The sequence below is a fragment of the Suncus etruscus genome, chromosome 18 (assembly GCF_024139225.1).
Source record: "Suncus etruscus isolate mSunEtr1 chromosome 18, mSunEtr1.pri.cur, whole genome shotgun sequence".
Lineage (NCBI taxonomy): Eukaryota > Metazoa > Chordata > Mammalia > Eulipotyphla > Soricidae > Suncus > Suncus etruscus.
The window spans coordinates 36,519,917-36,592,005 of NC_064865.1; the positions used below are offsets into that span (position 1 = coordinate 36,519,917).

The 72,089-nt window shown below is 35.9% G+C and overlaps 2 protein-coding genes across 2 annotated transcripts in view; both read right to left on the minus strand.

Moving 5' to 3' along the window:
* Positions 1-21,304: 21,304 nt before the first annotated feature.
* On the minus strand, positions 21,305-56,754 carry BTNL2 (butyrophilin like 2). The gene is made up of 8 exons (XM_049764785.1): positions 56,676-56,754; positions 45,255-45,602; positions 42,599-42,880; positions 40,880-40,900; positions 34,448-34,795; positions 32,860-33,138; positions 22,276-22,344; positions 21,305-21,360 (listed from the first exon to the last, which is right to left on the minus strand). The coding sequence occupies exons 1-8, from the start codon at positions 56,752-56,754 to the stop codon at positions 21,305-21,307; spliced, it is 1,482 nt and encodes a 493-aa protein (XP_049620742.1).
* A 15,004-nt stretch (positions 56,755-71,758) lies between these two features.
* LOC125995802 (DLA class II histocompatibility antigen, DR-1 beta chain-like) overlaps positions 71,759-72,089 on the minus strand; it is a 16,048-nt gene continuing 15,717 nt past the window's right edge. The window contains exon 5 of the mRNA XM_049764786.1: positions 71,759-71,832. Coding sequence (XP_049620743.1) covers positions 71,759-71,832 — 74 coding nt within the window. The remainder of the gene's footprint in view (positions 71,833-72,089) is intronic.

Here is a 72,089-nt window from a genome sequence, read left to right on the forward strand (position 1 = left end):
TCCCTCAATCTTGATCTGTTAACTTTCCCTGTTAAACTCTCTTTTCCCTCAGTTCTTGACTCCTTGGGAACCAAGATGAGCCCCTTGCCCAATAAACTGCAACCCTACTCCCAAAGCAAAAGAACACCCTTTCAGTCCCACATCTCTTGCCAAGGCAAGAATCTGCAACCACCACTCTTGCTAACTCATTCTATGCAGCCCTTTTTCTCACCATGAACATGTCACGAGACTGTAGGTCATTCTATGACAGTATGCTTCAAGTGTGGAGAAACCCTGTATCTCTTAGGTCAAAGAATTTTTTTTCTAATTTTTCCTATACTTACTGTGGCTATGCAAAACAACAACAACAACAACAACAACAAAAACTAAAAAAAAAGAAACCTTGCCACACCAGCTCCCCTTCCTTTTTTTGTTTGTTGTTGTTTTTGTTGTTGTTGTTGTAGGGGAATTTTTGTTTTCTCGTTTGTTTTTTTGTTTTGTTTTGTTCTGGTTTATTTTTGTTTCTTTTGCCTTTTTCTTCTTTTAATTTTATATTTATAGCTTCTAGACACTGACTCTTCCCTGCATTTTTTTAACAAAACCATAGAGCATGAATCATCTTGTTCTGCCTCATAAATTGAGGAAAAGAGGAGGGAAGAAAAAAAAAAACAGTGGGTAATACCAGGGGCAAAGCAGCCTAATGAAAATTGAGAGGAAATAAAAAAATTATCAGTCCTAAATACTGAAACCAAAGTAAACAACAATAAAATCAAGAAACCTAAACTACAAGAAGCTATACACAAAAGGGCCCTGTTATACTAGCAGTCGGGGGGTTAAAGATGGGTATATGGGACACATGCTGGGAACAGTGGCAGATGGATTTCAAAACTTGGTGAGAATTGCCCTAATTCACTGTCACTATGTACCTTAAATATAACTGTGAAAGACTTGTAATTCACATTAGTCTCAATAAAAAATATTTTAAAAAATGTTACCTCAATAAAACTGGAAATATTTTGTTTGATTTCAGTTTAAAAACAATAAACCAATGGGGCCGGGCGGTGGCGCTAAAGGTAAGGTGCCTGCCTTGCCAGCACTAGCCTAGGACGGACCGCGGTTCGATCCCCCGGTGTCCCATATGGTCCCCCAAGCCAGGAGCGACTTCTGAGCGCATAGCCAGGAGTAACCCCTGAGCTTACGGGTGTGGCCCAAAAAAAACAAAAAAAAAAAAAAAAACAATAAACCTTGGGGCTGGAGAGATAGAATGGAAGTAAGGCATTTGCCTTTCATGCAGAAGTCATCAGTTAGAATTCCGGGGTCTCATATGGTCCCCAGTGCCTGCCAGGAGCAATTTCTGAGCATGGAGCCAGGAATAACCCGTGAGCACTGCCGGATATGATCCAAAAACCACAAAATAAAAATCACAATAAACTAAAAGAAAATATTAGATATGAAATTGAGCCAAAAATCAAATATCTGGGAGTCAAAAAGGAGAAAAATGTCATTAATCCAAGCTATATCAAATCTTAAAAGAAAAAAGGTAGAGTAAAAGGGAAAATACCTCATATTCATAAGAAATTAGAATTGTAAAAATGGTCACCATACCAATGCTTCCCAGACATTCATTGGAATTTCAATATAAATCTTGATATATCTTTATAAATTACATAAGAAAAATTTTGCTAAATTGTCTTTTATGGAGCCATAAAATTCCACAAATACCCAAAGCAAGAAGAGAATGAATAAAGGAGAAATTGCATTTTTTTTCCTTTTTTTATTTTGGTTTTTGGGCCACACCTGGCAGTGCTCAGGGGTTACTCCTGGCTGTCTGCTCAGGAGTGCTCCTGGCAGGCACGGGGGACCATATGGGACACCAGGATTCGAAACAACCACCTTTGGTCCTGGATCGGCTGCTTGCAAGGCAAACGCTGCTGTGCTATCTCTCCGGGCCCGAGAAATTGCATTTTTAATTCTAAGCTAGACTACAAATTTAATAATTAAAACATTATCACTGTGATAAAAGCAGACATTTGAACAAGTATATAATGAAGTAAAAGAAGTGAACCTTTAGATACATTCATAATTAATATATCATAAAATCCAAGAGTCTAAAAAGAAAAACAGAATGCTTCTACAATAAATGGTGTTGGGATAACTTGTTAGACATAAAAATTTACTATACAAAATATATAAAGTACTCTCAAGATCAACAAAAAATATAAAAACCCTATAAAAATAGAAAAAGCATTAATAGTGACCTCTAAAGAAGACATGAAATATCAGTACATACACAAAAATTTACTGTCATTAATTATTAGCAGGGCTATCTAAATCAAGTTGACATTGAGATATCTCAAACCAGCGAGTTTAGGACATATAAAAAAAACTGAAACTATATGTTAAAAGAATGAGGTAAAAAAGAAACTCATTTATTGTGGTGGAAACTTTGTCTATTTTAACTCCTAAAGATAATAATGCTGATGCTCAGCATCAGAATAAGAATAGAACTAACATATGAATGAAAAACAACAATACTATAATCAGGAGACAAAACTATTCAAATATGAGTCATTTTGTAAATCATGTTACCTTAATAAAATTAATTGAAAAAATAAAAAGCTTGAAATGCAATCTCTCTAATGATACCCATGATATTCTTCAAAGAAGTGGATCAAACACTTCTGAAATTCATTTGGAAAAATAAATACCCTCGAATAGCTAAAGCAATCCTTGGGAAAAGAAATATGGGAGACATTACTTTCCCCAATTTTAAACTGTATTACAAAGCAATAGTTATCAAAACAACATGGTATTAGAATAAAGACAGAACCTCAGATCGGTGGAATAGGCTTGAGTACTCAGGGAATGTTCCTCAGACATACAATCACCTAGTTGTTTTTTTTTTATAAAGGAGCAAGAAATCCTAAATAGAGCAAGGAAAGCATCTTCAACAAGTGATGTGGGCACAACTGGTTAGCCACTTGCAAAAGAGCAAATTCAGACACCCAGCTAACACCATGTATGAAGGTAAAATCTAAATTGACTAAAGACCTTGATATCAGACCTGATTCCATAAGGTATATAGGGCAACCTGTACGTAAAACACTCCATGACATTGAGACTAAAGGCATCTTCCAGGAGGAAACTGCACTCTCCAAACAAATGGAAGCAGAGATAAACAGATGGGAATATATTAAGCTGAGAAGCTTCTGTACCTCAAAGGAAATAGTGCCCAGGATACAAGAACCAGCCACTTGAGTGGGAAAAACTATTCACACACACACCAAAAAAGAGAAAATATTCCCCCAATACCCTTCAGATAACGGGCTAATATCCAAAATATACAAGGCACTGACAGAACTTTACAAGAAAAAAACATCTAATCCCCTCAAAAAATGGGGAGAAGAAATGAAAAGACATTTTGTCAAAAAAGAAATACAAATGGCCAAAAGGCACATGAAAAAATACTCCATGTCACCAATCATCAGAAAGATGCTAACTTAAACACTATGAGATACCATCTCATGCCACAGAGATTGGCGTACATCACAAAGAATGAGAACAAGCAGTGCTAATGGAGATGTGCAGAGAAAGGAACTCATACACTGCTGGAAATGCCATCTAGCCCAACCTTTATGAAAAGCAATATGGAGATTCCTCCAAAAACTGAAAATTGAGGTCCCATACGATCTAGCTATGACACTCCTAGGGATATACCCTAGGTACACACAAAAAAAAATCAAAAATTCCTTCCTCATACCTATATTCATTTCAGCACTATTTACAGTAGCTAGACTCTCAAAACAACCCAAGATGCCCTTCACCAGATGGATGGCTAAAGAAACTGTGGTACATATACATAATGGAATATTTTGCAACTGTCAGGAGAGATGATGTCACGAAAATTTTCTATATATAGATGTACATGGAATCCGTTATGCTGAATGAATTAAGCTAGAGGGAGAGAAGTAGACATAAAATAGTCTCACTCATCCAAGGGTTTTAAAAATATAAAAGACACTTTTGCAATAATTCTCAGAGACAAAAAAAGAAGAGGACTGGAAGGTCCAGCTCATGACATGAATCTCACCACAAAGAGTTATGAATGCAGTTAGAGAAATAACTACATTGATAACTATCATGATAATATGAATGAATGAGGGTATCAGAAAGCCTGTCTAGAGTACATGCAGGAGTGGTGTGGGGAGGAAGGAGATTTGGAACATTGGGAATGTTGCTCTGGTGAAGGGGGATGCTCTTTACATGACTGAAATCCAACTATAGTCATATTTGTAATCAAGTTGTTTAAATAAAGATATTAATAAAAAAGAAAAACAAAATAAAATGAACTGGAGGGCACTATGTTAAGTGAAAAACATCATGAAAAGACATATGTTCAATGATATTACTAGTTATATGTAGTAAAGAACTAGTGATAGGTACTGTTCAATGAAAATAGATTTATTTGTGACTGGGTGATAGAACAGTGGCTTTGCACAGGCCAGACCTACATTCAATACTGACACTATATATGATCTCTGATCCTGCTGTGAGTGATCACACACAGAGTGCCAAGAAAGAGCCCTGAGCATAGTTAGGTGTGGACCCCCCAAAAAACAACAAGAAGAAACAAATATTCACTTATTCTGCATACTAGATATAGTTGGGTTTACAGCTGGATAAGGTTACACAATGTTTGAAAGGGGGATGCTTAGATCACCATTGTCCCTGAGTCCAGAGAGAAGAAAATAAATGGAGTGGGAAAGAAAAGATATATCGCAAATAACAGGAAACAGGGGTAAAGGGAATCTGAGTATATAGGTGCTGTAAAGGAATATTACAGCTGAATATCCAAATCACATAGTGAAACACACTGAACACAAGAAATCCAAAATTTAATAACCAAACTTAAATTTTTTTCTAGCCTTTCTGGAAAACAATATGGCTATTCCTCAAAAAAAATTGAAACTGAGCTCCCATATGACCCATAAATACTATTCCTAGGGATATATCCTAGGACCAAAGGAAACACATTATAAAAATTCCCTTTTCACTTCTATGTTCATTGCAACACTACTTACAATAGCCAGAATCTAGAAGCAGCCCAGGTGTCCAACAACAGATGAATGGCTAAAGAAAAAGTGGTATATCTACACAATGGAATACTATGCAGCTATTAGGGAAAAATAAGTCATGAAATTTGCCTACTCAATGATGAACATAGAGATTATTATGCTGAGTGAAATGAGCTTGAGGAAAGGGATAAACTGAATAATTTCACATCTATAGGCTATAAGAGAAATGAATGAGAGTGTATTGATAATATCCAGAGTCAATAGAGATGAGGATTAGTAGGATGAATCCATGGTCGGAAACTTACCACAAAGACCAGAGAGAGCAATTGAAAATGAGAGGGGTCTACTGTAAAGGTGATAGTTGGAATCAATCACTGTGGTCAAAACTTGGTGCTAGAAAGGGGAAAAGTGACATGTGTGGCACTCTTCATTGACAGTACTACAAACCACAGTGTCAAAAAAAGGGAAGAGAAGAAAGAAAGAAAGAAAGAAAGAAAGAAAGAAAGAAAGAAAGAAAGAAAGAAAGAAAGAAAGAAAGAAAGAAAGAAAGAAAGAAAGAAAGAAAGAAAGAAAGAAAGAAAGAAAGAAAGAAAGAAAGAAAGAAAGAAAGAAAGAAAGAAAGAAAGAAAGAAAGAAAGAAAGAAAGAAAGAAAGAAAGAAAGAAAGAAAGAAAGAAAGAAAGAAAGAAAGAAAGAAAGAAAGAAAGAAAGAAAGAAAGAAAGAAGAAAGAATCTCAGTGGTTGTGAGGGAAGAGTACAAAAAGGAGTATGAGAGGGAAACTATGGAAATTGGTAGTGAGAAATGCACATTTATGAGACTTGTTGTGCATTGTATGACTGTAAAGCAGTCACGAACAACTTTATATGTGGAAATAACATTTGTTTAATGTATTCTAACTATGGTATTTAAATAAAGAATTATGGGTTGGACAAAGATAGCACTTCTGGTAGGGTATTTGCCTTGCATGCCACCAACTCAGGTTCCATCCCATGTATCCTATATGAACTTATTAAGGCCAGGATTACTTTCTGAGTCCAGAGTCAGGGATATTCCCTAAGTACCACTGAGTTTGACCCATGAAGAGGAATTATAATTATAATACATCTCATAGTAATTTAAAGAGCGACACTAATCTGCTTTCCTTTTATATAACTTGGCTGTTTTAATTTAAATATACCCAATCATGCAATTTTAAGAGGTATTGTAAAAGTCATTTGTTTATCAAAAATTAAATAAACATTAATTTTTGTTGATAAATTATTCCACAAACTTATTTAGGTCATATCTATAATATCATAATATTATTGCTCTATTAGAATTAAAAATTTCCTAGAGGTAATGAGATAAATGGTACTCACGTTTTCCTTGATTATATCTGTATGCCATTCTCAATATCACTATACAAAGTAAAGGAAGAGAGCATGTAAGATGGGATCACAACAACTTTTTAAGGAGTTATGGATTACATTAAAATTTTACTTAACTGTTTGTAGTTTTTAGACAATCATCAATAGTGGAAGATACAGCTCAATACATACAGATCTAATATTCAATAAATGTGGAACTTCAACTTGTTTCAGTATTTATTTAGCAGAGCCTATTTTGTTATATGTTATTTTTAAAACCATATATATTTGATTAATGTTAATAATTAAAACATATATCACAGGGCCAGAATGATAGCACAGTGGTAGGGCATTTGCCTTACATGCAGCCATCTGGGACCCCAGAGCCTGCCAGGAGCGATTTCTGAGCATAGAGCCAAGAGTAATTCTTGAGCACCAATGGGCATGGCCCCAAAACAAAAATAAATAAATACATACATAAAATAAAAATAGAACATATATCACAACATATCATTATAGAGTAAAATATAGTAGTTTATTGTTTTTTGTTTTGAAATTGCCAGATACTTAAATACATTAGAAAATAAAATAAAAAAAAATTGGGTTCCAAATGCTAGTTTGGCAATAGTTACAGAAACAATGTTCCTATTAGAATTTTTATAAACAGACTGTAAGCATACTCTCAAAAGCCAATGTTAGCTATGGCCAATGTCAAAATTAAGAAAATATTTTATTTAATAAAGCCTGTCTTAATAAAAGTTAACCTGTAACATTAGCATACTGGATAAACCTGTTATTTGATCACATATTCAATATTATTTAAAATCATGTGTTATTTAAATCATGCAATCTCAATTTCAAAACCAGGATAAGTAAAAACAATTTTAATGGACAAATGGGCATGCTTTACTTCACAAAGCAGAAGATCAAAGATGATATCAAATATAAAATTAGCTGCTAGACACCACTCTTGCCCCAAGATTTCCTCTACCACACACATCAAGAATGTTGGAGTCTGTGAGTTATTATTGTTATTGTAGTGGATCACATGGCAGAGACTGATCTAGAGGATACAACTATAAAGTAGCCTGTTCAGTCAGTCCAGTCTAGCTAAATAAGAGTTCAGTTTAATCTAATGGTTTGTGCTCACTTCGGCAGCACATATACTAATTTAATCTAATGATTTGATTTACTATAGAAGATTTGTCTGCTACTTTTTAAGTTGTCATAGAGCAAATTCATACAACTGGCAATGTACATGAATTTATCCAATTTATTGGAGAAGCTAAATTTGAAGTACATTATTGCCTTGGACTTTTGGAGGTGTATGCACAGAGGAAAATAATGGTTTCTTGGCAGGCATACAATATTTGTTTTGTTTTGTTTTGTTTTTTGGGTCACACCCGGCATTGCTCAGGGGTTACTCCTGGCTGTCTGCTCAGAAATAGCTCCTGGCAGGCACGGGGGACCATATGGGACACCAGGATTCGAACCAACCACCTTTGGTCCTGGATCGGCTGCTTGCAAGGCAAACGCCGCTGTGCTATCTCTCCGGGCCCGAGCATACAATATTTAACGGTGAATCTTGAAAGGATATATTCACCAATTTTCTGAAGCTAATAAGGAAAGTGCTAACAGAAAAGAAAACTAAGAACCTTGCACAAAGCTCTTATTGAAATATAGATTTGGTCACTGGTATGATGTTCTCTGACTCTCAAAACATTTTAAGTCTTTCTATACAGCAAAGGAACCCTCAATTAAGTCTCAGAGAAGCAAATTAGCAAATTACTTTCTAGAGAAAGTATAGATAATAATCTGGTATGGGCAATTGCCTTGCATGGTACTGGGCTGAGTTCATTCCCAATACACAATACAGTTTCTTGAATTCACCAGAAGTGCACAGTTAAATCAAGTTGCTGTGAATTACATTATGATTATATTATATGCACCGCTACCTACAACATAAGCTTGTGTGAATTGAGTTGATTTCTACAATCTCCACAATATAGGTAATTTGAACTGATTGATTTTACTATTTTCTTTCATTTAGTTTTTGAATAGGAGACCTGTAAAACCTATGAGGAATTTTCTGATATCAGTGTAGATGGCTTAGTGCAAAGGCCCGAGACTGTGGTGCTACTCAGCACTTGGAGTACCAGATTTTACTCAGTTAACCCAATCAGTGTTTGGAGACTCTAGTACAATTAATGTTGTGTTTGGGTGCCTCCAGGGCTAGAGCTGGAATCTATGAAGGATCATATGAAGACAGGAATTGAAATGAAGTCAGGGAACACGTTAAGAATGAGGAATAACTATGGAACTATCACCTGGCTCAATTTTTAGTCTTTTAAATTACACTTTTATTAATATGGATTATATTCTTGTCCATCAATTATCCAATTCAATCAAAAATAATGTGCCAAAAGTAGGTAGAGAATTGTATATGTATCTTAATATATAATTTAAAAATTTCACATCACTTTCTTTTTTCTCATTTGAAAACATATGCAAACTATAAAACTATTAATAAAATATTATTTTCGTATTTTATTTACATTAAGAAAAATTTTGATTATAAACTAATTTTTTTCAAATTGTATCATGATTGAATGTATTCCTAAAAGAATCAAGGATAAATGTCACTAAATTATCAATATTACTATACCAGAGTCTATTTGAATCCCATCTATAATCTTCCTAACATATTAGAAAACATTTCATAGTTTATGGCATTAGTAAATTTCATATCTTGGAGGCCCAATGTTTTTATGTCACTAAAAATTTTCACACAACCATTTCACACGATCTTAAATCTCTTCTTTTATGCATGCTTCAGTGACTTAGTGATTACTAGAAGAAAACTATGCTATTTATTATTTTAATATTTATTAATTTATTTGTTTTTCAGTTTGAACACTCACACATGCAAAGTAATCAAGTCATAAGCCTATACTTTAATCATTTAACACATTTAATCATTTCACAATTTAATCATTGTTAAAATAATCATGCAAACATAAATATATATTTATATCACTCCAGAAAAATCCCTTCATAAAAATTTCCAAAATAATATTTAAATTATTATATCATCGTACAACTCATCCAAAAAATGAGAGTTCCAGTTACTTCATATTCTCCGTTTTTTTTAAATCAAAGACTTTTTTTTATCTTTCTTAAAACTAACCATGGTTTAAATGGGATTTATTTTATGGTTTTGGTATATTTATTAATGGAGCTCAGCATCTTCTTATAGATTAATTTGTTTACTTTGGTTTGGGAGGAACATCTTTCTGTGCATTGGCTTCTACTTGATTCTGCCCTCAGAATTCCTTTATGGCAGTGCTCCTGGGCCAATATGTGGTGGCAGGGAATAGACCCAGTTTAGATGTATGAAAGGCAATTGCCTTACCCATTGTGCTATTCCAACAGCCTCATAGGTTTATTATACTAAGGCTTAGGAAAAAGCTCATGAGGAAACGAGAACTAATTTCTACTCTCAACCCTCTCAACATTTTATCTGGATTATTTGGTGACTGTGCAATAAAACTGTTTTTCAAATCTTCTCATTGGGCTTAATCTCTTCCTGCCTAGCCTGATCTCTAACCTTTTTTTTTTTTTTATTACTGCTCATACATTTGGGACCCTGAGTTGTTACATTTGTATTTATCTACGTGATCTTATCTGTGCTCAGTCAAAAGATTCCCTCTTTCCCAGATCTTGGCCAGTCTCCCTTTCTTCAGACATACAGAGTGAGAAGCAGTATTTCCTCTCCTCAAAGCTGGAATTATTGTATGGATGTTTGTCATGTTAAAGGCCTATCTGTTTAACGTGGCCACGAGTCACCTAAAATTTGTCTCTTTGTAGATGAACTGTTTTTGGAGCAGGCCTCCACGAAACTCTTCCCAATAGGAATGTTTGTCCAAGGAACTGTTCCTTGCAGGTACAAGTTTTTAGCAACTTCCAATCTAGTTATAATATACTCCAGTGGGATATTTGGATAAATGATCAGTGAGAAAAGTTCTCTTAATTCTTTGCCCAAGGACCAGAAGGAGAATGAGTCCATAAATCAAAGACATCTCCTTTATTTCTATCAACCCCCTCAAAGGAATAAATGAAGTCAGGTCAGGGACGACTTGCCTGCTTGCTTTTCTTCACCTAGTTTTCTTTGCTGCTATTCTTTTCCTGCATGGGAAGCAGTGTATATATCTATAAGAATTCACAATCTAAAAAAGAGGTCTAAGTACCTGTTGTGTAAATATTTTTTATTCTCCAAAATTATAGCCTATGTAGATTTTGTCCCTTACAATTTCCAATTACCTAAATTAAGCAAAGTTATCAGAAAAATCAAGGATAGAGCCCATTCTTTCATAAATATTTAGGTCATCTTTTTGTTCTTATTATTGCCAGGAAAAACAAAGGAAAAATAAAGAGAAGAGAGGTAGAGAGAGAGAGAGAGAGAGAGAGAGAGCTATAAGGCATTTACAGTTTATTGCAACTCTTCCATCAAATATGTTCCTGGGAGAGTCCAAAAGTCTCTTACATCAAAATATGGCCACTGTGGGGGAGGGGTGTGATCTGAATATAGCAATAAATCTTGAATACCATATTTATATTATGGCAAAGCATACCATTAAGAGCATATACTAAATTCTGAAATAGACACAAGACAGAATCAAAACAGGAATATTCAAAGGTAAATGCAGGCTCCCCATCTTTCCATTATAATTCAAAGTACAGAGTTCTGGGTCTCCATTGTGAAAAAATAAATCTAGTTTTTACTTATTTCCTTCCACAAGACCCTACAGTATAGTACCTCACCACTCTGTTTTCTAGAAAATAAATGCATATTCTCTCCCACCTCATTCTGCTTTTTTGGCCAAAAAATATATATCCTTACAGAAAAGAGAACTCTAAATGTCCATTTTTTCCTAAAGCAGTCCTTAATAAATTATATTACTGTCATTAAATTAAATAAATCAATTCCATTTTCTTCCATCTTTCTCTGTGCCTCGAACAGCCCTATAGATGCCCACCATACAGTATCATGTCAGCTAAAAAATAATGGTAATGTGTGTCTATGTTAGGTTTACTATTATTTACTCAGATTTTAACTTCCAAATTGGTATCAAGCTTTCTTGACCTGATTCTTTAGGAAACAAGCTTAGAGCAGAGACTGCCATAAGAAAAAATATATATGAGATAGCTCCAATATATCTATAGAGCAATGTTTGCCTGTGAGCTATTCCTCCAGTTTCCTGGATCCACATCAACTTTTCCCACACACTCTCACAAGCGTTATTCGTAGTTCAAATAAGAAACAGCTGAGAATAATAAATCAAATGTGGGTATGTGTGATTTCTCAGAAAAGTAAGAATAGAACCACAGTGTGACCCAACAATTCCACTTCTTTTTGTCTACCCAAGACAAAAAATATGCATTCAAAAGAATCATTCACATTATTATTTATTTAAGCTTTTAGTAAATAGTTAGGATATGGAATCAAACTAGGTGCCCAACAACAGAAGAGCATATAATGAAGGTGTGATATATGCATAAGGGAATACTATGCAGTCAGCAGGAATGATAACATAATGCAATACATTCCACTTGGATGGAACTAGAGGATGTCATGCTAAATAAAGTAAATCAGAAGGGCAGGCAAGAGAGAAATGGATGCCACGGACATAGTAATAGCAGAATATCAGAAAAAAATTGAACTTCAATATATTTTAATTTTCTATTAAAAAAGACAATCAAAGAAACAAATTAAATCAATACTTAAAAGTTATCTGGCAAATTAGTACAGAACATACAAACATCTGGAAGTATTACAAGGTATTCCTGTGAAGTAGTCAACAATGGTCTAATTGGCCCAATACTTTTTATTTTAAAGAAAATTTTGGTTTTAGTATGAAAGGATTAAAAATGTATTTAAATTTTATATTGATCTTTTTGTTTTGATTATAAATATTATGAAAGTTTTCATATAATAATTTTGGGCTTATTTCTAAACTTAAGAATACCAGGACAAGGTCTTATTTTCTAATTCTACTAGAGATTTTGAGTTTAGGTGAGGAATACAAGGAAGAAACAAGAAACAGAAAGTTCTGTGAGAGGGAAACTGCCCTTTGAACAGACCATAATGAAAAGAGAACTGAAACATTAAACTAAGACATAGAAATTATGGAAGGGATTAAAATTAAGGAAAAACCAAATAATGTTAAAGAAGAAAAGATAATAACGTATCATCCTTCTATTAACCAAGTTTGGTGAAGATAATGACTTTGTAGAGGAATCATTAAGGTTTCTTATTAGCTAAAAAAAATACATAGAGAGAAATTATTCGATCAGAGATGCTCAACTTAGCCCTTTAACGTTTTCATAAATTCTGCAGTCTTAATAGCACTTTTCTGGGTGTGGGGGTGGAGAGAGAGAGAGAGAGAGAGAGAGAGAGAGAGAGAGAGAGAGAGAGAGAGAGAGAGAGAGAGAGAGAGAGAGATGCCCCAGAAACAAGTGTTTTAACTCACCTGGATTAATTGGGGAAATGAAAAAATCCGTTTCCCAGGATACACTAGATATCTTCTCCTTTTTATACACCTTTGATAGACAAAAGCTTAGCAGGTAGAGGATTCAATTTAACTATTCAATCGTCTTTCTCTCTCTATAGAAGCCAACAAGGATATGAGAGTAGCACAAAGGCAGGAAGTAGCAGTGAAAGAGACTTGGAACTGCACTTTGCTCTTTCAGTCTTATAATAGTTACCAATATATCCTCACATAACAATAAAATAATCTGTTTTATTGTAGTTTTATATACACATAATATACACATTTGTATGTCCATTCATTTATATTACATTCGTGTATAAATCATTTTGGCAAAGAAAATACATAATAATAATAATAATAATAATTTAAATCTCTGAAAGAGAATGCCTTTTTCTTATTAATTGCTTTAAGTAAGAGTTTCACATCTCCCAGTGCTCAGTCAGGTTTTACTTCTGGTTCTGTGCTTGGGAGATCATATCTGGTGCTGCTCAGGGTAGCATATGTTATTCTGAGAATTGAATAGAGAAGGCTTTATACAAGGTATCTTTAGGGGTGGGCAACGAGGTCACATTCAATTATGCTTAGGCCTTATGCCTTATGCCTGACTTTATACTAGGATCACTCCCGGCAGCATTGGGCCTACCTACGTGATGCCAGGGATTAAACCCAGATTTACAGTGTACTTATCAAATAAAGTACTCATTGAATTAGTTCTCTGGCACAAGACAAGGGTCTTAACCCATTAAATGTCTAACTCTTAATCTTTTTTTAGTTATAAATTACTTAATTTAAAGGCCATTTTTCACATAGTTGTGCAGAATAAATTTCATTCTGCTAGTCCTTTTTCCAACATCAATTCCATCACCAATGTAAAATTCCATCCACTATTATCCCCTAATTTCCACCCATTTTTAAGACTATTCCTTTGGCAGGCAAGATATAATATATTTTATATTGTTGTTTATAGGTCAGTAATAATTAAATTATTTTTCAAATTAGAGTAAAATATTTTTGAAAATTATTATATCTTGGAATTTGATCATTAAGTCATTGTCAGAACTTACTAAGCTATTTGTTGCTATTTAGTCTTTCTGTTATTTGTTTTGTTCCTGAATATTAGGTGGCTTTGAATCTGTTGGCATATAAATTGATGTGATCCTACCTGGATGACAGTACTGAAAATATTGGAGTTGTCACACATCCCAGCAGTAATCCAGGAATTTCAAGCACTGTGGCTGATTTTGCAGCATTTGTGGAGCTTGATTTCAGCTGTCAGGACTTCCAGAAAATTGTAGTGGAAATTTAAGTGAAAGTTTTAATACAAGCTGCCTGTATCATGATTTGCCTTGTGCAAAGATAAATTTTGTATACATTACAGCGACTCTTCTTTTTGAATCTAGTTTTACTAATCCTACATATTATTTGAAAAATTCAGGTAATTAAAAGTAAGGTTTTTTTGTTTATTGGGGGCCACACACAGAGGAGCTTGGTAGGGGGGTTACTCTGACTCTGTGTTAATTAATTACTCCTAGCAGATTTTGGAGACCATAAAAGGATGCTGGGGGTCAAATCTGGTTCAATCACAAGTAAGTAAATGCCCTACTTGCTGTGCTATTACTCCAGCCCTCAGTAATTGATTCTTTTATTATTTATATCTTTATTTAAACACCTTGATTACAAACATGATTGTAGTTGGGTTTCAGTCATGCAAAGAACAACCCCCTCAACCAGTGCAACATTCCCATCACCAATGTCCCAAGTTTCCCTCTTACGCACCCCCACCCCACCTGTACTCTAGACAGGTTTTCTGCTTTCCTCATTCATTCATATTTATAGGATAGTTCTTAATGTAGTTATTTCTCTAAATGCACTCATCACTCTTTGTGGTGAGCTTCATGTCATGACCTGGACATTCCAGCTCTCCCCTCTGTTGTCTCTGAGAATTATTGCAAAAATGTCTTTTGTTTTTCTTAAAACCAATAGATGAGGAAGATTTTCTATCTCTCTCCCTCTGAATTATTTTACTCAGTATAATATATTCCATGTACATCCATTTATAGGAAAATTTCATGACTTCTCTCTTCTGACTGCTGCATAATATTCCATTGTATATATGTATCACAGTTTCTATAGTCATTCATCTGTTGAAGGGCATCTTGGTGGTTTCCAGAGTCTGGCTATTGGAAATAGTACTGCAATGAATATAAGTGTGAGGAATCTCCATATCGTTTTCCATAAAATTCGGACTAGATGGCATTCCCATCAGCAGAATAGGAGTTCCTTTCTCTCCACATCCCCGCCAGCACTGCTTGTTCTCAATCTCTGTGGTGTAAGGTGGTAACTCATAGTTGTTTTGATTTGCATCTCCCTAATGATTTGTGATGTGGAGGATTTTTTCATGTGCCTTTTGGCCAATTGTATTTTTTCTATGACAAAGTGTCTGTTCATTTCTTCTCCCCATTTTTTGATGGGATTAGATGTTCTTTACTTGTAAAGTTCGGTCAGTGCCTTGGATATTTTAAATATTAGCCCCTTATCTGAAGAGTATTGGATGAATAGTATCCCCACTCAGTGGGTGGTTCTTGTATCCAGCGTACTATATCCTTTGAGGTGCAGAAGCTTCTCAGCTTTATCTTTTTCCATGTCTTTATGTCTGCGTCCACTAGTCTGGAGAGCACTGTTTCATCCTTAAACATGCCTTTAGTCTCAATGTCATGGAGAGTTTTACCTACGTGTTGTTTTTATATATCTTTTGGTTTCAGATCTGATATTAAAGTCTTTAATCCATTTGGGTTTTACTTTTGCACATGGTGTTAGCTAGGGGTCTGAGTTCACTTTTTTTTTTTTTTTTTTTGCAAGTGGCTAACCAGTTGTGCCAACACCAATTGTTAAAGTGGCTTTCCTTGCTCCATTTATCCTTTATCAGAAATTAGGTTATTGTATGTCTGAGAAACATTCTCTGAGTACTCAAACCTATTGCACTGATCTGAGGGTCTATCTTTATTCCATTGTTTTGTAATACAGTTTAGAGTTGGCGAAAGTAATGCCTATCATATTCCTTTTCCCAAGGATTTCTTTAACTATTCGAGGGTGTATGTTGTTCCAAATGAATTTCAGTAGTGTTTAATTTACAACTTTGAAGAATTTTATGGGTATCTTTAGAGGGAATGCATTAAATCTTTATAATGTTTTGGGGAGTTTTGCCATTTTAATTATGTTAATCCTGCCAATGCAAGAGCATGGTATGTGTTTCCATATTCATGTGTCCTCTCTTATTTCTTGGATCTGGGTTCTGTAGTTTTCTTTGTATAGGTCTTTACATCTTTAGTTAAGTTGACACCAAGATAATTGAATTTGTGTGACACTGATGTGAATGGGGTTGTTTTCTTAATTTCTATTTCTTCCCTAAAATTATTGGTGTATAAAAAGCCACTTATTTCTGTGTGTTAATTTTGTAGCTGCCACATTTCCTTGTGTATCTATTGTTTCTAGAAGCTTTTTGGTATAGTCTTTAGGGTTTTTTTAATTATAGTATCATGTCATCTGCAAACAGTGAGAGCTTGACTTCTTCTTTTCATGTCTAGATTCCCTTGATATCTTTTCCTTGCCTTATCACTATAGCAAGTACTTCCAGTACTTCTTGCTATAGCAAGAACTTCTAGGTCTATATTGAATAGGAGTGGTGAGAGAGGACAGCCTTGTCTTGTATCAGAATTCAGAAGAAAGATGTTTAGTTTTTCTCCATTGAGGTTAATATTTGTTATTTGCTCATGGTAGATGGCCTTAACTATATTGAGAAAGGTCCCTTTCATTCCCATCTTGCTGAGAGTTTTTAATCAAGAATATGTGTTGGACCTTATCAAATGCTTTCACTGTGTCTATGGATATGATCATGTGATTTTTATTTTTCTTGTTGATATTAATAGATTCATGGATGTTAAAAAATATCCTTGCCTTTCTGGGTTGAAACCCACTTGATCGTAGTGAATGATCTTCTTGATGAGGCATTGGATCCTATTTGCCAGGATTTTGTTGAGGATCTTTGCATCTGTGTTTATCAGGCATATTTGTCTGTAATTTACTTTTTTGGCAGGATCTCTGTCAGGTTTTGGTATCAAGATAATGTTGGCTTCATATAAGGTGTTTGGAAGTGTACCAACTTTTTTTTAATTTTATGAAAGAGCCTGGCCTGAATTGGTAGTAGTTCCTCTTGAGAGATTTGAAAGAATTCATTAGTGTATCCATCTTGTCCTGGGCTTTTGTTTTAGATTACCGTTTGACATTCGATTACCATTTTTAATTACTCAATAGTGATGGAGTTGTTTAAATATGCTACATCCTACTTATTCAACCATGGAATGTTATGAGTCCAAGAATTTATCCATTTCTTCAAGGTTCTCATATTTAGTGGCATAGAGTTTCTCAAATAAGTCTCTTATTTGGATCTTTGGATCTCTGCAATATCTGTAATGATATTCCCCTTTTCATTTCTAATAAAGGTTATCAAATTTCTCTCTTTTTTTGTGAGTTTTGCCAATGGTCTATCAATTTTGTTTATTTTTTCAAAGAACTAACTTCTGCTTTTGTTGATCTTTCAGATTGTTTTTTTGGTTTTCACTTCATTGATTTTTTATTTCTTTCTGTCTCGCTATTTTTGGTTCCTTTTGTTGATCATTTTCTAATTTTATAAGCTGTGTCATTAAATTTTTTAGGTATGCCCCTTGTTCCTTCCTGATGTGTGCTTACAAATCTATAATTTTTCTCTCAGTACTGCTTTTGCTATGTCCATAGATTCTGATAGTTTGTGTCTTCATTGTCATTTGTTTTCAGGAACATTTTGATTTCCTCTTTGATTTCATCTTGGACCCACTGGTTGTTCAGTAGTAGGTTGTTTAATTTCCAGTTGTTAAAATTTTTCTTCTGTTTCCCTTTGTAGTTCACATCTAATTTCAGAGCCTTGTGGTCAGCCAAAGTAGCCTGCAAAATTTGTATCCTCATGATTTTATAGAGATATGTTTTATGTACCATCATGTGTTCTATCCTGGAGAATGACCCACGTACACTGGAGAAGTATATGTAACCAGGTTTCTGGGAATCGAGTGTCATATATATATATACACACATACTATATATATACTATATATAGTATATATACATATATATACATAGTGTGTGTGTATATATATATATATATATATATATATATATATATATATATATATATATACTATGACTCTTCTTCCATTTCTCTTTTCAGGGCTAATATATTTTTGTTGGGTCTGGCTGACCTATCAAGTGTTGACAGGGCCATATTGAGGTCTCCCACAATTATTGTGTTATTATTAATGTCCTCCTTCAAAGTTGTCAATAATTGTATTAGATATCTTGCTGGTCTCTCATTGGGTGCATATATGTTTAGTAGTGCCATTTTTTCCTGTTTCATATATCCCTTTATTAGTACAAAGTGTCCAATTTTGTCCCTTACAACTTTTGTCAGTCTAAAGGTTGTGTCATCTGATATTAATATGGCCACCCAGCTTTATTAAGAGAGTTGTTTGCTTGGATGATTTTTCTCCAGCCTATGATTTTGAGTCTATGTTTGTTCTGACTATTCAGGTGTGTTTCTTGTAGGTAGCAGAAGGTTTGATTCATCTTTTTTTTTGGGGGGGGTGCACCGGGCAGTGCTCAGGGGTTTCTCCTGGCTTTATGCTCATAAATCGCTCCTGGCAGGCTCAGGGGTACCATATAGGATACTGGAATTCGAACCACCGTCCTTCTGCATGCAAGGATAACAGCTCCATGCTATCTCTCCAGCCCCTGGATTCATCTTTTGATCCATTTTGCTACTGTTTCTCTTAATTGGTGTATTTAGTCCAGTAACATTGTGGGAGATGATTGTCATGGGATTTAATGTCATCTTTTTGTATAAGTTTGGTGTGTCTGTTGGTCTCTCTTAATTTAAACTAGACCTTTCAGTTTCTCCTTTAAGGCTGGCTTTGCATCTGTAAAGTTTCTGAGCTGTTGCTTATCCATGAAGCCAAGTAGCCTTCCTTCAAACCTGAACAATAGATGGATTGGTTGCAATATTCAAAGTGAAGCATTCATTTTATTCAGTCTTTTCACAATATACCACCACTATCTTTTGTCCTTGAGAGTTTCTTCTGACATGTCTGTTCTAAATCTTAAGGATGCTCCTTCGAATGTAATTTCCCTTTTTGATCTTGCTGATCTCAGTATTCTATCCTATCTGTGGAATTTGTCACAGTGACTAGGATGTGTCTTGGGGTGCTCTTCTTTGGGTCTCTTTTAACTGGTACTCTTCTGGCATTCAGGATTTGGTTGCATGTATTCTTTATTTCTAGGAGTTTCTCTGTAATGATGTTTTTGACTGTTGATTCTTTCTAGGGATTTTCTTCTTGGCTTTCTGGGACTCCAATGATTCTTATGTTGTTTCTGATGAATTTATTGAACATTTCTATTTTCATCTGTTCAAAATCTTTGAGTATTTTTCCATTGTCTGACCATTTGCTTTGAAATTATTTTCTAATCTCTTCTGCTATGGAAATATTATTTATCTCATCTTCCAGCTCACTAGTTCTCTCTTCATCTACTGTTACTCTATTGGGTAGGCTTTCAATTACTTTTTTATTTCCTCTACTGCATTTTTTCAGTCCCGTTATTTCAGTTTCGAGTTTTCTGATTTTGCTGTGTTCAGGAGTTGATTCTTAGCTGTTCATTTCTTATCTCACATCCTATTAGTATAAAAAGCTACAAAAGGGCATGCTGGGAACAGGAATGGAGGGAGGACAACATTGGTGGTGGGAATGCCCATGGTTCAATTTCACTATGTACCTGAAATACTACTGTGATTGATTTGTAATCCACATTGGTCCAAATAAAAATTATTAATATAAATATAAAAAACTTTAATCTTCAAAACAAAAATAAAAAGTCTTCAATAGGGATTTATATTCTTCAGTAGCTGATTTTCTCCAGGATATTATCAAATATTCAAGGTATCACTTCTTAGACTTTTGCCAAAGGACAAATGTAAAACTGTCAGTTCATAAAACTAAATTAAAAATACAATAGGTAGAAACTAAAAAACAACTTAGTTTGCATTGATTGTTATATTACTTGTACTAATTTTTGTTTATTAGACCATAAACTAATACATGATATAAGAAAATGAATTAACTAGATGTGTCTCAATTTCTTAGGTTTAATCCTGATTAAAAACTCTAACTTCCCGCATGGCTATAAATTCCCCATATCAACATTGGCAGCATGCACTTCTCCACTTCTTGGACAATGAAATCAATGACTCATCTGCTGGAATTTTCTTCAGTCTTTCTTCTCAAAGTGGGCATTTGAAATGCCTTGGTGAAATGAATCCCAAAATACCCATCTAAACTAACAAAAACTCACCATCTAAACTAACAAAAATATCAATGGACCTTTACAACAACCAAGATCCCTAATTCCAGAGATCTGACTGAGACAACTGCAACTGAACAGTTCTTCTGGAAACATAATGAAAGACTCTATCCTAGGCTTCATCCTAAGATCAGTGCAAACACCAAGATCACCAATTACAGAGACTGATTAAAACAACAGTAATAGAACAGAACTTCTAGGAACGTAAAGAAAGTTTTCATCATAGGCTCTAAACTTTGACCTGTCCAGATACCAAGATCTCTAGATACAGAGGTCTGATTTTATCATCCATGACAAAACATAAGTTTTCCATACACCACAAAAGGACCTAGGGGAGAGTAAATGAACAAGGATGGAGTCTGTAGTTATTCCTATGACACTATACTTCAAGGGTGGAGAAACCCTGTGACTCTTAGACCAAGGAATTCCCTATCTAATTTTCCCAATATTTACTGTGCCTATGGAGAAAAAAAAAGAAGCAGAAAATAATTGGGGGAGTGTTGCTAATGTTGTTGCTGTTGTTGTTTTCAGTTTGTGTGCTTTGTTTTATTTTTAGTTCAGGACTGTGGATATTGTGTGGTGGTTGTCTTTATTGCTGAGGTGCTTTTTGGATTTTTTTATTTTTCCTTTTGTATTGAAGTTATGTTTCTCTTCTTTTTTCCTTTATTCTCTCAAATTAACATTTATAACCTCTAGGAGGACTCCGGCCATTTTTGCTTGTTTGATTTTTACCCCATTTTATTTATTTATTTATTTATTTATTTATTTATTTTTCTATTTTCTTTTTTCTCATCTTCAAACAGAACCACATAACTTGAACCATCTTGTTTTACCTCTCAAATTGAGGGGGAAATAGTGGAGGGTACCAAAACCAAACAGTTGTATGATTACTAAGTGGTAATAAAAATGACCTGATTTAGGCACCAAACTCTAATCCAGTGATGGCAGAATCGATGCCCAATCTACAACAAGCTAGAAATGGAGGGGACCACTTATACTAGAAGCCCAAGGTGTAAGGGAGGGGGGCAAAGGATGCATGCTGGGAACGGAGGTAGAGGGAGGACAACTATAGTGGTGGGAATTCCCTAATTCAATGTCAACATGTACCTAAAATATTACTCTGAAAGATTTGTAATCCACTTTGGTCAAAATAAAAATTATTATTAAAAATCAATGAAGGACATTTTTCAAATACAAAATTAAGAACTTTTATTTGAAGACAGTATTTATAGGTTAATAGACAAGGTTATGAATATTTTTCAGAAGTTAAGTATGCATAATAAACATTTAAAGAGCAAATTTCTTCCCAAATTTGTCACCTGCTTTGCAAACATTAGAGACTTGAATGTTTGTCCAATTAAATCCAGGTTCTTGAAAATTCTTTCTCCATTTATTTTCCCTTATGAGCCTAAGAATTCTCTTTACTCTATTACTAGTAGTCAAACTTTTAGATTTATTGCCAGTTAAAAATGTGAGACAAAGGGAAAAATGACCTAAAAAGAATGCATATTTTAAAGTAAATATTCCATGAAGTTATTAATATCTAGTAAGTAATAAACTATAACTCAGAATCCTCAGTTGAAAAATGTTGTTTACTGCTGAATACAGATTTGAGGATGGTTTATATATTGTGATGCTTTATCAAAGAATAACCCTCAAAGTCAACAATGATAAAGATATTATTGATGAGAAAGGTTATTGATTATTAACTCAACACACTTTAAATAATAAAGAAAACCATCCTGTTTCCATAATTTGAGACTGGACCATGTTCACATTAGATATATCTATCCTCCCTGTACTAAAGTATGTGTTTTGATTTTTGTTTTTTAATGATCTATCATCTTTATTTTTGTATTTTAATTTTTCTAACATATCTTTAGTTACCTATCCTTTGAAATTCATAGCCCAACGTCCTTGCTATAGCAAAAGTATCAGTTGAATCAGAGTGCCAACCTAAAAGAGCAAATAAAGAAATGATATGGTATACACCAGAGCAAGTATATGGTGTTCTCTAAAAATAGATTTTTTTTTTTTTTTTTTATTGTTGGGGACACATGAAGGGTCACTCTTGGCAGTGTTCTGGGTACCATATATAATATTTGGTATTCAAATTGAGTCAACCACATGAAAAGCAAATAATAAACCTTGTACTATCTCTTTGCACGCAAAATGTATTTTTATCCAAAATGTTGCAGTTTGGGGTCCACAATCTATGTTTCTCAGGGTTTACTCCTAGATCTGTACTCAGTGGTCATTTCTGGGAAAGCTCAGTATACCATAAGTAGTTCTGGGGGTATAATTTGGGTATAGTCACATGCCTTTACTCTAGTATTTTACATCAAAATGTATTTTAACGGTCCCGGAGAGATTGTACAGCGGTGTTTGCCTTGCAAGCAGCCGATCCAGGAACAAAGGTGGTTGGTTCGAATCCCGGTGTCCCATATGGTCCCCGGTGCCTGCCAGGAGCTATTTCTGAGCAAAGAGCCAGAAGTAACCCCTGAGCACTGCCGGGTGTGGCCCCAAAACCAAAAAAAATGTATTTTAACAACAAAAATTATGTCACATGCCCAATTAAATACAGTAATTTGTTTTTCAATTTAAAAGCTCAAAGAGAAATTCTCTTTATTAGAAAATTGTTGTAATGCATCGTGCTAGCTTTTATAATTTACAATAAAAGATCTACTGTTTGTGTTTATAACAAATTAAATGATTACACAATAGTATATATTCTTGATATATATTGGTTTATGACATTTTACCCACATTCCCAACATAATATATGAATATTTACTTTTTATAGTCTCTTTGTCCACTTTATATTTATTTTCTACCAACTTTCCATAATTTTTTACTAAATAAAACAAGGCAACTATCTCTAATTCTCTTTCTGATCTTAATCTGTTGTGTGTATTTCAATATACTACTTTATAAAAATGAAATGTCATAATGTTTAACAATGTTCATAAGTGAGGTAATAAATCAAAACTTATGACCAAGCAAATATTTCTGGACAATAAAGTAATTGACCTTGTTTATTGAGGTGATGATCTGTGAGGTGATGGTGCTCTTATTGATAGGGGAGCAATTGGATACAGAACCATTTTAAGTTAACACATATGGAAAATTAAGGATCTTCTAAGATCCATAAAAGAAAGGATTAATCTTTTTCAGAATTATAACTTAAAGACACAGAACATAAAATAAACAAAAATGTATGAACAAGTCAGATGCATTTTGAGAAAGATTGAATAGAAACTATTTGAAATGAGTGATCAAAGTTTAAAGATTAATTATGCACAAAGATAGTTAGTGTTTATGGGGGGGAGAGATAGGACAAGGGTCAAGGCATTTGCCTCTCACCTGGGTGAATATGATTTAATTCCTAGCACTGCAAATAGTTCTTGGAGCACTACCATGAGTAATTCCTGAGCACAGAATCATAAATAAGACTTGAGAATCTTAAAGTATGGTACCAGAGACACACATGTTTACTTTTGAAGTTGTTAGCAACTGTATCTGTTAGTAAGGGACTCTATGGCCCGGAGAGATAGCACAGCGGCGTTTGCCTTGCAAGCAGCCAATCCAGGACCAAAGGTGGTTGGTTCGAATCCCGGTGTCCCATATGGTCCCCTGTGCCTGCCAGGAGCTATTGCTGAGCAGTCAGCCAGGAGTAACCCCTGAGCAACGCCGGGTGTGGCCCAAAAACAAAACAAACAAACAAAAAAAAAAAATAAGGGACTCTAAGTTCAATACAGGGTATAATTCTGATAATAAAATGTCACTCTCACAAAATCAAGTAGCAAACAACAAAATACAAATGAAACGAATAATTTCTACAATATAGCTGTACAAAATGTACATTTTTTACATTATTTAATCATCCAAGACCTTTGGGGATGTACCTCTTCTCGAGAGTTAACAGTACATTCTGCTGTTGTGACATTTATCCCTTTTGGAGTCTAAGCCTACAAAGATATTTATTCACTATTTGATACTTCCTAATAAATATTAGACTACCATACTGCAATTAAGTCAAGTGATTTAATCACTGAAAAGGCATTGGTGTGTGGGAAATTACTCCATAACTGCAGGCGCTGATATATGGGTAATGGTAAGCTTAGGACAAGACAACAAGACCTGAAAATCTGTGGCTAAAAAGGAAAGTCCATTTCGGGTAAGCTTAGCCTTAGGTAGATTAATGCCCTGATAGGAAGAGTTCATAGCAGGAAGACATCCTGCTAAAAAGAGGACAAACTAACAGATTTAGTGGGTCACAACATAAACAGCATGGCAAGGAAAGACCTGCTAAGAAGAATAGAGCTTTCTCATAGTCTCTTGCAAACCTGTCATAAATCTCCTATGTTCACAGTCACACTAAATGTTTATACTTAGTTCTACGTACTAAATCATAAACAATGTATAACATGATAGAAAGGAAGGAGGTAATAGTTGGTGTACTAATAAAGGGCCAGTGAGCTCTTTGTTTGGGGCTGTCAAGGCTACCTGGGCAAGCATCTGTCTCATTATCTGTGACTGACCCTTCTGGAAGAATTTGAAGGTACCTGTCTGATCAATTTTATTGAGGTTATACCCCTACTGGTTTTCTTATTCCTTAAGTATATTTTCCACCATGGACTTCCTAACAGAGTTTTCTGAACTGATTTCCAATGTAATCACTTCTATTTTCCAAGCTATCACTTTTTTTTTTAAATAAAATCTTTATTTAAGCACCATGATTACAAGCATGATTGTAGTTGGGTTTCTGTCATAAACAGAATACCCGCCTTCACCAATGCAACATTCTCACCACCAAGGACCCTCTCAAACCTCCCCCACCTCTGCCTATATTTGAGACAGGCATTCTACTTCTCTTATTCATTAATACTCTGGTTTCTCTTTCTCTTTGGATTGTATAAATCTTTTGCTTTTTACTACTTTTGCTTTTTATCACTTTTATTTGCACCTTCTCTTTTAAAATATCACTCTCTGATTTCCTTGTATAAAATATATATCTTGGCATCTCATTTGAAAAAAATAAGCAAACAGGAACTGAAATCCTTTTCTTCAACTTAAATTTTTTCTAATAGGTAATTTTATCCTTTCTTCCCCACCCCACTTAAGTTAAAGTTTTAACCAATTCTCCATGTTATGGACATTTTGGGAAGTCAGTGACTATGTCTTGCAATGATTAGGGTTAACTTTAAGCTCTGTATTTGGGGATCATTCTTGGCAGTTCTCAGAAAAACATAAGGTGCTTAGGATTGGGTCTGAAATCCTGATTTCAGTATCACTTTAACTTAACTTTCCATAGTGCTGGGTGATAAGAAAAGGTCAGTAAGTAGCTGACATGTTTTATTTCTTTTTTTTTTTTTTTTTTTTTTTTGGTTTTTGGGCCACACTCAGCGGTGCTCAGGGGTTACTCCTGGCTGTCTGCTCAGAAATAGCTCCTGGCAGGCACGGGGGACCATATGGGACACCGGGATTCGAACCAACCATCTTTGGTCCTGGATAGGCTGCTTGCAAGGCAAATGCCGCTGTGCTATCTCTCCGGGCCCAACACGTTTTATTTCTATAGAATAGATTTTTAGAAGTTCTGAGCAGTAGGCACAGCAGTAGGGCATTTGCCTTGCATGTGGCTGACCTAGAATGGACCTGGGTTCAATCCTCAGCATCCCATATGGGATCTCCTGAGCCTGCCAGGAACACTTTTTGAGCACAAAGCCAGGAGTCACCCCTGAGTGCTTCTGGGTGTGGCCCCAAAATAATAACAACAAAAAGTTCTATGTGTATGTTTGGAAGAGCTCCCAAACTCAGATATTAACTGATTCTTTTTAGCCAACTCCCCTTGCCTTGACTTCAAGGTTGTATTTAACTTTTGTACTCTCAATAATTTCTATAATTCACTTTCTCTATTCACACAACCTTGATAATTATCAACTTGAACATTGTAGGCACTCATCTTGAGCTTTTGATTGATATACATTCAGAATACCTCATCTTATTTGACCTATACTTAAAATCAAACATTTGAAAAGAGTTTTTCCTATAATAATATCTCATTCTATACAATATGTATCATCTACTAAAATTATACTATTTCTGGGGCCGGAGAGATAGCATGGAGGTAAGGCATTTACCTTTCATGCAGAAGGTCATCGGTTCGAATCCCGGCATCCCATATGGTCCCCCGTGCATGCCAGGAGCAATTTCTGATCCTGGAGCCAGGAAAAACCCCTGAGCACTGCCGGGTGTGACCCAAAAACCACAAAAAAAAAAAAAAAAAAAAAAAAAAAAAAAAAAAAATTATACTATTTCTGATTAATGTTTGCAAAAAATTAAGAAAATTTTTCCTTTTTAAATAGAGATGGAATGCCTGGATTCAATCCAACATTGGTCCTGAAACTGCCATTTGCAAATCAAATACCCTACTGCTGTGCTATCACCCTGGCCCCAAAATCTGGATTATCTTTGAAAAATTCAAGATAAATTAAAAATATTAATACACAAAAGTCTACATATTATATTATACTATTTATATTAAATACCCAAAGTGTATGTATGTGCTCAATCCAAGTTTGATCCCTGACATCCATATCATCCCCAACCACTACCAGGAGTGAAGCAGACTCATTAGTAACCCTTGAACACCTCTGGGTGTAACCCAAAAAATACAAAAATTATAAAAATAAATAAAGAAAAAGATAAGCTATGACTACTTAAGGGCTATGATGTTTCCTTTTGAAGCAATCAAAATATTCTATAACTGGGTAATAATTAATACCGTTAATGGTGTCATACAATGAAACTATTGGTCTGAATGTAATTTCATTTAAAAACAAATTACATCAGCATGTAAATATTTTAGGAACATAATACATAGTCCAAATAAATTTGTATGCTTAAAATTCAGAGAAAAATAGTATGTCTAGAGAGACAAAGTTTCCAAATGCAGATCTTCAAGAATAACAGTTCTGACTCTTCCCATCCTAGATAGAAAACTCATGTTTGTACCTGTTCTTCATTCTACTTCTGCAAATTTCAGGATTTTTACATTTCTTCATTTTTTTCATATTCTTTTCAATCCAAATACAGTATTTTGTTTTGTTATAAATTAAAAATATTTTATTTTGAGATTATTAATTCTAAGTTGTGTGATTAATTTTTCTCTAAAATAATATTTACATTTTCATGTACATGAAATAGAGGCACTCTTTTCATGGGCTATAATATCTATAAATATTTTCACCTGCACATCTCTACTTGCTTTCAGAATAAATGGTCTAGAGCACTTATTTTAGATGAATTTCCAGTTTATATTTTAGTGATTAGGTTTCTCACTTGTATTCAGTTGGATATAGTACTATTTTTCTGGTTATTTGCTTGTCTTTGGTGGACACTGCATTGCTGGGATCAGAGACCCAAGATTAGATTGATCTTTGGTGGCCATTCTTGGCAATTCTTGGAAAACAATAAGGAACTGAGAATCAAGTAAGGGACTCATATATACAAGTCAAGCTCTTCCCACTAAAGCACATCCAATTTACCTCTTATACTTTTTAACTATGTTTTATTTCTCAACATAATCTATATAATGTTCACATCCATATTTTGTTATCACTTAAATTTTCTCCAGCATTCAAGAGAAAAGTTGCATTTTTCACTTGACTTTCAAGGATTATTTATCACAAGCATCACATTGTGAGCACTAGGAAGACTATTAAAGAGCTTGGATTAAGATAATTCTCTGAAGAGTTAGATCTCAAGGACCAACTTAAAACTAATGTGAGATGCTATCACTTTTATTTTTATTTTTATTGTTTTAGTATACTTGTTTATTAAATAAGTTGACAATAGTAAAAGCCTTTATGATCTCATGCTCATATTTACTATACTTTATCACCATCAAAGTGCCCAAGATTTTCTACCAATGACTCACTATCAATTTTAGTTCTCATTGTCTTTCCCTTCCCCAAACCTCTCTTATTTTGGAATCCTCAGTTTCTTAACATAATGACAATCTGTCATTATTTAATGCTGCTTATTCCCATGTTTAATCTCTACATATTACATCTAAATGAGATGATTACCATACATATTCGAGTATAAGAAGCCAACCTCCTCCTAATTTTACCCTTATAAAACTGGGAAAAATTGGTGACTGAATATAAGCCGAGGTGGAAAATGCTACAGTCTCTGGTAAATTTCAAAATTAAAAATATATACCCAAAACAATTACAAGAAATGAGGAATTAGTAAATAAATTCATGATTACATTTACAATTCATGATTGTTTGATATACTGTATGCAATCAACATGCCACATTAACCCATCGTATTCAATGGCAACTTTAATAAAGTGAATAAACTATTTAGGACAGTAAAGCATTGCAAATAAATGTTTAAAAATCCTGAATCCTTATACTCCAAAACCCCTGATTTATAAACATTAATTTACACAACTTACTGCTTTAAATGGGTTTTTCACTTAATTAAATGTGTCATTGAATATTGTGGGTTAAATTGTTCAGATGCACAAAGTTCATTTCAGCGGCCTACATCTTCAGCTCAGTCACAACTTGTAGACTGAGCTAAAGCACAGCCCCTTCCTGCAAATGGCAGATGATGACTGGAGACTACGTGCATTTGATTCGGTGGGCGCACACTGAATGAAATAACCTGTATGATCCAATTATAAGCCGAGCTCGGGTTTTTCAGCACAAATTTTGTGCAGAAAAACGAGGCTTATACTCAAGTATACATGGTATGTCTTTGTGCCTTTCACTCTATTTTACTTCACATGGCATTCTCCAGTACCATCAATGTTGCAAGAAACTACTCTTTGTTTGTTTTATTTTTGGAGCCCGCACATGGTGATGCTCAGGGTTTACTCCTGGCCAAGTGCTCAGAAATAGCTCCTGGCTTGGGGAACCATATGGGATGCTGGAGAATCAAACTGCGGTCTGTTCTAGGTCATATGCATGCAAAGCTAATGTCCTACCACTTGCACAACCACTCCAACCCCAAGAAAGTACTATTTTAACTATTATTATAGCTTTAAAGTATTCCATTGGAATTTTACTACACCTACTTTATTCAGTCATCGCTCATTTTACTTTGAGTTGGTTCCATGCACAGTAAAAGTAATACAAAGTGGTATATTTATCACATAACTTTCATCAGAAAACAAGGAAAGGCCCAAATAAATAACCTAACCTCACAGCTTGTGAAACATATACACAATGAATTTTAAAGTAAACAGAAAGAAGAAAATAATAAATTAAAATAGAAATCAATGTCAGAAAACAAAGATTAAATAAAGCAAAAATATTTTAAAGAATAAGTAAGATTAGTGAACCCTTAGCTAGATTCATGAGGAAAAATGAGGGAAATTCAAATAAGTGAAATCAGAGATAAAAGGGGAGAAATCATAATGTTTCATGAATATTAACAATCATACGAGATAATCATGTAACATACTTAGAAAACTAAAAAATAAATGAATTATTAGAATCATACAACCCCTCTATTTTGAATCTGAGGAAGTAGAAAAGAGGAAAAGAGGGGGCAGAGAGATAACACAATGGCGTTTTCCTTGCAAGCAGCCGATTCAGGACCTAAGGTGGTTGGTTTGAATCCCAGCATCCTATATGGTCCCCCGTGCCTGCCAGGAGCTATTTCTGAGCAGATGCCAGGAGTAACCCCTGAGCAGAGCTGGGTGTGGCCCAAAAAACAAAAAATAAAAAAAAAACACAAAAAAAAGAAAAAGAAAAGAGGAAAAGAACCAAACATTAGTAATAAAATTGAAAGTTATTTAAAAATCTCCTAAGTACAAAAGTCTAGATCAGATGTGATCATTATTAAGTTCCAACAATTTTTCAAATATGTACTGTCTATGCAATCCAACCTATACCAAAATATTAAAGAAATGAGAATACCTTCTATAAAGTCAGTATTACTTGACAATATAAAAATCTGAATATTACTAAAATGAAAGTTGTTGACCCATTTATCTGATGAACTTTGATGTGTTTCAAATATTCTCAAAAATCTTGGCAAATAAAATACAATATCTCAAAATTTTATTTATTGTGGACAAGTGGGAATCATTGCAATACATGATAGTTCAGTAAACACAAATAAATCAATGTAATATATCACATCAATCATTTGATCATATCAATTTTTACAGAAAAAGTCTGACAATGTTCCACATTTATTTATCTATTTTTTTGTAAAAAAAAAAATTTTACCAACACAGAAACAGAGGAATGTACCTCAGATAATAATGGTCATTTACAACAATCCAAAAAGTGACATCATACTCAATGGTGAAGATTAGTATTCACCTAAAATTAAATACAAAATTGTCTACTTTCTATACTGTTACAAATATAGTTCTGGATATCCTTGCCTCAGTATAATTTTTTTTGCCTCACTATAATTTTTGAAGCAATCAGAAAGAAAAAATGTCCAGATGATCCAAATAGTAAAACCAAGTTAAATTATCATTTTTATAGACTATTGTTGTCATGATAATATATAAAGAAGAGCTTAAAAAATCTACTAGCAAGACATATAGAAACAATAATCTAATATGAAGTAGTAAGCTACAAAATCAATCATTCTTTGATTTGGTACCTGACTGATTTCTTAATCCCTTTTGACAGTAAGTGAAAGAAGAAAAGAGCAGGTACTTAAAATATGCCTAAAATAATCAAGCTTCCGAAAACAGAGGTTCTGTTTTCCTTAGAGGTGTTTCAGAATCTTTCCTGGATATAGTAATGATACCCAAAAACAGTTACCTGGCTGAGCATAAAATGAAGAAGATGTGCTTAGTTTCAGGGAAGAAATTCTGAAGGAAGTTGAAACAAGAACCCTTTTAGATCCTATTATAAGAGAGGTTTTTTGCAGAAGCGGAGATAAGGGAAAGTTCAATCTGGCCATGGAAGAAGGCCCGAGAACTAATGAGGCAATACTTTCTCCATATCAATGCATTGTCAATAAACAAAAAGATGTCACTGATGCCACTTCATAACACTGGTATTCCAGGAGTGATCCAATTCTGAGCCCAAACATTATCTCACATACTCCTGCAAGTCTTCTGGTCCAGTGGTTTTACTGGGCTTTCAAATCTCTGGAAAGTTTTCTTTAAAAGTTTACATGCTTCCTTTTCTTAGAGTGAGCTGTACTTGGATCCTGTGTCACATTTACTGTAGAAAAAAATTTCTTATATTAATCTATAAAAACATTGAAGTGTTAATGTAATGCTATTCCTATTCAGTGAACCAAATGTTATAGTGACATAAGAAGCTTAACAAAAAATTGATAAATACTTTATTGGCAGAACAGGAATCAACAGTAAGCTAGTGAACACTTTTTTGGGGGCGTCACATCTGCCAGCACTCAGGGGTGACTCCTGGCTCTACGCTCAGAAATCGCTCCTGGCAGGTTTGGGAGACCATATGGGATACCGGGATTCGAACCACCATCCTTCTACATGCAGGGCAAATGTTTTACCTTCATGCTATCTCTCTGGCCTCGTGAACACATTTTCAATGACCCCAATGAAAAGTTCATGCCAAGTATGAGCTTTAGCCTTGAAAACATCTATGCAATTAACAAATTTTGTCTTTTCTGCCTTCACTGTATTACTTAGGAATATATATTATGGAATCAAACAATTTTATCTTATAAACAAGAGAGATAATACAGCCATAGTAAAGTATTTTTCTTGCACAAAGCCAACCCAAGTTTTATCTCCAGTACCAGATAAGGTCCCTGAGTACTGCCAAGAGTATTTCTTGAGCACAGAGCCAAGAGTAAGCACTGAGTACTTCCAAAACTACATATATAAATGTAGTTTCAGAGAAATATATATGTGTATATATTCAGAGAAACATGTATATGTATGTGTGCATACATATAATTTCTCTTAGTCACATTAAATTATGATACTGTTACATGAATGGAAAGTCATGGACACTACTCCATTAATTATTAAATATTGCTGGAAAGGGACATGGGATGAGTGCACAGTAATAAGTTCAAGATGCAGTGTGCTACACATTCTGTTTACTTAGTTTACCTTTTTGATATCTCTTCATCCAAATCAAGCTTCCTCCAATAACAAATAATCCAAAAAATAACAGGATGATCCACATAGCAGACATTTTAGACTCTAAAATAAAACCAAAAATTCCCTTAAATACGGAAATGAAGAATTTTAAGATCATCTCTTTCATCTTAGTAGCAACTGGGCTGGAGAAAAGGATAATTCAAACCTCTCAAGGAGAAAATCATCTGTTTTTCCCTAATCTTCAAAAGTAGAAACTAAATTCAAATACTAGGTCTATTGTTAGCTTTTCTCAGAAACACAACAAACACAGACAATTTCCTCATTATTTTCTAAATTTTATAACCATAATAATTGGAATAATGTGGGTAGAAAAATGCTAAAATAACACGAACCAGGCCAAGAAAAGATTGTCATTTTCTCCTCACTGATAAGTGTATTGCTGATGGAGCAGGTGACAGTGACAATAGAGCTATTTGTGATCAACAGATGTGTCTTCACTTGGAACAGCCCATGACTTCCTTCAGTCAGGACCTCTGAAAGTGATGAGATTCTCTTTCCTTCCATGTCCTTCCACTGCACTAGGGGCTGTGGGAACCACCCTTCTGAAGTGCATGTCAGCTCTACTCCATCCTTCACTCTCTCCATGCTGATCACTGGAGATGAACCTATAGCTGAGAAATAGAGTAGAAAATCTAAACTCTATGAAAAAGTTATATAGATGATCAGTGACTTCAAAAGAGAGGGAATATATGAATTCAGGATCTTGAGAGAGCAAGCAAAGTTCATATAGTCATTCAATTCCATTTAAATACAAGACTAAATGGGTCAGAGAGATAGTAGAACAGGTAAGGCGCTTGTCTTGCACACATTCCTCCCAGGATCTATCCCTGATAGTACTTTAGATCCCCAAGCACTGAAAAAATAGATCCCTGAGCATAGGTCAGAAGTAAGCTATGAGCATAGCCAGGTATAAACTCCCAAGTGTAACACTTTTCTTGTCTTGTATGCTTATTTTATTTTAATTTTTATTTCTTTAAAATCAGTAACATAATACAGACAAGAAAATAGATAACAAGATAAAAGGAATGAATGAGAGAATATTCTCAGAAGTCAATTATTTTTGTTTGTTTTTGGTTTTGGGACCACTTCCAGCAATAGTCAGAGCATTTTCTTAGCTCTGAGCATAGGAATTATACCTGAAAGAGTTTTGGGGGACTACAACCCTTCTGTAGTGTTAGGAATTAAATCTGGGACAGCCAAGTACAAGGCAAGCATCCTACTTGCTGTATTATCTCTCTATCCCCAGAGATCAGGTACTATATATACATATATATCAGGTATTATACATACACATGTATATATAATATACATATTGAATACATATGAATTTATATATTCATTCAAATTGCAGGAAACAATGGAACACATTAAACATGTGATAGTGTAAGTGTTTTCTAAATCTGTTTATTATATTACATACAAAATTAATTGAAAAACCATGTAGACAAATCAACATTGGTTACAATGTCAATGACAATTTTTACCCTGGGAAAATTAGCTTTAACAAATACAGTAAGAAATAATGAGGTACAAGGCAATTTTTTGTTCTAGTATCATTGTAGCCAATGTTTGTGGTTTCATTTATATGTTCAATCTAAATTGGATTCACTTTAGACATTTTCTAGTCTTCATACACTTCCCAGAATTTTAATAACTCTGTAATCTTATTAAAGTAAATGTCTCAACAGTTATTATACTTATAATTAATTTATAGTACAATTGAAATAATACTTTTTCTGGACCCAAATAATTAAGTCTAACCTTTTGAGTAACTTTAAATATTTATGAAAACTGCTACACATTGAAACATTCAGTATCAATCTGATGAGTGAATGAACAATAAGTAATCCAAGAAAAATTTCAGGTATCATATGCTAAAAATGTATTAAGAGAAGCAGAACATTTATCTGGAGTCTTTACCTACTATCTTCAAATCCAAGCTGGCCTCCTGGTAGATGCCATCTTTTTTAAAAAGACACCGGTACTGTCCATCATCTGATGTTCTGGCATTATGTATCTGCAGAGTCACTGTCCCTTCATTGATGGAATCACTCACCAATGTAGTTCGTCCTCTATATTCTTTCATCTGCTCTCCAACCATATGATCCCCATTCATATACACATGAACAGCAGGGTAATGATGGGCTCTGACCCACCTGACCTCCATGTCCTGTGCATTAGCCTTAGGGGACAGGAAACATGTCAGTGGTATGTCTTCCCCAAATCTGACAAGGATGTGCTGAGAAGGTCCAATCACTTTCAAGGAAGCTAATAAATATAACAGAAAACACAGAGTAAAAGATTTAAAATTGGAGCATTGGAGATTAGAACACAAAGGCCTACCAGGGGTAGCTATAATACTCAAGGCCATTCTTCACAAAAGTAGAACTTAGGTTGATATCAAAAAAGAAATGATCCCAATTTCTGGTAGAATCAAAACCAGCATGTTTTTTAAAAAAAAAAATCAGCTATTTACCTGTTCTTTTCCACAATCTTATTCAGTTAGGAGACTGGTAAGAAAATAGTTTGTAGTACTCTGTGTGATAATAAATTAACACTTCAAAGAAAATACTTCAGACCAAAAGGTGGGGTGATAAAATAGTACAATGAGTAACTTATCCATTGTACATGTCTGACCAGGGTTCAATCTTTGTAAGCCCATATGGTCTCTCAACCAGCAGTGATCTTTGAATGAGAGCCAAGAGTTAACCCTGAGCACCACTCGGTGCAGCTCCATCCCAATAAAATAAATACTTCACTGTGAAACCTCAATGTTTTTGGAATCAAACAAACTAATAAATGCGAAGTGTTTGGTTAACCCTAAAGCATGAGTGGTGGCATGTATACTAAAATATGAGATGAGGAAATTGAAATCATAGGAATATTTAATAAATGCATAAATTATTAAAATGCATCTTTGGTGAAATTTTAGTCATGAAATGTGGAGAAATTTTCCTGAAATTTATTTTTATAATCCCTTATAAATTAAACCCAGTCATTATAGTCATTATATTTCAGCACGACCAAGAGATAGATAGATAATTAGATAGATAGAGAGAGAGGGAGATGATAGATAGATAGATAGATGATAGATAGATAGATAGAGAGAGAGAGAGAGAGAGAGGGAGATGATAGATAGATAGATAGATGATAGATAGATAGATAGATAGATAGATAGATGATAGATATATTAGATGATAGATAAATAAATAGATAGGTAGATAGATGATAGATAGATAGATAGATAGATAGATAGATAGATAGATAGATAGATAGACAGACAGACAGACAGACAGACAGTCAGACAGACAGACGGACGGACGGGCGGGCGGGCGGGCAGGCAGGCAGGCAGGCAGGCAGGCAGGCAGGCAGGTAGGTAGGTAGGTAGGTAGGTAGGTAGGTAGGTAGGTAGGTAGGTAGGTAGGTAGGTACGTAGGTAGGTAGGTAGGTAGGTAGGTAGGTAGGTAGGTAGGTAGGTAGGTAGGTAGGTAGGTAGGTAGGTAGGTAGGTAGGTAGGTAGGTAGGTAGGTATATAGGTTTCAAGGTAGTTAGGTAGATAGGTAGATAGGCAGGTACCTAGGTAAGTAGGTAAGTAGGTAGATAAGTAGAAAGGAAGGAAGGAAGGAAGGAAGGAAGGAAGGAAGGAAGGAAGGAAGGAAGGAAGGAAGGAAGGAAGGAAGGAAGGAAGGAAGGAAGGAAGGAAGGAAGGAAGGAAGGAAGGAAGGAAGGAAGGAAGGAAGGAAGGAAGGAAGGAAGGAAGGAAGGAAGCAAACAAGCACTTTTCTGTGTGACACAGATGGGTAGAGAGGGAAGCAGTAGGATCCCCTTCTCAAGATTGATATCTCTTTCCTTACCCCTTCATAGAAGACATTCACACATAAACCACTAGTGGATAAAGCTAGAAAGCACAAGAATGAACTTATTAATATTGCAAGATCTATAAAAAAAAAACTCCTGTGCACTTATATGATAGCAATTGTCTTGATACTAACATATCAAAGATAATAAGACCTTGATTACTTTTAATAGTGTTACAATCTTCAGAAGTCTTGCTCATGTACCTTGCTAAAATTTTTGCTCTTTGCTCTTGGTGTCTATCTCTTAATTGGTACTATCTGGATTCTTCTATTTAAGTGTTCCTATCGTTGATGCCTATCTATTTAAGGGTTCATTTCTGCATTGTTTTCTGGTTTCCATTTTTCTGACCATGCCACTCACCAGTTATTGTCAACAATTTTTGGAGAACAAAAACATGAACCGTACCCAACAATCAGATTATTTAGAAATATTATATGATTAAGAACTCAGATCTAGGGGCCAATGGGATAGCACAGTGGTAGAGCATTTGCTTTGTGTGCAGCTGATTCAGGACGCTCGTTGGTTCAAATCCTGGCATCCCATCTGGTCCACTGCCTGCCAGAAGTGATTTCTGAGCACAGAGTAGCTCCTGAGTGCCGCCAGGTGTTACAACGCCCCAAATAAATTCAGAACTATTAAAATATATAAAACTCAAAAACAGTAACAACAAAAAAGAGGAACAAAAGTCCTCTTGATGTGGAGATTTGAGATTTTCTCTGAGGATTTTTCTGGATCAAATGTATATCACACTTTGAACAGAATCAGTTTCTGTCCGTGTCAATTTTGCTTTGCACACATTAAACATCATTCTTTTCTGTGTCAGAGAAATAGTATAGTGGGAAAAGTTCCTTGCTTTGCATGTGGCCAACCTGGGTTTGATCCCCAGACTCCCATGTGATGCGTCCCCTAAGCCTGACAGGAGTGATTCCTTAGTTCAAAGCAAGAAGTTCAAAATCCTGATCATTGCCAATTATAACCCAAATATCTCACTAAAAATTTCTGATTCATCATGTCCTTTATGTCTATGATATATAGTACATATCAGACTTCAGATGCATAGGTAGTCAATTATTTAGGTATATAATGCATACATAAAAGTCATGTTTCTCACTCTACTTGTTTGCCACTCTGATGCTAAAAATAAAGTTTAAACTATAGGTGCCAGAGAGATGACACAGTGGTAGGGTGTTTGCCTTGCACACAGCTGACTCAGGAAAAACCTGGGTTTGATCCCTGGCATCCCATATGGTCCCCAAGCTAGGAGCTATTTTTGAGCTCATAGCCAGGAATAACCCCTGAGCATACCAGGTGTAGTGCAAAAGCAAACTAACAAACAAACAAACCAAAAAAGTGTTTGAACTATAGATAAAATATTGCAGACTTAATTGTAAATAAGTTTTTCAAGAGAATAAAAGCTCCTTGAAGTGAAGTTCTGTATTATCTCTTTGTAAATGTATTTGGGGTACACCTCCTCAGAGATGCACAAATATAGGAAGTCAACCCCAGAATCTCTCAACCTGATGGTGTAGGCTAGCATTTCAGTGTTAGGGGTCAGAGATATAATGACACTTAAGCTAAATGATGTTGAAAGCCACCAGTCAAATATGGAGGTGATAGGTCTGGGATACAAAAGGATAAGGAAATGAATTTGGTATCATACATGCATTCATGTGCTCCAGCCATTTGACCTATCTCTAAATCCCTGTTTATAGATACAACATGTGTGTATATAGAACCTGTCACATAATTGCTCACAACGTTTTTCAATATGTAGATGCTACCAAACAACCTTTTAATCCATTAACTCAGTACAATAGCTAAGAGCTGTAATCAACCTAGATATCCAACAATAGATGAAATGCATGTGGCCCATCTGGTACATATATACAATAAAATACTATTTAGCTGTAAAGAATGATACAATCATGCAATTTGTACCAACATGGATGAAACTGGAAGATATTATGCTAAATCAAGTATGCCAGAAGAAGGATAAATGCAGAATATTACTTAGATGTGGTATTTAGTATAACTGCATAAAATGCATTGGATTAAAATGAAATTGTCTAGAACACTTTTGGCCCCAGAATATAGTGAGGAGAAGTAAAGAAATTGAGTGGAGGATAAACATATATGAATTATAAAGACAAGGGCCGAGAGGTCTTAGGTGCATTGGTGGTATTTAAAAAAGTACAGGATTAAATATCCAAACCAGAGTCATCAACATAAAATAATAATACTCAAACTTTAACAATAAAATCTTAAAAAAGGCCTATTATGCTACAGGCTGGGGGTGCAAGGATGGTGACATGGGATGCACCCAGGGAATATTGGTGGAGGAGGTCAACACTGGTAGTGGGATTGGCCCTGATTCATTGCATGTCTAAAACCCAACTATGAAAGAATTTGTAAATCACAATGCTTTTTTTAAAAGTTTTTATAAAGACACAATATACTAATATCATGCATCAATTATGAAGAACTAGTGCTTTAAAGTTAGACTTTGAAAAGAAAGTATCGCAATTTTCTACTAATTTCAGCAAATGTCTTATGTTTCTAAGAAACATGTTTCTATGTTTCCCTATTGTAAAATGGGAATTAATCAATGCAACTGTTATAAGAAAATATAAGATGGTTCCTGTAAGCCTCTCAGCTCAAAGCCTAGCAGATAATTGCAATTTTTCAGTAGTTCTACTTAGGGACTTAGTTACATTCAGAGTAAAAACTGAAATTGCCATTTCTGGGCTTCTACAAAGAGAAATTTGCCTGTCCCTTGATGAGTGGGCCTTGCATTTGAACTCTAATTCACAAAGATAAAATAAAGATAGCAGAGAGGTTTCTCTCAATAATTAGTATGCACACAAAGCTTCTACTCTCATAGCCCTTCATTCATGACCTGACAAGGACCCAAAGCAGGTGATGTTTTTTCATCTTATTTGATGATAGTCCCAGAAAATCAATATTACCATATTTTCCAGCGTATAAGAAGATTTTTGAAACGAAAAAAAGTCAACCAAAAGTCGGGAGTCATCTTATATGCCTAGTATATCCTGAAAAACGTCTCCATATGCCGCTAAACGAAAATCATCTGGATATTGCCACGAAACGAATTTTCCAACTCGATCCTGCACCAATCACTGCAAAGCTGCTCGGACAGCCTCTCTAACTCGGCCAATCCAAGCAGGCTTTTGAAGCATGCAAATTAGACAATGTTCTGTACCCGAATCTACACTGTCAAAAGCCTGCTCAAATGGGCCAGAGTCAGAGAGGAAGTCTATTACAGTATACCCTTTGAACCTTTGCTTGTTGTGATTAGCTCACTGTGGTACATACAGTTGCAGCACAGGAACGTTCTGTCTTATACAGCGAATATATGCCTAAACCTATGTTTTTACTGTAAAATTGGGGGGGTCATCTTATACGACCAGTCGTCTTATACACTGGCGAATACGGTACTTAGAAATCACATGATATGACTGTGTTGTCTATGGTGTCTAGTGGACATGTTATATTGGTTCTGGTATCTCAGTGGTATGACCTCACTATAATCTTCTTGAAAGAGAAAAGAAATATCAAACTCTCATACCAAATTTCATTTTCGTGTCTGTAACTATCAAATGCTGCTAATGTTTCTATCAAATCTATACACATGGTGCAAAGTATCACACTATACCCTGGGAGAGAATGGGGTGTGTCTGTCACATTGATTTTCCTAAATACTCCTACATGAATGAAAAGTGTTCTTATGACATATAGGCATAAGAGTGTTCTTATGCACACTCACACACACATAGGAGAAAATGAATGAGACAGATTGAAGGACAGGTGACCAGAGAACATACTATTTATCCTGGGTATTAAGAAAAAGTCATAGAAAAGAGGTAGAAGGTAAGAAAATATAAAGGAGAAAGTGAAAGAGGCTAAAGATTCAGATGATAAGTTTTAAGTCCCTTATCTTAATTGCAGAGAAGTAATAACTGCCACCCAACAACTAAGAGATCAGGCTATACTTGTAAAGATAAGAAACTTATCCCAACATTGAGCAGATGAGGACCTTGTGGGCTAAGAAACAAGTCCTGGAATGGTAGGTGGTGATATCCAGCTCTTCATCTGAAAATGTCTTTAAAGAACTCTATAATCTAGCAGCTGTGCTGTGCCACACAACATACTCCAAGGTATCTAACTTACTTTCTATCAAATAGGACAGAGATGATGTCTGTGATCTCTTCTAGGCAACCACTGAGGCTTATTGTGATTGTCAAAACACAAAGGTGCAGGTTACATACTTCCAAGGAGCATGGAGGAGGTTCTGGAAGTCTATACACTCTTATTCCTATCTAGAAATAACTAAAATCAAGAAACACAAGGCTGAGTTTGCATTGTGAATCACAAGGTGCAAATGTAGCTCCACTTGGCTTTGTCCTCAGAGCATCACCACCACCAGGTAAGACAGAGGTTCATCTACCATGGTTCATGGTGGACATTTCCACTTACCAAGTTGTGTCTCGAGTTTTTCTGGAAATTAAAACAAAAAGCACATTTCAGATTTTGGCCTAAGGGAAAGGAGGAAAATATTTTAAAAAAATAAAAGCAAAAGTAGAATGCCTTTCTCAAATACAGGCAGGGGTTGGGAAGGGGGGTCATTGGTGGTGGGAATGTTACATTGTTGACCAGGGTGTTCTGTCTACAATGTTACAATCATGCTTGTAATCATGGTGCTTAAGTAAAGATTTTATATTTAAAAAATAATCATAAAATAAAATCAAGTTCTATATTTTACTTTTATAATTTATAAAAAAGAAAAGGGAAGAAATATATTAACTTATTCCAATGGACCAAATATAAATTCAGCTATGTCTACATTTTTTCTGAAAAATATCTTGGTATTACCATCTTATGATTATGCTTACATTTACTACACTTTTATTCTAAAGTGGTCAAAATCATACAGTCACCTTGAGGCAGACAGAATAGTTATTAAGGCACTGGTATTGCAAGCAGCAAATCCCTTTTCTTTCTTGACACTCACCAAATGTTCCTGTGAGAATTTCCAGGAGAAATCCCTGAACACAACCAGGAGTAAACCCTGAACATCACCAGGTTTGGCCAAAACCTCTCCCATTCCCTAAAATAATAACTCATTCTCTTCATAAATTCATAAAAAGTGTAAAGCATATGGATACATATACAATTGCCATCTATATTCCAATGAGTGGTATATATTGCAATTGTGATTTTACTACACATGCACAAATATGAAAGTTTGTTCATTTGGGATTAGGAGAGATGTACAGTATAGAGCTCTTGCTTTACATGCAGCCAACCAGGATTCAATCCCTCGGGTTCTCTAGTCCCACCAGTAGTGAAACTTAAAAGCAGAAACAGGAGTCAGCCCTGGGTGCTACTGAGTGTGGCCAAAAAATAAAATGAAAACAAAACATCCTCTCGCTTTAACATGAACAAATAACATTGAATTTGAATATTCTACAATATTAACTTATTATAAAGAATAATAAAATAGATCAATGTGCCTAAATGTAGGAGAAGTAAAAATATGTAAGCACATTATAAATTATATTGTCAAACATTTTTATGTAATTGGAAATATTAACAATAGATATATAAATGAGTAAATACCTAACACTTGAATAGGTGGATAACCAAATATAATCTTTTGTTATTGAATAGATTATTATGAAGATGATGTTTTTTCACCATTAATATATAATTCTATACCAATGCTACAATTAACAGTAATGTAACACATGTAGCACTCCAATTTGTACTTGATTTTTGGGTTATTAATCATATTGCTATTATAAATTAAAATGTTATTATATAAACCTACACCTCTGATAATATTTACATATGATATGTTCCTAGGAATCTCTGAAATAATACAGCTTAGGAAAAATATCTCAGTTGAAACATGATAGCTTTATTTTCTACACAACATATTATATATATTTTAGGTAATTAAAGCAATACAGAATGAATTTAAAGGCTAAGTATTAAGGCAACTGAGATACCAATAATACTATTCACCCAAAATATAATATGTATTATCATAATTATTTTATATACTTGAGAACATATTGCTATTAGATTATTTTAATTTTTAAGAATTTTAAAATTCTAAAATTTTAAGTGCTAAGGAGTAGTCCCTGTAACCTTTATATTAATCTGAGCATCTTTGAGAGTAAGAGTACTGACCTGGAATGAAGATATTTGAGCTCTTCTGCTCACCAAGAACATGGTTGTGGATAAAGCAAGACACAGTGTCTATAGAGGCATTTCTGAGCACATGAATGGCTTCCACGTAAAACAGGCCATCATCCTCTTGGATGCTCCACTCAGAGAAAGTCAACAGCTTCTCTCCAGTGCTATCTTCCCAATAAATCTTGGGTTCTGGGAACCAGCCTTTTGCAGTGCAGAGAAGATGGACTTTATTTTCCATAGATCCTGACAGGTGAATGCTAGGGGCAGGCCCCAGATCTGAGAATGGAAAGCACAGCTCTGATGCCAAAGCTCAAGGAGATTCTAACCATAAAGACAGACCCCAGTAACACAGCTTACAGAGAGACAAGCAGATATTCCTGGCTGTGAGTATGATAATTGGTCCAAAGTTTTCTTCCCCTTAGCTAGAGGTTCAAATACATATCATTAGTTCTGTCAAGTAGATTTTTAGTTTGTTTCACCTAATCAGTTACTTTTCTTGAGGTTCAGAGAGAATAAGAGATGTGACACATTAATGTTTTATATGTCTAATGCTGCAAAGAAATATGTTTGTAATGTATACATGAACTCATTTATGGTATGAGTTTTGCTATTTTCATCTTAATATTTATATTTAAAAATGTTATGCAGTGGGAAAAATGTTTTTGAGTAATCCTAAATTTATAGACTCATGAACTTCTTTCCCTATTTAACACAACTCTCAAATAATCTAAATGGTCTGTGGTTTTTACAAAAGGAATTTTGCCTCTAAAATTTACTGGTGGACAGACTTCTGTCACAAATTGCCACCACCTTAGAAAAAGAAATGATTTACAATCCACTATCCTCTGTAAATCTACCTACTTTAACAGAGAAAACGGAAAATATGAGGTTGGAGCGATAGAGCAGTTATAGGGTGTTTGCCTTGCATGTAGCTGTCCCAGGATGGACCTTGGTTCTATCCCTGGGGTCTCATATGGTCTTCCAAGCCAGAAATGATTTCTGAGTGCATAGCCAGGAGTAACACCTGACACACACAGGGTGTGACCCAAAACCAAAAATCAAAAAACAAACAGAAAATAGTGTCTCCCCAGATGTCTACCACCCAGTATCTTCCAATCCTGCTCCCTATGGATGTTTTACCTACTTTGGGAAATTCTGATTTAGACTCTTAAAAAATGTATTTTTTATGTTCAACTATCTCTAATAATAAATGAAGTCATTGGCACTCCAAATCTCTAACTAGAGGAAAACTTTCATTCACCTTGAACTTAATACCCTGAACTTAATACTAGTCATAGTCATTGAGTGTCTGTCTACTACATGTTTATGTTTATAATCACGGTGTTTAAATAAACACAAAAATATAATAATCATAGTCTTGAATGTAAAGGAAAGATTTGCTAAGAAACAGACTCATAAAGGAGTAAATATTTAAGGGTATTTACTAGAGAAATTTATTCCAGGAATAATTTCTTAATCAGGTTTTCAGAATTGACTGACTTTTTCTTTAGTAGGTGGAGATATTAATGCTGCCAGAAAACCATGCGATCACTTACTTTTCAGATACTTATTTTAGATCATCTTTACAGATCACTATTTTATCCACAAAAACAGTTTATTTCTGTAGCCATCCCCCCTTGACCTCTCCCCTCTACTTAGATAATACACAAACATTCAGAATTTCACAGGCACTATGAATTTAACACCACCCTGCCCAAGCATCTTTGAATTTTGTTGTTGAGCAGTGATTAGCATCATAAAAGTTTAGTGTTCCTTACTATTTTGATTCAGTTTCTAGTTTTCTAATAGCAGGTATTATACAAAACAAAACAAAACAATAGTATTCTTGGGGCCAGCATGATAGCATAGAGGATAGGGCATTTGCTCTGCATGTGGTTGACCCAGGTTTGATCCCGGGCGTCCTCTATAGTCCCTCAAGCATGTCAGGAGTAACTTCTAAGCACAAAGCTAGGAGTAATTTCTGAACACAAATGGGTGTATCCCCACCCAAAAGAATCACAGTATCACTTCTCAGTGACTGCATAATTGAGAACAGCAAGTATACAGATACTAAGCAGTTTTGTTGAAATACAAATACCAACCGACAGCTAAATTCACTGACTAAGCTATTGATTTCCCCTTGCACACAGTCTCACTTTGGTAGCATTAGAATCAGCTATGTAAGTTAAATTTGATATAAGTGTTTAGAACTATTTTTATAACATGTTTGAACTATTCATTTTCTTCAAAGGATCAACTTACTCCAAATTAATCAATCAGTATAGAGGGGACATTAACACAGGCCTTCATAGAGGAATTCTTCAAATAGAAAAACACTCCTCACATGTATACTTCTCCCTTCAAAAATCTCCATCACTCTATTTCTTTTATTTATTTGTTTTTTTTTGTTTTGTTTTGGTTTGGTTTTTGGTTTTTGGGCCACACCCAGTGACACTCAGGGGTTACTCTTGACTCTGAGCTCAGAAATTGCTCCTCACTCAGAAATTGAGCATATGAATTGTCAGGGATCAAATCCAGGTTCATGCTGGGTCAGGCACATGGAAAGCAAACACCACCACCACCACCACTGCACTATCTCTCTGCCCCCATTTCTATATTTTTATTCTCTTTATTTCCAAAAGACACTCACTTGCAACTTTGAGATTCAAACTTGCTTCAACATAGTAGTTCCCCTCTTGGAAACGGCACCAATATTGTCCATCATCAGATGGTTGGATATTGTGTATCTTCAGTGTCACCTGCCCTTCAGGAACATTATCCTCTATCCACTCTACCCTGCCTCTGTATTCTTCCAGCTGCTCCTCAGTCACATCAGATCCTTCCAAGAGTGTCAACACAGGTGTGCTGGACTCTGTGCGGTACCACCTCACCTCCATATGCACCACAGTCTTCTTGGGGAGGAGCTGACAGGTGAGTAACGCATCTTCCCCAACCCTGGCCACGATCGGATAGGAAGGACCCATCACTCTAAAGTCATCTACAAAATAGTGAAAAGAGCAATCAGGAAAAGCCATAGAAGTTAATGTACTTTCTTTGGAATACTCAAATATCAATGGTGGCATTTGGGGTGAGTTTTAATTTCAGTATTTTAAAAATATTCAACATTATGATTTTCAAATCTGGCTATTACAGGGACAATATTACATACTAAAAGTAAGCTGAAAATGTAAATTGTAGTTGTTGGTGTTACATCTACAATTTATGTGATTCTGGACAAAATCATTAATTACTTTGAGACTGAGATTTTTCAATATCAAATTATTTATCTTTAAAATACTAAACCATGATAAGCTTATTTTTATTCTCTTAAGTTAGTATGTAAATTGATTTAGGTGGATTTCTTGTGGATGGTGTCCATCCCAATCAGTGCGGGGGAATATACCTGATTTTGGATTTCAGAGTCGATCTTGGTCATACTAGGTCTAGGGACCATACAGTTTAAGGAATCAAACAGTAGCTTTTGCATGCACAGAAGGCTCTCAGCCCATTGAGGTAGCATTTCACCCCAAATTGAAAATTTCTATGAGTTCTTTATCAGCTTTCAACTTAATTCATGTTGTGTGGTTAATTATTTCTTTATATTTTTATTGACTAATAAAGTTTCTGACATTTCATTAAATTGGAACAATAAAGTCATTTACCTTTCAGAATTTTACATTTTTATCCTAAATAACATGCTTTGTATTTATTTAAATACATTTATTTACTTAAATTAATTATTTAATCAATTTGAATCAGCAAACTTCTATTGCTGAAGCTATTAGTTTTTGTTTGTTTGTTTTCCAGAGATTATTTTTATTACTATACTTATTACTTTACATCTACACCTTGATATTCACTTTCATTTTTTTTACTTTTTTTTAATTTTTAAATCTTACACAGTGGTATTTAAGGTACACAGTGACAATAAATGAGGGCCTTTCCACCACCAGTGTTGTTCTCCCTTCATCCCTGTTCCCAAGCATATATCCCTTATCTCCCTCCTTTATCCCCCAGAATGCTAGTGTAACTAAAAGCATATATGTTAACACTAATGTAAACCATTCTTTTGGAGTTCCAGATATTTTTACTAGTAGTTTCTTAAAGGTTTAGTGTCAAATGAGCACTGTAAAAACAATGTTAGAGTGGCAATTATCGTTTGCATGGTCCCACCAAAGTATGGAGGACACAGTAAGGAAAAACTTTGGCCTAAATACAAGGAGACCCTACCCCTGAAGTTTCCTGATTTAAGACCAATTCTAGGCTCCAGGCAAACTAGTTTGTCCAATCCAGGTCATTGTCTGTAGTGCCCATACAGTTTTATTTTTCACACAGTCTCTGTTGTCGGTATCATGTTTCTGTATTGAAGATCCTGGAATCTATATATCCTACATTGAAATCAGGATGGTGCGGAGTGGAGTCTAATTTCAACTCACAGTTAAAGGGCAATGCAGAAAGCCCTGTCCAGTACACAGGTCATTGTTGTTGTTTAAATCTTCCCAGTGTTAAGGGAAGACTCTTTTGAGTAAATCACTGTCAGAGCAGCAGTAGGGTCTTCCCTGGTAGAGGATTGCTTCCAGGTGATGTCATAGACAACTTTGGATGTTTCATAGATGACTTCCCTGGTTCAGGGATGAATGGAGAATGCCCAAACCTCTGAGACCTATGCCAGGTCATCATGTCAATGTTCAGGGTGAAAGGTTCCATTGCACCACAAGATTTGTGTGTTCCTATCTCTATTAGATAAGAACTTATTTGTATGTATAGTATTTTCCATTTTAATGTGCTCGTACAAATAAGGAATAATGCCTCCTGGCATTATCAGTGCATAAAGGGGCCGCAAGAACAAGTCCAACAATCTCCGTGACCTGGTTCAAACATAAGCATTAAACTGAGGGACTCTTTCACCAAAAATTTTTATTGAACAGTTCACAAAGAGAAAAAAAGATAAAAAGTGGAGAAAATAAACAATCTAACTTAAGACAGTGGACACAATTGTCACTGTTTAAGAAAATTTGTGTATTCCCATCTCTATAAGATAAGAACGTGTTTGTATATAATTTCCCATTTTAATATGTCTATGCAAAAGAAGAACAGTATCACATGGCGAGATTGGTGCCTATGGGGATGCTAGAACAAGTCCAACAATCCAATTGATTTGGTTCTTACATAAACGTTAAATAGAGGGACACTTCTACAAACTTCCTTATTTAACAAATACCAAAGGGAAGGAAAAATAGAGAGGGACTCTTTCACCAAAATACCTTATTGAACAGTTCACAAAGAGGAGAAAAGATAAAAAGTGGGTAAAATAATCTAACTTAAGACAGTGGACTCAAGTGTCACTGCTTATGGGAGCTAATCAGAAACCTAGTATGGTAGCAACCACACGATGAAAGAAGGAAGAGGCCAAGAGGCCGCTGAGAGTAAACAAGTAGGTAAAGAGTACTGGCCTCTTCCCAGCCTGAGAGTCCATCCTCTCATTTTTATTTTGAAAATATATGGTACCCCCACCTGAACTGGTTTCTTCCCAACCTGAGAGTCCATCCTCCCATTTTTATTTTAAATATATATGGTATGCCCCCATGTGGTTTTTGAAATGGAGACCAATGAGAAAAAAAAATATCAGTGAATGTCATGACATAGTTTTTGAAATGAATACCAATAAGAAAAAAATAACCAATGAATGTCCCAACATACACCAGTGCTACATCGGCCCGCCCTCCTCCCCATGTGTCCCCTACTTAGTGTAGGGAGAAAGGGGGAAAGCAAGAGGACCACGATAGAGTCCACCTGGGCCAGAACCAGGGAAGTCCTGAAAAAAGGGGAGAAATAGGGGAACGGCTGGAGGCCTGCCAAGCCTCCCAGCACCCCCAAACTAGGGAGAATGCCTCCGGCATGGGGTGTCCCCTAACTCCATACCTGGGAAGATCTGGCCTCCAGGTTCAAGGCACTGGAAGCCAGCTATCTGCCCGGCCCCTCCCTCTGCTCCTCCCCCCTAGAGTAGAGAGGGGGGAAGCCTGGGAACCCCTAATAGAGTCCACCTGGAACCCACAGCAGGCCACCCGGGGTGGCACTCAGGACAGGCCTAGAGTCCAGGGGGAAATAGGGGAACAGCTGGAGGCCTGCCAAGCCTCCCAGCATCCCCCAAGATCGGGAGAATAAACTGAGGCTATTATAAATGATTTTATAAGATATTTTGCGAGGATAAAGTAAAAAAGTTTGTTTACAAAATCTTACATTTTCTGACAAAATTGTGTCATGTTTGAATTATTTATTTTCACCTGCAAACTGTAGATATGGTCAATAATCTTGCATGTAATGCTGGTTAATTATTTTATAGTGCTTATATGAGTGACTCTCAATCATATATGAGAAACAGTATTTTTTTTTAAGTGCGACAAATTTTAATCTTAGGCAAGGGAGTATATAAAAGGAGAAAGAGGCAGTCGTAACATGAAAAGAATGAAATGTACATTGTTTGATTTCAGAACAAATACACATAGCTTAGGGTGTTTAGTAACCTAGAATAGAATAGGTTTTAGTAAGAGGATAAAAGGAAGACAAAATTCTTTTTTTTTTTAGAGGTATAATCTCTTTTTTTTTATCTTAATTTAAACACCGTGATTACAAACATGATTATAGTTGTATGATTACAGTCATGTAAAGAGCACCCCCCTTCACCGGTGCAACATTCCCACCACCAATTTCACAGATCTCCCTCCTCCCCACACCCCTACACCTGTACTCGAGACAGGCTTTCCACTTCCCTCATTCATTCACATTGTTATGATAGTTTTCAGTGTAGTCATCTCTGCAACTGCACTCATCACTCTATGTGATGAGCTGCATGTCCTGAGCTGCACCTACCAGCCCTCATCTCTCTTGTCTCTGAGATACTGTTAAAAATGTCCTTCATTTTTCTTAAAGCCCATAGATGAGTGAAACCATTCTGCATCTTTCTCTCTCCCTCTGACTTACTTCACTCAGCATAATAGATTCCATGTACATCCATGTATAGGAAAATTTCATGACTTCATCTCTCCTGATGGCTGCATAGTATTCCATTGCGTATATGTACCACAGTTTCTTCAGCCACTCATCTGTTGAAGGGCATCTTGGTTGTTTCCAGAGTCTGGCTATTGTAAATAGCGCTGCAATGAATATAGGAGTAAGGAATGGATTTTTGTATTGTATTTTTGTGTTTCTTGGGTATATTCCTAGGAGTGGTATAGCTGGATCATATGGAAGCTCAATTTCCAGTTTGTGAAGGAATCTCCATATCGCTTTCCATAAAGGTTGTACTAGACGGCATTCCCACCAGCAGTGAATAAGAGTTCCTTTCTCTCCACATCCCCGCCAGCACTGCTTGTTTTCCTTTTTTGTGATGTGTGCCAATCTCAGTGGCATGAGGTGGTACCTCATAGTAGTTTTGATTTGCATCTCCCTGACGATTAGTGATGTTGAACATCTTTTCATGTGCCTTTTAGCCATTTGCCTTTCTTCTTTTTCAAAGTGTCTGTTCATTTCTTCTCCCCATTTTTTGATGGGGTTAGTTGTTTTTTTCTTGTATAGTTCTGTCAGTACCTTGTAAATTTTGGATATTAGCCCTTTATCTGATGATTATTGGGTGAATAATTTCTCCCACTCAGTGGGTGGCCTTTGTATTCTGGGCACTATTTCCTTTGAGATGCAGAAGCTTCTCAGCTTAATATAGTCCCATCTGTTTATCTCTGCTTCCACTTGCTTGGAAAGTGCTGTCTCCTCCTTAAAGATGCCTTTAGTCTCAATGTCCTGGAGTGTTTCACCTACATGTTGTTCTATATACCTTATAGTTTCAGTTCTGATATCAAGGTCTTTAATCCATTTGGATTTTACCTTTGTACATGGTGTTAGCTGTGGGTCTGAGTTTGCTTTTTTGCAAGTGGCTAACCAGTTGTGCCAACACCACTTGTTGAATAGGCTTTCCCTGCTCCATTTAGGATTTCTTGCTCCTTTATCAAAAACAAGGTGGTTATATGTCTGAGAAACCTTCTCTGAGTACTCAAGCCTATTCCACTGATCTGAGGGTCTGTCTTTATTCCAATACCATGCTGTTTTTGTAACTGTTGCTTTGTAATACAACTTAAAATTGGGGAAAGTAATGCCTCCCATATTCCTTTTCCCAAGGAGTGCTTTAGCTATTCGAGGTTGTTTGTTGTTCCAGATGAATTTCAGAAGTATTTGATCCACTTCTTTGAAGAATGTCATGGGTATCTTCAGAGGAATCGCGTTAAATCTGTACAATGCTTTTGGAAGTATTGCCATTTTAATGATGTTGATCCTGCCAATCCATGAGCATGGTATGTGTTTCCATTTCCTCGTGTCCTCTCTTATTTCTTGGAGCAGTGTTTTGTAGTTTTCTTTATATAGATCCTTCACATCTTTAGTCAGGTTGACTCCAAGATATTTGAGTTTGTGTGGAACTAATGTGAATGGGATTGTTCTCTTAATGTCCATTTCTTCCCTATCATTATTAGTGTATAAAAAGGCCATTGATTTTTGTGTGTTAATTTTGTAGCCTGCCACTTTGCTATATGAATCTATTATTTCTAGAAGCTTTTTGGTAGTCTTTAGGGTTTTCTAAGTAGAGTATCATGTCATCTGCAAACAGTGAGAGCTTGACTTCTTCCTTTCCTATCTGGATTCCCTTGATATCTTTTTCTTGCCTAATCGCTATAGCAAGTACTTCCAGTGCTATGTTGAATAGGAGTGGTGAGAGAGGACAGCCTTGTCTTGTGCCAGAATTTAAAGGGAAGGCTTTTAGTTTTTCTCCATTGAGGATAATATTTGCCACTGGCTTCTGGTAGATAGCTTTGACTATATTGAGAAAGGTTCCTTTTATTCCTATCTTGCTGAGAGTTTTCATCAAGAATGGGTGTTGAACCTTATCAAATGCTTTTTCTGCATCTATTGATATGACCATGTGATTTTTATTTTTTTGTTGTTTATGTTGTGTATTATATTGATAGATTTACGGATGTTAAACCAGCCTTGCATTCCTGGGATGAAACCTACTTGATCAAAGTGAATGATCTTCTTGATGAGGCACTGGATCCTGTTCGCCAGGATTTTGTTGAGGATCTTTGCATCTGTGTTCATCAGGGATATTGGTCTGTAATTTTCTTTTTTGGCAGCATCTCTATCAGATTTTGGTATTAAGGTGATGTTGGCTTCATAAAAGCTATTTGGAAGTATTCCTGTTTTTTCGATTTCATAAAAGAGCCTGGCCAGAATTGGTAGTAGTTCCTCTTGAAAGGTTTGAAAGAATTCATTCGTGAATCCATCAGGGCCTGGGCTTTTGTTTTTGGGTAAATTTTTGATTACAGTTTTAATTTCCTCAATAGTGATGGGGGTGTTTAGATATGCTACCTCTTCTTTATTCAACTGTGGAAGGTTATATGAGTTCCGAAATTTATCCATTTCTTCCAGGTTCTCATATTTAGTGGCATAGAGTTTCTCAAAGTATTCTCTGAATACCCTTTGAATCCCTGTAGTATCTGTAGTGATCTCCCCCTTTTCATTTCTAATACGCGTTTTCCAGGTTCTCATATTTAGTGGCATAGAGTTTCTCAAAGTATTCTCTGAATACCCTTTGAATCCCTGTAGTATCTGTAGTGATCTCCCCCTTTTCATTTCTAATACGCGTTATCATGTTTCTCTCTTTCTTTTGCTTTGTGAGTTTTGCCAATGGTCTATCAATCTTGTTTATTTTTTCAAAGAACCAACTTCTGCTTTCGTTGATCTTTCGGATTGTTTTTTGGGTTTCCACTTCGTTGATTTCTGCTCTCAGCTTTGTTATTTCCTTCTGTCTCCCTATTTTTGGGTCCTTTTGTTGAGCACTTTCTAGTTCTATTAGCTGTGTCATTAAGCTACTCAGGTAAGCTCCTTCTTCCTTCCTGATGTGTGCTTGCAAAGCTATAAATTTTCCTCTCAGTACTGCTTTTGCTGTGTCCCATAAGTTCTCATAGTTTGTGTCTTTATTGTCATTTGTTTCCAGGAACCTTTTGATTTCCTCCTTGATTTCATCTCGGACCCACTGGTTATTGAGTATGAGGCTGTTTAACTTCCAGGTGTTAAATTTTTTCTTCTGTGTCCCTTTGCAGTTCACATCTAACTTCAGAGCCTTGTGGTCAGCAAAGGCAGCCTGCAAAATGTCTATCTTTTTTATTTTATGGAGGTATGTTTTATGTGCCAGCATGTGATCTATCCTGGAGAATGATCCATGTACATTGGAAAAGAATGTGTATCCAGGTTTCTGAGGATAGAGTGCCCTATATATATCTACTAGGCCTCTTTCATCCATTTCTCTTTTCAGGTCTAGTATATTTTTGTTGGGTTTCCATTTGGTTGACCTATCAAGTGTTGACAAGCCTGTGTTGAGGTCTCCCACAATTATTGTGTTATTATTGATATCCTTCTTCAGATTTGTCAACAATTGTATTAAATACTTTGCTGGACCCTCATTCGGTGCGTATATGTTTAGGAGAGTGATTTCTTCTTGCTGTACAAATCCCTTGATTAGTACATAATATCCATCTTTGTCCCTTACAACTTTTCTGAGTATAAAGTTTGTGTCATCTGATATTAGTATGGCCACCCCCGCTTTTTTAAGGGTGTTGTTTGCTTGAATGATTTTCCTCCAGCCTTTGATTTTGAGTCTATGTTTATTCTGACTATTCAGGTGTGTTTCTTGTAGACAGCAGAAGGTTGGCTTCAGTTTTTTGATCCATTTCGCCACTCTGTGCCTCTTAACTGGCGCATTTAGTCCATTGACATTGAGAGAAATAATTGTCATGGGATTTATTGCCATCTTTGTGTAGAAGTTTGGTGTGTTTTTTGTTCTGTCTTGTTTTTAGAGTAGATCTTTCAGTTTTTCTTTTAAGGCTGGTTTTGAGTCTGCAAAGTTTTTGAGCTGTTGTTTATCTGTGAAGCCGTGTATACATCCTTCAAAGCTGAAACTTAGTTTTGCTGGGTGCAGTATTCTTGGCGAAGCATTTATTTCATTGAGTTTTGCCACTATGTCCCACCACTGCCTTCTGGCCTTGAGTGTTTCTGGTGACAGGTCTGCTGTAAATTTCAAGGATGCTCCCTGGAATGTAATTTCCCTTTTTGATCTTGCTGCTTGCAGTATTCTATCTCTATCGGTGGGTTTCATCATGGTGACTAGGATGTGTCTTGGGGTGTTTCTACTGGGGTCTTTTTTTAGCTAGTACTCTTCGGGCATGCAGGATTTGGTCACATGTTTTCTTTAGCTCTGGTAGTTTCTCTGTGATGATGTTCTTAACCATTGATTCTTACTGAAGATTTTCTTCTTGGGTCTCTGGGACTCCAATGATTCTAAAGTTGTTTCTGTTGAGCTTATCAAAGACTTCTATTTTCATCTGCTCATATTCTTTGAGTAAATTTTCCATTGTCTGATCATTTGATTTAAGGCTTTTTTTCCAATCTCTTCTGCTGTGTAAAGTTGTTATGCATCTCATCTTCTAAAGCACTAATTCTATCCTCAACTGCTTTTAACCTGTTGGAAAGCTCATCCATTGTGTTCTTCAATTCGTCTACTGAGTTTTTCAGACCTGTTATCTGATCTGATATTTCAGTTTGGAGTTTTCTGATTTCTATCTTCATATTCTCTTGATTTTTATTAGTGTTCTGATTTATACTTTCTTTGATTTCTGTTAGCAACCTCCATATTTCTTCTCTAAACTCCATTTCTGAAAGACTGCTTAGGTAGTTGGCCATTGTTGAGTCATCAGAGTTTCCATCTTCATTCTCTATGGTTGAAGTTGGTCTGTGTATTCTCCCCATTGTCATGCTTACGCTGTGGGTTTTTCTACGTGTTGTGGTGGTACTCATTGGCTAGGTGGAGTGCGCGGCCATGAAGCGCAGCGGAGCGGCCGCGCTCCGGCCCCCAAACACTCACCTCAGCCGAGGCAAGCCGTCAGGGGATGCCCGGGGAAGCCCCCAAATGTCTGCCAAGCTAAGGAAACCAGCACAAGTCCACAAATCCAACAGAAAACACACGCCTCAGCCGAGACACGCCTTGAAGGGATTAATGCTGGAGGAGATCAAAGTTCCCAGGTTGATGCAGGCTGGGGGAGGCCTCAAAATGTCTGCCGGGCCTAGGGGTCCAGCAGTCAGCCTGATCCGCAACTTCGGCCCCCAAACACTCACCTCAGCCAAGGCAAACCGTCAGGGGATGCCCGGGGAAGCCCCCAAATGTCTGCCAAGCTAAGGAAACCAGCACAAGTCCACAACTCCCGAGAAACAGTATTAATTAAAAGGAGTAAAGGGCTGAAAATTAGTGGTTTCCTATCATTGTGGTTATAACATTTGGACTAATATGCACACTTCATCTTCAGATATTAAAGACCTATTTAATTTGAGTTTAAAAAATGTTGCTTTTCTGCCTACAAGTTTTCTCTCATGGAAGCATGATACAAAGCTTATCATACTCCAGTTTTATTCTAGGGATTTCCATGGCAACCAAATTTAGTCTTGAACTTGTGCTATCTTATCAGGTAGAATTATATTATTATTCTTTTTTAAATTTTTTATTTTGAATTATGAGAACAAAAGATGCAAAGAAAGAGGACAAGGTAAAGTTACAGTGGAAGGACAATCACCCATAACATAATTCTCAGAAGTCCCCTTGCTGATATCTTAACTTTGAACTTTCAGACAAAGAATGTTAAGATAAAATAAAACAGAATCCATGTGCGATTATTTTGTCCCTCGAGTCCCCAGATTGTAGCACATTATAATATTTCTTAACAGCACACAAGGCAATCTAAAGCCATCAAACTTACATAACTCCTTTAACATTAGAGGCATAGTATTTTTTACATTTCTATGTACATGAATATTAGCTTAAGTTAACCTCAAATTTTAAGTGGGTGCATTTTAAGGATTAGAGTCAAAGGAGCACAGTAAAAACGGTGTTAGAGTGGCAATTGTTGTTTGCATAGGCCCACCAAAATATGAGAGGCATGGAAAGGAATAACCTTGGCCTAAATACAAAGAGATCCTACCCCTGAAGTTTCCTGGCATAAGACCAGCTCTAGGCCTCAGGCAAGTTATCGTCCGATCCAAGACATTGTCCGAGTGCCAACACACTTTTCACACAGTCTCTGTTGATGATATCATGTTTCTGTATTAAAGATTCTGGAATCTGCATGTCCTACATTGAAGTCATGATGTGGAGTGTCTTCTCGTTTCACCTCACCATGAAAGGGCAAAGCAGGAAGCCCTGTCCTGTAAGCAGGTCGTTGTTGTTAAGTCTTCTCAGTGTTAAGGGAAGTCTCTTTTGAGCAGGATGATGTCTGAGCAGTGGTAGGGTCTTCCATGGTAGAGGATTGCTTCCAGGTGATGTTATAGACAAACCTCACAATTAAGGGGCAATACAGCAAGCCCTGTCCAGTAAGCAGGTCATTGTTCTTGTTGTCTTCTCAGTGTTAAGGGGTGTTTATTTTGAGTAGATAGATGTCAGAGCAGCTGTAGGGTCTTCCCTGGTACAGGAATGCCACCAGGTGATGTTATATACAACCTTGGATGTTTTGTAAATGTCTTCTATAGATCAAGGGGTGAATGGAGAATGCCCATTCTTCTGAGGCCTGTGCCTGGTCTTTATGTCAATGTTCAGGGTGTAAGGTCTCATTGCACTACAAGATTTGTGTGTTCCCATCTCTATTAGATAAAAACCTATTGGTATGTATAGTATTTTCTCATTTTAGTGTGCCTAAGCAAACAAGAAATAAAGCCACGTGGTGCTATCAGATATATGGGGGCATAAGAATATTTCCAACAAGACCCATGACTTGGTTCAAATATAAGTATTAAACTGAGGGATTCTTTTGGATGTGCTAACCAAATAAACAGGTTACTCAAGTAACTCTACAAAAGTAACGCAGACACTTTGACACATGAGTTCTTCACACTTCAAAGAGATTTCTAGTATTTTAGGTTTATAATCCTGAATACAGATGGGATTTTGTCATATTCAGGTACAGAAAAGAAAGGAGGGGCATCCTACCTGATGGTTTCATTGTAAGCAAGACGAATAAGAAAGAGGCAACAGTACCAGCCAGACTGTGTCCTGTAATGTCCGTCATTCTCCCTAGAACATGAAAGAAAATATGAATGTGTGAAAATGACTCAGCAATATAGCAAGAACACTCTGTTTCTAATTACATAGGAAACAATATTTTAAGTCCATTAGGAACCTTTGGAAATTATAAGTAGAAATCAGAGAAATAAAATCATCATTTTCCTTCCAGTCGCTCTGCTCAAGTTCTTTATCACCATCATTTCCTGAACTTAAAGTAACAAGCAGAAAGGCCCTGACTCCTAATTCTAAACCAAAATAAACACATTGGGAGAAACTAAGAATCGGGTCCTTGGCTGTTTTAGAAAGTGAAAGAAACTAGTGGTGAGTATGATACTAATGTAGCATATCATCAAGAAAATTACTCTAAATGGCCTTTAGCATCATATCCTAAGATACTTAGGAATACATTGTAAAAAGTCAAATCTGTAGATAAGTAAATACAACACTTCTCTAATGCTTATAGAGGGGAACAGCACAAAAACATGTATAATATGGATATAGCATTATAAAATATAATTAGACACAACTAAAAAGTTTAAATGCTACTAGAAGAGTATGCTGACTTTTTATTTGAATAGTAAAAAGTTCAGAATAAGTAAAAGAAATATCAATTTTATTCCAAGTCATACATTAAGCATCTGGGTTCATTTAGATAAACTTGCTAAGATTGACATGTTGGTTACTGCTTCCTTTACCACAAAACTAAGACAAGTATAAATGTGTTAGTATATATTGACATGAAATGTAACTTATAAATCAAGTGCTTCAGGATAGCATTTTTATACTAGGACACTATTTTCTTTTGAAAATGATGGATTCTTTTAATTGTAATAATTCTATGGAAAATGATCCACCCTCAGTCACAATGCCTCCATCTGAAAGAGCACTAATATATTTTTATGTAGATCAAATTGAGTACAGAAATTACCACCAGTGACTTTCCCCAGACTGAAGGATATGGCTGATGCTTCTTTTCTCCTTTGGTGAAAAGTAGAAGCATTTGTTTCATCAAATAAGAGCAAAGAAAGTCTGTAGAGCCTATACCAATAACTGTTGCTCAGACAGAGGGGTGGACTTACACAAGAATTTTAGGAAAAGCAAAATGCACAAATCAATGAAGCTCTGAAGAAAGTTATGGAACTATATCTTAACATTTTCTGGTACTCAGAGAGTTTTGTTAAAAATATAAATGAGAAGAGAACATCCTTAGATGTGGGATCTCAATGGAGAGGGACAGTGGATTGTATGGAAGAAATTTTTGTGTGTTTCACATGGTGGAAAGGAAATCAAAGCAGTTAAGCTAGATTTTTCTACTCTACTTAAGATGGACAAAAAAGGCAAAGACAGCAAAGAATTTTCTAATTTCAACTGTCAGTAGTGTCAAGGAAAAATTACCCACACAAACTATCTTCTGTCCACATGCTAAAAATCTTCACTTTGCTTTTCGTAAACAAGTAACTGGGATTAAAATAGTAAATTTTATTCCATTTTGTTTAATTTTATTTAATGGGATGTCTCCCAGGCAGTGCTCAGGAGGTCTTGGAACTGTACTGATGATTATTGGCCAAGCAATCTGAAGGTGCAATACAGGACTTGAGGATGTGATGCTAAGAATATACAGGCTACTTTGAAAGTTCTGGGGCCTCCAGGGGCCATTTGGTACAGGAAATTGAACCCGGGTCAAGTACATGCTAGATACATGCTTAGTTATGTGCCCTAATTGCTGTACTATCTCCCATGCCCAAAGTGTTTATTTTAAATAATAATATTTTATGAATAAACTCTTAACACTTCTTTTTTTAAATTGAATTGAAGTCAATAATGATCTTGTATCAACTATGGTAAAATTTTACATTCTGAAGAGACATTAATCTATGTAGCATCAAATTCTCAAAACCCTGTGAGGCATTTAATTTTCTTGGTACAGGGCAAATGTTAAGATGTGAACCAGTAAGTTGTAGCTTGTGTGGAGACTAAAAGTGTGTTATCATCTAGGTTATTACTTAAAAAATCTACTTCAAATCACAGGAGAAATCTAAAGAGTATTAGCCTTAGTTAAATAAACCAGAGAAAGTTAAAGATCATATGATTCCATTTCTATATACTCTAAAGAAAAAGAGAGCTACAATAAAATTTATTCTGTGCAACAATTAATTGATAATTTTCAGAAGGAAAGGGATTAGGTATATCATGGTAAAAGGGTCAATTGTCTGGTAAAGAACAGATCTAGAATGTTGGTAAATCCACTATAGTTATAGACACAGACAGATGATACATTCCAGAATCAGTGTAATTCAGTGTCATTACTCTAGCAACAACAAACAAAATCATGAATGTTAAAATGCTGAAAACATCAAGTAGTTATGTCATGCATCACAGAATATTACAAACCAACCTCAAAATTATATTACCTACTTACATCTTGATGCGTTTAGATATACAAATAACACTGAATTAAAATTGCCTCCGCATTTAGTACAGTCACATTCGTGATGGCTTGTAACATAAGAGAAATAGGCTCATACCACCAAGTTTATGCATGTAGTGGGTTATTCCATCAAATATGTATGAGTCCGGTGTATTGTGTCATTCCATCAAGGGCTATTTCACATAATGACACATATCTCAGAATTTATCCCCAATATCAGGTGATACATGGCTATATTTAATTTGTGAGAATTAATTCCTTTCACAAAAATTGAAGCTATGAATCTGTATCAATTTAAAAATACAGACTAGAGCAATAGTACAGCAGGTAGGGTGCTTACCTTCCATAAAGTTAGCCCAAGTTCAATCCCTAGTGACACATATGATCTCCCAAACACTGCCAGGTGTTTGGAGAACCTTAGCACAGAGCTAAGAGTAAGCTGTGAGTTCTGCCTGTGACCCAAAAACTAATATGCAGTATATTATATATATGATAAATTTTATAGAGTAAAAGCAAAGTAAATTAAGAATTCAGGTGACAAAATTCTTTGTATTTACTATCGTGACATGAAGCTTTCCATTCTCTATTTAGCAGTGGCAAAAATAATTCCTCATGTGTTTCCAGAAAAAGTCATGTAACATCATGCCCATGTGATATTAAAGAATACCAGGGTTCAGGGACCCAAAAACATATTTCATGGGCAAATTTTTTCTTGTCTGCTATTTAGTCTTCGTCCTCTAATCCTCACCGCGTTCCTCACAGAAATACTGTGAGGCTCACATGAGTTACAATGGCATTTTGAAAAATGTAACAGGAAATAGGAGTGTGAAATACCAGTGAACAGTATTACAAATCACAGTTTCCTGTGAGGCATTGACTAATGACAGGTCCTTCTTCCTCTTCTGAGTCCAACTCTCCATCTCATTCCTGACCACCCCCTCCCCCAGGTCTCTCCAAATTACTCACGTGGCTCCCTCTTTCCTTCACAGGGAATTGAGGTACAGCTGGGCCTTCTCGTTCCACCTCAGTGACGCCCTCTATCCATGCAGCAGGTGTCCACACACTCAGGACAGAACTTGTAAGGAGGAACAGGAGTAAGTCATTTTGGTGGCTGGCTGTGAAAGAACTGTGGCGCAGCCCTCAAACATTTGAAAGGAGAAACTTTTGCTGCCCCACCCAAACGGAAAGGAGCTAAACCCTGAGACTCAATCCTAAATAAAATGCCAGTCAAGATTGCTTACTCCTCCTATCAGATGGGAAACTTTGAATAGGGAAACTGGTCAACACGTGAACTTTGATTTTAATTATGGACACTTCATATCTGTAGAGTCTGTGATTAGCAATCCATGTCTAACTCAAGTAAATGGCTCCATTGCTTACCTGTCCACAGGTTACATTGGACTGAGGTCTTATCTATCCCCCTCACCTCAACTTCATCTCAAATTTAGGATTTTTTCCCCCAGTGCCCTGGTCCTCATTTTATAGTGAGAAAACAGAAACACCTAGAAAGGCGGAACCTCTCCGAGAAGAGAGCTCCAGGCCAAAGTCTTTTGTGTATTAATTTATTGCTCTTTGCTTGGTTAATTATCTCCCTCTTCTCAGTAGTAAAGAGCACAATTAGGCTCCTTTTTTTTGCAAAAAAATAAAATGTAAACGACTTTTTAGCACAACTTTTGCTCATAATAATGTTAACAGTAGAGATTATTAAAAAAAAAACTTTGTATGCAACAAACACATTGTGTGTGTGTGTGTGTGTGTGTGTGTGTGTGTGTGTGTGTGTGTACTTACAAATGCCTGTGGGGTGGGTAGCACAGATGAAGTTGAATAAAAAGCCAACTTACCTTATATATTCGAGTATAAGCATACCTAGTATAAGCCAAACCCCTTAATTTTACCCTAAAAACTGGGAAAACAGTGACTCAAGTATAATCCAAGGTTGAAAATGCAGCAGCCACTGGTACATTTAAAAAATAAAAATATATACCCAAAACAACTACAATAATTGAGAAATCAGTAGGTTAAATGTTTTTCAATATTTATTTCTAAAGAAAAACAGTAAACTAGCAACAATAACTTTAAAACTTCAAAGTGCAGAAAACCACAGCTTAACAGGTAATCAAGCTAAATCACAAAGGTTAAAATGCTTCATAACTGGATTCCTCCTCCTTAGCATCTGAATGTTCAAACAGAGCTTCAGCAGTATCTGCTGTGAGGGTATCAGCATAGACATTGTCATCATCACTGAGTTCGCAGATATCATCATCACTGTTGTTGGTCTCATACAAAGTGCAGAATATTGTGGGTTAAATAGTTCAGTGGCATCCAGTTCAGTTCAGCCGCCTACCTGTTCAGCTCAGCCGTGACTTGTGGACTCAGCTGAAGCACCGCCCCCCTCCAGCAGATGGCAGAAGACAACTGGAGACTATGTACATTTGATTCAGTGCAGGCACACAGAATCCAATAACCTGTATAACCCACGAATAAGCCGAGTTTGGGTTTTTCAGCACAAATTTTGTGATGGAAAAACTCGGCTTATATATGGTATATATATGGTATATATATATATATATACTCGAGTATATATGGTAAATCAGTTTTTGTCATTTTTTACACTTTATAATAGTGTAAATAGTAAAGTTTTCTCTCGTATATATTATATAGATATATAAGAATTACTATCTTTTTATTACCCCATACTCAGGCCAGGTTAACAACAACCTCCATCTGCCATGGCTAGCTTTGGTCAGGTTGCCTTAGAGAACTTTTTGATGTCCCTTTACAAGAGTGGGTGACACAGCAACATACAGTGAAATATGAAGAGATAAGAGACTACACAAGTTTATGTGGGAGGACAGTGTTCTGATTTTAATGTGAAGAGTAAGGGATATAAATGAGGGATTATGTCAGTCACAGTTTTTTCTATGGTATGAAAAGAATGTTCTATATTAAACTACAACATAACTCTCTTGTAAATGGGGGGGGGAACCAACAATTAATATGGCTCCTGATGAATAGATGCATTTCATGTAAGAATCCACAATTAAAAAAAGGAGATAAATTTTAACATGTAAAGCTGTTCCTGTCAAACTAGTCTTGGATGTCAATACTGATTGGCAGGGGTGATACTGACTGGGATTGCGAGGAGCTGGTTTTTCCTATTTGCTGAGGGAAATGTTTTTGTTTTAAGGGCTAATACAGATAACTAACTTCCTAAGGTCTGAATAAGAAATAGTTTTTAGGAAAAATAAGTTTATCTGAAAGAGATGAAAATATACCTGGTGAAAGTTTTCTCAATATCCCAATGCTATTTCCTGGACAAAACTTTGGATGTAAGTTCTGAGGCAAGAATTATTTAGCAAATACTCAAAGTCCTTTAGAGATGTCCAAAAAGCAGAACATTCCTTTCTGTTTAAAACTGCAAGGGCATTTATAAGACAAAGAGAAATTAAGTTGTATTTAAGTATATTTTGGTGCTGAGTTTTCCAGGAAAAGAAAAATTAATCAAGGCTTTATTTGCCTGTAAAAATTCTTGTGTTTAGAAGTAAATGGTTCAACTATATACATACTTAATATAGCATAAGAGAGATTCATATTTAGGACAAATAAATGTTTGTTACAAAGCATGCAAAATGTCAGTTTCATTAGCATATATCTCATCAGCCGTCCACACTGAAGGAAAAACTTCTCAGTGGGCTTTCTGATGAGATATTCCTTAGAAATCTTGAGATTCCTCTTAGGTTATAGTGCAACATCTACCACTGTCAAAAGAAAAAAAAAAAAGAGTCCCCATCATCTCCCCAAAATCAGTTTTTGTGATCAGAGCACAAACACCCCTGAGGGTTTTTAAGTATAATATGGGGGAGTTTGTTAAGAATTCTCCCAGACAGTAGAAATTCCTTTTATACGTAAGTGAACAATGGGTGAGAGGTGGGGAGGTGAGGGGTCTTTCTTCGCTTGTCCTTCCCTGGAGCTGGGTTCAAAAAATGAAGCAGTCAGAAGAGATTGTAATGATAGATGATGGTTTTTATTCAATAGTTCATCAGTCTTGTTCCAGCCCCCCTTTGCTCTCCAGCAATTTTAGCACAGTCCCTACTTTCTCAGGGGAGAGGACACCCCATGGTTCTCAGGGGTCCAGACCATAGATGCCACCACATTAGGGGTTCTTTTGTCTCTGGTCCCCAGGGCTCATCTCAGTGACTGGCAACAACTATACCTCTAGCTAAGGGCCCTCAGAGCAGCCACCCTCAAGAAGCAATTAATGTAACAGAATAAAGCCAATCAAATTGACACCTACCTCTGCTGTGAAGAATGAGGCAGTGATAGTCCATGCACAAATTACTCACAATGGCCTAAACAACAGTACTAAAAAAAATGATTGCTCATTTTTAAATGAGCAGATTCCTTGGCTCCAGACTTAATAGTCATTGTTTCTGTTAACAGGTATTAACAGATGAATTAAGAGCAGTGGCTGAGGCCTATATATAGCTGTGGCCCTTGGGCTATAAACCCTCAGCCACAATATTTTATGTACTGCATTGAGTTCCTGGTGATCTATGCTAATTTATCAAGATTCTTTCCTGTCAGCCTCCTATTTGCAGTACTCAGTGTCTAAACTAAGCAAAGTTGGTTTTTTTTTGTTTGTTTGTTTTGTTTTTGTTTTTACAATGGAAGGGAACTGTCCAGATCGTAGGGTTTTTATCAAAGGGACAATTTCCTACAGCAATAGATCTTCCTGTGGGTCTCTAGGTTTCTGCTGTCTGTTGCTGCATTGTACCAATATGTAATTCTTCCAGTATCTAGATCAGTCCCTCTCTAGTTACTCATGCTGTGTCTGTCACTGTCTGCCTGTCTGTCTCTGTCTCTCTCTCTCTCTCTTTGGGCCCACCTCAGTAGGCAGCACCTGACAGAAGCACCCTAGACAGGAGCACTCAGAGGACATTTCCACAATCATAAAGCACTCTATTATAGGGAAGGAAAGAAGCCAAGAACAATTTAAGGCCTGAATATTCTAATAGGTAAACATGAGTAGATGCCTACATATGTATCCAAGTTCCCCATTTTCCCTAGTATTCATCCCCAAGGCCCCACTGTTATGCATTAGACAAGGACTAGTCCAATCCTAGGATCCCAAGGTTGTCACCAGATGTGTAGCCTATTTGAGCCAAAGTCCTAAGTGTGTGTAGGAGAAAGTAATGAGAAGTAAGCATGTGCAAGATATGATATCAAAAAGGTGTAACCTGATTTTTGTGAGTTTTTCTTTGGGGCCACACCTGAGATGCTCAGGGGTTACTCCTGGCTCTCCAATCAGCAAAAGGATTTCCAGGGATAAAATCCATGTTGGTCCCATGCAAGGTAAAGCCCCTATCCACTGCACTATCTCACCCATCCTAAATTGATACTATTAATTGAAGTTTCTTCCCTTTCCTTGTTACAATAGGCCCATATTTGGCCAACTACCTTGAGTTCTATTCCTTCTATGATGGTGCTGATGCTTACTCCCATCCGTGTTCAGACACCAGTACCTTCACTCAGACATAGCATGCTGGGATCTAATGAAGGGCATATTCTCTATCCTTGAGTCACATTCATAGCCCCACTATTCTAATGTAAATTTTTGTCCTCTCACAGATAGTGTTCCTAAAGCTTCTTTGCACTGTGGAGGATAGTGGTCTATCAAAAGTCCCTAAAAAGATGTTCAGTTTCAGTTTAAGTCCCCATTTCAAAGACCAGGCTGGTTGAGGCCGTCTTCGCTAAGATAAGTAGCTGTAACAGGAGATTCTAGAGGCCCCCCCATTTCTCTATTCTACCCCAAACTTCCTAAGAACTGGCCTAGGCACCTCTGCCTTACCAATTTGATCCAGAAGGATATTCCTCCCAAATTCCTAGAATGCTGACCACACCACTCCTTTTGCTGGGTATGCTAAATCTATTATTTTTTGTATGGTTGATTCAGAATATTTCATAGTTGAATAAAATTATCATTGCTTATCTTTTTTGGTTAATTGGCTTAGAATATTTTAAACACAATTTATTTTCTCCCCAAAACTAGATCCATGGGGCCGGCGAGGTGGCGCTAGAGGTAAGGTGTCTGCCTTGCAAGCGCTAGCCAAGGATTAGGACTGCGGTTCGATCCCCCGGTGTCCCATATGATTCCCCCAAGCCAGGGGCAAGTTCTGAGCACTTAGCCAGGAGTATCCCCGGAGCATCAAACAAATGTGACCCTTAAAACCAAAAAAAAAAAAAAAATCTAGATCCATGTTTTCTGTTTTCCCTCTCCCATAAGTTTCCATCTGAAGAAGCCCAGAATGTCCCTAAGGAATGCTAGATGATCTCTCTTTGGAGACCTCCTTTGTGTTAGTCTAACCAGTATACACTCTTCCAATATACAGACTTGACTTTGTTATATCCTAGTTGGAAAAGATAAAAGTACTTGGTGAAACTTAAGTCAAGAATTCTTTATTAGTTACCCAGCAACTGCACACCATGCAAGAGAAAGTAAAGTGCAGCTCTGAAGACAATTTTCTAGCCCTTTTAAAGTGTGGGGTACATCTTCCTAAAGCAAATATGCACAAGTCGATGAGTGGATTCACAACAATAGGGAATATATTACAGTTGCAAGGTCAATAAGCAGCTCATTCTCAGTAAAACTTTAGCAGATGATTATTTTCAGGAGGCCCTGTCTCAAGACCTGACTAATTAAGTGAATTCCTGCAATTTTAGAAGGTGGCCCCTCTCTCTGGGCCAGACTAGTTAAGGGAATTCCTACAATAAAATAAACAAGCTTTGTTAAAAGGCAATCTCTGTTAAGATAATAAATAGAGCAAGCAATAATTGACAAAGCCAATATTTGTGGTTAGAGGTAGGTTTATTTAAGACTAGCTGTGTTTTGGTGAATGGAGTATTTCGTCTCTAACCTTCATAACCAGGGGTTATAAAAATATGTTTACTTTTCTGGGCCAAGAATTTATAAGTTGCTTTAACTAAACCAACTTATTCATGGTAAATTCTTTTACCACTTCTCTACAGTTTGGACCCAATGGGTTTTGTGTTGCAGCACCTCTTCAAAAGCCTTCTGAAGTGTTTGAAGAAGAGAGCAAAAAAATTAAACAATGGTGAGAATCATTTTTAATCTTGTTTTTCTCTCTCAGAGTGGAGGGGACAGAGCTTCACTCTGTTTCCAAGAATGGCAGAGGTGTCCACAGACAACACTCTCCCACAGTGTCACTGGACAGTACCAACAAAGGGCCAGAGGGCCGGAGTGATGTCACAGCAGTAGAGCTTTTCCCTTGCATGCAGCAGACCCAGGACAGACCATGGTTCAATCCCCTGGTGTCCCATGTGGTTCCCCAAGCCAGGAGCGATTTCTGAATGCATAGTAGGAGCAATTTCTGAGCAGATAGCCACGAGTAACATCTGAGCGTCACTGACTGTGGCCCAAAAGCCAAAAATTAAAAAAAAGCAAAAACACAAAAAGGGGGCCAGTTAGGCAGAGAGAAAGAAGGGTCATGAAAGGCATAGAATTCACTTCTACCTACAATGCTGACACCTTGAGGAGAGAACTGGTAGGAATGTAATAGTCATTATCACCAATGTGGGAAGGAGAGTCATTATTACCAATGTGGTCATTATATGATCAATGTGGTATTATGTGGCCAAAGGTCATTACCACCTATACAAGAAAGACAGTGAAAGACAGTGTGATGACAGAGAATGGGAAGCCTTAGTGCTAGAAATCTGAGGAGACAATTCCCCACTGCTTGTACCTCCTCCACCTCAGAAGTTATGCTGAGGTGTTTGAAAACTATTATTTGTTGCAGAACTTGGTGAGTTTATCTGAAAATGATTATCTTAACTGATTTATTATAATATATAATAGTATATTGCACCAAAATTAGAATCTATATTTGGGAAAACATATGCAATTTTCCACACAATTTGGCATGTAAAACAATAATAATTCCTGATGTTTATGCACCCTACCATCGACATGACATATAGTGTAGCAAATTCCTCCAGAAGTCTTAATGCTCATCTCTTAGCATTTTGTTAATTGTCAGTCACTTAAGACCACTTGCCCAATTATAGAAGCTCTGTTTAAATTTTCATTCAGTTTTCTCAAAAAGTCCTTACATTTACACAAATATCTACCTGTTTTGAGAGAAAAATTAAGTCATGAATATGCTATTAATTATGAATGCCTAGTTTATATGTCTACTTTGTAAAGGGACATATGATGTAAGTAAGGAGATGGGAAGCAAGAAAATGAGAAAAATAAAATGGTCATATCATCCAGAGAACCAGGAAGAATACGAATCTGAGAAAACAAGGAAGAAGAGTAATGCCTAAATATGACCGCCTGATGGCAGCAGAGATTGACTCACTGTCCACCTTGAGGAGTAACATTTGTTCAGATATTTGCTTGCAAAAGCTTCTCTCCTAGATACCTTTTTGGTACAGGACCCAGATTCTTGACCCACTTGACATAAATGACTAGAGAAGTCCTGTAGTGGGGCTATCTGAGGTATTAATTCTGGTTTGGTTATACATTTAGGTAGGCTTTATTTAACTCAATAAACACAATTTCAATCTCCTTTGTTTCTGTGTCTATGATTACTGTACAAATTCTCCCAGGGTAACAGAAGCCGTCTGGATGGAGACTATACAAAAAATAAACACTGAGGAAACATCACAGAGGATTCCTTAATAGGAATTTATTAAATAATAAAATAAATTAAATAATTAAATAGAAGGCTTTGTCTTTCTACCTTACCTCACCCCTAGTTAACCTGATACGCGAAACCTGGCATCAGGCTTCTCTCCTGAGACATCTGTAGTTCAGGGCTAGTCCTTGTAATCAAAGGAGAGCATAGAACTATCCTCTGGGCAAGGAAGAAATGAAAAGCAGAGATAGAGTGAGATGTTATGGAATGATGAGTCATTGAGAGGAGTGTGAAGAGGGTGATTACTAAAGTCAAACCTTATTACCGTAATAAGAAGTTTAATCCAGACCATTTTTCTTAACAAAAATCCTGCACATCATAAGGTTGACACCAAGTTTTTCCATATAAAATAGAGTCCTAAAATTTCTGGGTAGTGACACCTGAAATGTTCAAACATATAATAGAGGTCTGTGACACATCCTACTGCCGACAGACGTACAGTCTGAAAAAAAAATGTTGCACCTCTTAGAATCTATGAGTGCTTGACAAGCCACTTATTTAAAATTTTTAAGCTAGGAAAGTATGACTTTGAGCTTCATCTTCCAAAGTTCAATTCATGAAAATGACAAAAAGATAGAAAACCACCAATCATTATTCAATATGTTATGCAAAGTGATTCAACTCTGTCCTGTTGGTTCTGCTACAGATTTTATCCTGAAAGAGTGAAGTTTCCAGAAAAAAAAATAAACATTGGTGAAATTCACACCAGTTCACTGGCAAATCAGTGAAGGTTTTTCAGTGGGAAAATTTGTAGAATTAGTAAACCTTAGAAAAAATATTCAATGTGAGATCCCAGGCCCACCTCCCTGAGAATATTAAGAAAGAAAAAATATCAAGAAATACTACATTTCTAGCAAAAAGAATTTTTCCAAATATTGAGAGAAAGTATTAAAGAAAAGCTTAATAACCTCCCAGGCCTCTGATTTTCACTATTTGTCCTACCATGCTTTCTTCCAGGTAGCAGACTTCAATTTCCAAGAATCTGTTGCAGCACCATATGAAACCAGAGGATAGCATGTTCCACCAAGAACAATGTTGCGATTAAAGCCAGAGTTAAGGAGGCAGATCTTAACCACTTCTTTTCTCTTTACTCCTTAAATTTTATTTATTGGTTTTTCTATTTGCTTATTTAAAACACTTATTTTCTTAAGTTGTACATTAAGATTTCATTAACAAATGCTTTCATTGTTTATGTTTTTGAACAATAAATTAGCTAATATGCCTTCTAATAAAAACATGATAATTGAATGTATTTCCTGAAGGCACCTAAAGAACATAATGCCTGAAGCATTAGAAATAGGCTTGGAGTGGGAGGTAGAGACATGGAAATAAACTATGGAGAAGCATTCAGATAGGAAATATTCATTAAGAGAAACAGCGAGAAGCTCCCTTATGATTTTCAACTTACTGTTATTCATCTTTCATTACCCGACATTCTTATGAAAGCAAGAGCAGATGAAATTATAAATTTGATTCTCCAGAGAATTGACAGTTTTAAGATAACTCCCCCAATCATTCTTTACTTCACTACATGCCTTTCCTTCCAGAAAGGATGATCTTGCTAATTTTCTCTCCAGGTGAATCTGGGAGACAAGGCCCAAAGCATAAATCCTTGCTAACAACATTATATTATCCTAATGTGTGGGGAAGCAGAAACTGGGAGCAGATTCCAGAGAAAGTTTAATTGCTAATTATGAAAAGCATGAGGGGGAAAAACAAGGACATTTTATCTAATTTTGAAGGTTATTTCAAAAGAATATGAAGCGTAAGGCTGCTGTAAGGTGTCCTACTGCCATGCTAGGAAAGCCCCCAAGTACTTCATGTTAGAGGGACAAGTATGAAGTTCTAGGATCATCACTGATGCCACCAGCACAATAAGCTGACCTGCCTGAATATGCTTTACTTTGCATCTATCTGCCATATAAGACGACTGAACTGAATTTCTACTATTAGTAGTAGCAGAAAGCTTCTTCATTAGAATAGTGAAGTGATATACTTTATTTCTGCCTTATAACTCTACACAATTGATCTTAAAGAAAATAAAAGACTATTCACCCGAGAAACCAAAGCTGTAACTTTATAATCAAATAGAAGTTTTATAAACTGTGTGCATAGTTCTGATACTGCTATCAGCTCTTCAAATTCCTACAGGAAAATATGCCACCCATGCTGTTAAGTTAATTATGGGGGAGAGGGAGAGCAAGAGTAAGTCGATGCTCAAATATGTCACTTTAGCAGGTGCCTTGTTTTGAGTTTGAAACAACTAGAACTCAAATTAGGACAATACCACTTTAGCTTTCCTTGAACTCTAAAATAATTCAGAGAAAGGGCCTACAATAGAAAATATTCACCTACCTGAGATACCTACAAAGAGTTTAAACTGAAAGGTGGGAACTGAGAGGAAGGAAACACATTTGGGGGCAGAGCAGAAAGGATTGAATTAGCAAAGTCTATTCATTAAAACTCCTTTGTAGTTACTTTACCTCTGATTGAAATTGCTGGGACATTTGCTTACCAAACACTTGCTTTACAAAAAAAATTCCTAAAATGTATTATCTGCAGATTTGAAATCTTAGATCTCTATACCCTTCTTCCTAGCTAGAGATGGTTTATACATGCAAATTACCTGATTACTGAAGAGTCAAGTTCTTTATAAAAGTCTTAAACATACAAAATTAAAATTGTTTTTCCCTATTAATCTGATACCATTTTAATTATTATACCACCCAATGAATCTGGAAAAAAAGAAGAATTTTTTTCCTGCCTTAGAAATACATAAATTAAACTTTGAATTTACTTGAATAAAATAATAGTGTTCTGTGACAGAAGAAAAATTTTAATTGTGTTCCAGTGACTTTTAAAATAAACTTTGAGGAGCTGGAGCAGTGACGCAGTGGTGGGGCATTTGCCTTGCACTCAGCTGGCCTAGAACAGTCCCCCAAAACAGGACTAATTTTTGAGTACATAGCCAGGAGTAACCTCTGAGCAGCACAGGATATGGCCATAAAACCAAAAATAAATAAATAAATTTTGAATCAATAATCTACTGTTTAGATTTGATTTACATTTGCAATTGTCTTCTTAAATAAAATAAATAGCAGAACATTCCATCTTCTTAACCATTTATAGAATAATTGATAAAAAAAAGAAACCACACATTTAGTATTTTTATGACCAAAGAAATCTCTCATCTAAGTTTGCTCTTTATTCTGTTCCTGACTTAAAAGTTCCAAAACTCTTAGAATTTCATGAATTATTAAAAGCAAAAGGAATCTCATGTGTAAAATCTCATATAAAATATTTTATTTTTTTATTCAGAATTTCTAAAAGATTTTCTGATTTATAACAATAAAATAGGTACCATTGTTAATAACAAATTCTTTTACACTACAATTGGGATGTAATAATAATGTTGACTTTGGATTAGAGAGATAATACAGGACAAGGTGCTTGCCTTGCAACAACTGACTTGGGTTCAATCTCAGGCACCACATATGCTGCCCTAAACACCACCAGAAATGACCCCTGCCATACCTCCAAGCACAGAGCCAGAAGTAAAGGTGTGAAATCCTATTTTCTTAAAAAGTGGTCATTTAGGAAAAGATCTACAGATAGGGTTTGTTGCCTGGGAAGCCAATTTCAATTGAGTTGGACATTTCATTCCCCAGTGCCAGATAAAGTAAGGCAGAAGGAATAGGTGAAATCAATACCCAAAGCCCTTAGTATTGGGACATCCATAGATCTCTGTTAAAGGAGGCTTGAAGACCTCCCAGGTCAGGGAATTAAGATTCTACTAAGCCTCAAGTTCCCTGGTACTTCACCTTCTGTTTTGTCCTTATACAGCTGTACATTTTACTTTGTCAAAAAATTTCTGACATGGCTGCCTTGAGGTTGAAGTTAGCACAAGGAGTGGCTTGGTTAACTGTGAAGAAGTCTTGGGACAAGAAACAAAATAGCTATTAAGTTGAAGACATGAATTTTCCCATCTGATATATATGAGTTGGAACAATAACTGATATAGTTAAAGGTCTCATGTGTAAGGAGTATTTTAAAGGATATTTAAATGAACTTTAATTTTTACATCTTCCAAAACTCTAATCATTCTGACAGATTATTTGAGGTGATTGATTTATACTACCAATAAACTAAGTCTATTAGAAACAAACCTCTTTAGCTAGATGAAAATCCATA

Excerpts from the sequence above, each read along its gene's own strand:
- BTNL2 (XM_049764785.1), bottom strand. The coding sequence starts at position 56,754 with ATGACGGACATTACAGGACACAGTCTGGCTGGTACTGTTGCCTCTTTC. Across the intron at positions 34,796-40,879 it reads AAAACTCGAGACACAACTTG|CTTCCTTGAAAGTGATTGGA; the intron begins GTAAGTGGAAAT and ends TATATTTATTAG. Across the intron at positions 33,139-34,447 it reads CTTGGATTTGAAGATAGTAG|CTATAGGTTCATCTCCAGTG; the intron begins GTAAAGACTCCA and ends TCTATTTCTCAG.